The sequence below is a fragment of the Papaver somniferum genome, unplaced genomic scaffold (genome assembly GCF_003573695.1).
Source record: "Papaver somniferum cultivar HN1 unplaced genomic scaffold, ASM357369v1 unplaced-scaffold_10, whole genome shotgun sequence".
Lineage (NCBI taxonomy): Eukaryota > Viridiplantae > Streptophyta > Magnoliopsida > Ranunculales > Papaveraceae > Papaver > Papaver somniferum.
In genome coordinates this window covers 1,363,682-1,430,047 of record NW_020618825.1, presented here as the reverse complement: position 1 = coordinate 1,430,047, position 66,366 = coordinate 1,363,682, and the positions used below count along the sequence as shown (strand labels likewise).

The 66,366-nt window shown below is 35.8% G+C and overlaps 2 protein-coding genes and 3 pseudogenes across 2 annotated transcripts; 2 read left to right on the top strand and 3 right to left on the bottom strand.

Annotated features, from left to right (window-relative positions):
* The first annotated feature begins 18,898 nt into the window (after nucleotides 1-18,898).
* LOC113326688 lies at nucleotides 18,899-23,381 on the top strand (annotated as a pseudogene).
* Nucleotides 21,415-23,274, bottom strand: LOC113326860 (annotated as a pseudogene).
* A 949-nt stretch (nucleotides 23,382-24,330) lies between the features above and the next one.
* On the bottom strand, nucleotides 24,331-26,580 carry LOC113326689 (senescence/dehydration-associated protein At4g35985, chloroplastic-like). Its single transcript, XM_026574373.1, has 5 exons — nucleotides 25,594-26,580; nucleotides 25,374-25,495; nucleotides 25,083-25,246; nucleotides 24,914-24,998; nucleotides 24,331-24,666 (listed from the first exon to the last, which is right to left on the bottom strand). Exons 1-5 carry the CDS (start codon nucleotides 26,164-26,166, stop codon nucleotides 24,507-24,509), a joined length of 1,104 nt encoding a protein of 367 aa, XP_026430158.1. The 5' UTR covers nucleotides 26,167-26,580; the 3' UTR covers nucleotides 24,331-24,506.
* A 2,158-nt stretch (nucleotides 26,581-28,738) lies between these two features.
* On the top strand, nucleotides 28,739-29,955 carry LOC113326859 (annotated as a pseudogene).
* A 19,484-nt stretch (nucleotides 29,956-49,439) lies between these two features.
* On the bottom strand, nucleotides 49,440-51,540 carry LOC113326550. Its single transcript, XM_026574256.1, has 2 exons — nucleotides 51,500-51,540; nucleotides 49,440-51,379 (listed from the first exon to the last, which is right to left on the bottom strand). Exon 2 carries the CDS (start codon nucleotides 50,168-50,170, stop codon nucleotides 49,445-49,447), a length of 726 nt encoding a protein of 241 aa, XP_026430041.1. The 5' UTR covers nucleotides 50,171-51,379; nucleotides 51,500-51,540; the 3' UTR covers nucleotides 49,440-49,444.
* Nucleotides 51,541-66,366: the final 14,826 nt, after the last annotated feature.

Below are 66,366 nucleotides of genomic sequence, written 5' to 3'. Positions count from 1 at the left end.
TCTCTGTGCCAGGAATTTGGCTCTCCTGCGGCAATTCACTATAAGGAAGTACGAAGAGATAATTGTTTGGCGATAAGCTGATGAGTTCTAGTTCGTATTGAGAAGCGTCTTGCTGATTGCTTCCTCACGAACTGGTAGCTTTCCGATCTAATCGTGTGAAATTGAGGTGGTTGCTCGAATTGACCCTGTAATGCTTTACGAATATTGGTCACCCGAGGTGGTACTGATGGCGGTCTGTAATCAGAACTGCTCCGATGTGACTTCGTCCATCATCAATTTTCTGCAACAACAAGTCGACAAAGTGAGTAATCACGATGTGAATAAACTCGTTTGGTAACTGCTATGTAACAGTGCGAAGAGATTGAGAAGAAAAAAGCCCAAGCAGGCTAAGATGTTGATGGTTAGCAGCTGTTGTGCTGTTAATTGTCTGTCCAAGTTTTGTGCTCGGAGATGAACTGTTGAGTCCGAGCAGATAGATTTGAACATCATTGTGTTGATTGCTTTTTCACGAGCAGATAGAGGTTGAGGTTCTGAATTGAGCTGTACGAGATGGTCTCGAGGTGAACGCGAGCGAGGCTGGTGAATCACTTCGATGTGATTTCTTCCATCATTGTTTTTCTGCAACAACAAGTAAGACTACGTGATAATCACGATGTGAATAAATTCGTTTGGTCACTGCTATGTAACAGTGCGAAGAAATTGTAAAGGAAAAAGCCCTAAATCAGGCCGAGATATTGATTATCAGTGCGCTTTGAAAAAATCTTCCATGGGTTTGAAGAGGAAAGTCTACTGATCTTAGATGTGTAATCCAAAATCATCTTTTATCAAGATTTTGAAATACATCGGACTTGTATTGAAGAACAAGCCCTTGTTTTTGAAATAGTTTTTTCTGAAATTTTTGTTCTAAATCTAGTGGATCTGAAAATTAAGAACAAGATAAGAGAGATTGGAAGAAGAAATTCGTTTCCCAGTTGATGTTGATGGAAGATCTGCTGATTTCAGTATGTGATGAAGTTTTTCTTCTCCATCTCCGAAGCAGCTTCGCTCCTCTGGTGTGCACACCTCTGGCTGCTTTTGTTCTTTAAGCTTCGTTTGGAAGAGACAACTTTGTTCTCTGAAGCTCTTGGATCTTTGACAAAAATGCCCTTAAAGCACTTGTTTCAGCTGGATCTTCACTGCATCTCTTACAGAACTTGCTGGTAGTGAAGTATTAATGTTCTTTCACGAGTTTCAAGCACCAAAATGTAGTAGCATAAAATCTGACTACCACATCCGAGAAGATCTTAACCATCAAAACACATCAAACACACATAAAAGAAGATAAAGTGCAGGAATGTAAAGGGAGATAAATCTTTTTACGTGGTTCGGTCTCTTGAGACCTACATCCACGGATCTCACTATGATTGGAGTGTTACATAATCTCCATTGGAGAGGCTCTCATGGAGCTCTAAGGAAGAAGAAGGAGGATATCCTTAGCTAGAGACCATCCAAAGATCCGACCCCCACTTCCCTATTTCTCTTTCTCTTTTATAGGGTAAGTGGTTACATCAATTACAAATACGCCCTTAGGGCTGACTAGACATGATAAGACTAAGTGGTTGAGGATACATTGTGTAGATGGTTGCATTTTAGTAGGATACTTCGGCTCCTAATCTTGCGCCACGTGGGGAGCTCATCTTTTGCCCTCACAATCTGTATGGACTAACTCCAATATACTTTCAAGAGAATCAACCAGAAAATTAGACTCAATCTTAAGAAAGATATGTCAAAGAGTTGATATCTCTATCTCTCAATTCAATAAGCAATCAACAAATAGAAATCTGTGAGCCCGATTGAATATAAGAGATGAAAACTTGAACGGTACCAAAGACCAATGTTCAAGGATCAATCAATTTCAATAGACAACCAAAGGTTGGATTTACCAATTGATCGATACAACGCATAACCTATGATATTTCAATTATATAACAAAATATAATGCGGAAAAGAAATAACACAGATACCAGAAGTTTTGTTAACGAGGAAACCGAAAATGCAGAAAAAACCAGGGACATAGCCTAGATTTGAACACCACGCTGTATTAAGCCGCTACAGACTCTATCCTACTATAAACTAACTTTGGTCTGGACTGTAGTTGAACCCCAATAATCTCACACTGATTCAAAGTACAGTTTCGCTCCTTACGTCTCTGATCCCAGTAGGATAATATACACTTGATTCCCTTAGCCGATCCCACCCACAACTAAGAGTTGATACGACCCGAAGTCAAAAACTTGATAAACAAATCTGTCTCACACAGAAAAGTCTATAGGAATAGATAAATCTGTCTCCCACAGAAATACCTATGAGTTTTTGTTCTGTATTTTGATAAATCAAGGTGAACAGGAACCAATCGATAACCCAGACTTATATTCCCGAAGATCAGCCTAGAATTATAAATCAACTCACAATAATATTAATCGATTAAAGAAACAAGATATTGTGGAATCACAAACGATGAGACGAAGATGTTTGTGACTTCTTTTCTATATTTCCCATCGGAGATATAAATCTCAAACCAATCGTACGATTGTACTTATACGATATAAACAAAGATCAGATCACGCAACTACAGAGAAAATAGTTGGATTTGGCTTCACAATCCCAATGAAGTCTTCAAGTCCTTAACCTACAGGGTTTCGTGAAAAACCTAAGGTTAAAGGAGAATCGACTCTAGTGACAACTAGTAACACACAAGAGGTGTGGGGATTATGTTTCCCAGTTGCTAGAATTATCCTTTATATAGATTTCAAATCAGGGTTTGCAATCAATGTTAACTTAGTAACAAAGCACCCAATATTCACCGTTAGATGAAAACCTGATTAGATTCAAGCTAATAACTTTCAACCATTAAATCGAACTTATCTTGTCATACACAACTGAAATGTAACTTCATTTAGGTTTGAGTAACCGTACCTAAACGTGTACACTTAGTTGGTTCAACTGTAATTAACCAATGGTTAGCCATATGAGCACCTTCATATCAACCTTATTCATCTTCACCACAACTAGTTCAAATGACTTAAAAAGAACTAGTTAGAGAGTTGTTCAATTGCTTAGATCATATAAAAGTACAAGACACAATCAAAGCACAATCGGCTTGGTTCACTTGAATCGATTCATGAACATTATAGACACGGTTTGGAAAGACTGCATTCCTTATTATATAGATGTTTGAGTTCATGAACGGACCGAATTTAGAAAGTAGCCTATTTAAGTATGTGTATGGGTATGCGTACTTAAGTAACCGGATTTGAGTTTGTTTTGGTTTCCAAACTCAGCAGAAATTTCGCGGATGTGAACTTTCCACCAGTATGCGTACGGGTACGCATACTTAGGTAATCGGATTGAGTTTGTTTTGGATTTCCAAACGCAGCAGAAATTCTCGGTCGTGAACTTCCGCCAATATGCGTACGGGTACGCATACTTACCCAATCTCCATCAACTGTTTGTACAAATACAAGTATGCTTACTTTAGTTTCCCGGTTTTTGGACTGATACACTAATGTGCGAACACACTATGCTTATATCCAAAGATGGTTAAATGTTCTAAACTCTCATTTCAATCACTGAAAATTTCTTAGAGGATGTTATATAGTTTTTATTAACAAACTATTTTTCATCAAAGCGATTTTCAACATATTGAAATATCAACATGACTTTCGTCACGAGTAAAGATGAACTTGATTAGAGCGAAAGCTTACCAACACATATTTCGAGAAATAGATAAGCGAGATAAACTCGGCTCGAAATACCAAATGAAGTCTATATAGCAATACGACTTTTGTCTCAAAATAAAAGATAAAATAGATAGACTTTTGAGTGATAGATAAGTTTAAGTCTCCATATACCTTTTGTCGATGAAGATCCACCATGTTCCTTGAGTAGTTCTTCGTCTTCATATGATGAACACCGTGGAGTTTAGAGCTCAACTATCCTAGTCCGAGACTTAGTTATAAGTAGACTAGAAATCAAGACATATAGTTTTGGCAACTAAACTTGACAAACACGCTTGAGATAGCAACGCTTGCGAGTTCGTCCGAGCAGTCCTCTAACAATCTCCCCATTTGTCAAGTTTAGCGAAAAACTATCAATACATGTGGAATAAAAAATAAATAAACTTTGTAGCTTCTCGTCCACATGCTTGATCTCCTTGGTTCTTCGACATTACTCGAAATCTTCGTCACTTCCAAGTATTCCCATGATTCCATAGATGTTCAATTCAACATCATAGTTGTGAATATCTGTATCCATAACAATGAGAAAACAATAGCTTTCAAACATTGTTATATAATATTATTACACAACAACAAAAGTTCAGTTGTATAACAACTTCGAAAACAATACTATGGTGATATGCATCACTCCCCCTTAGTCAATACTTTCATCTCGCATGAAAACCACTCCCCCTTACATAATGATCCGAAAACCATATGTATTTGTAGTGCGAACTACACATTAATTCTCCCCCTTTTTGTCAATAAAGTTGGCAAAGGTATGAAAACTACTGGGATTTTAATGAAATTTCCATAGAGATATTTTATGACCAAATAAAGCATATATCAACTTTTTAGATGCAATCATATAGTCAAAACTACATGCATTCATCAAGGAGTTTATGAAGATACAAGATAACTCATATAATATTCCACAGCCGCACTCCCACAAAGATATGTCAATTAATAAGCACAAGTTCAATTAAGAACTCTCCCCCATAAAATGTCATTTCTGAAAGAAGAATAAGAGAGACCTTACTTTCACAAGAAAATAAGGATTTCTTTGGACATTAAGAAAGCACATAAGAATATGAATTTGTATCCAAAAATCTCAATTAAATTAACAACAAGAGAACCCATGATTGATTTAATCGGAATACTCAACCAAATTAACCACAAAAGAATTCATGATTAATCTAATTGGAAATGCTCACACAAGAAAACTTACGGAGTCGCACATTATTCACATAAAAATGGATCAGGGAAGATCAATACTGCGGAATAAACAAAGATTCATTCTATTTTCATCACTATTTGTATAATGACATATAATAGACTTAATCGTTGTAAATAAAAATTCATCTTATCTTCTATCAATATTTTGTCAAGTGCATTCTATTCTCGATGTCTTCCCTTAGTGAACCTACGTCTTCCCTTATCATTGTGAGACATGTCAGCTTTTCTTTTGGTAATTGTTTCCTAATAAGTTGTCAACACGTGTTTGATTGGGATTAGCGAGTCATTAGGTTTTCTCTCCCAATCATAGGCGTATTTAAGTTGTAATGAACCCTGTTTTTAGGGTAAGCATAAATTAATGAAATATTAGGCTGCTGAGGCAGAAGTTACTATTATCCGGTCATTATCCGTCCAAATTCCGTTCACTTTCCGTTTAAATTCTCCCAATCGTTACTAGAACAATACAACTGGCATCAGAGTCGTTCCGTCCTAGCATCATGGTAGCCCAAACCTGTAAGGAGCTGCAAGAAACTAACAACAAACAATAAGTTGAGATTGATTCTCTACATGATAAAGTAAACAATCTTGTTGTTCAACTCAGTACCATGTCTACTAAAGAGGATCTACAGTCGATGAAAGCAGAAATTGAAAAGAGTTTTCAGTCTCAGTTGGAAATTTTTTTTTCTAATCGAGATCTAAATAAAATCAGCTGGATGCTTCGAGTTCAAATACAGGTGGATTTCATTCTAATTTTCACTCTGGGGGTCGCGATTCTACTCAATTTCATGGAATGCCTGAGCTCGATTTTCCTCGATTTGATGGTGATAATCCAAAGAGCTGGATCCAAAAATGTGAATGTTACTTCCATATGCACAACATCAATGAGCTACATAAGACAAGGATGACAGAAATCCATCTGGATGGTAAGGCAAATAAATGGTATGACAACTTTTGTCTTAATAAAACTGATATTTCTTGGCCATATTTCTGTGATAATGTGTGTGCAAGATTTGAGAACCCTGCTCAGGATAACATTGTGGGTTTCTTCAATAAATTGTCCCAATTGACCACTGTTGAAGCCTACTTTGAAGAATTTGAGTATTACAAAGCCTTATTACTAAGTGTAAACCAAGATTTTCCAGAGTCTTATTTTATAGATAGTTTTATTGGGGGTTTAAAGGAAGAACTTAGAAGTTCAGTTTTGATGTTTGATCCAAAAACTTTACTACATGCTTTTTCCTTGGATAGAATGCAAGAGAAAACCCTTACACTGCAACAAAAAAACATTAAGCCCACACCAAAGGTTTTTCCTACTTCCTTTTCCACCACTAGACCATTAACACCTGCCACTTCCTTCACTAAACCTGTATCCACACCCTCACCTTCATCCATTCTACAGTCTGCTCCAAAAGCTAATCCAACCTTGCCACTAAAAGATTAACCCCTGAACAAGTGCAATCCAGGAAGGCCCAAGGATTGTGCTTCAATTGTGATGAAACTTACAAGAGAGGCCACATTTGTAAAAAGCAATATTTATGTGTCATTATAGGAGAAGAAGCTGAGGATATATTTGACCAGGGAGGTGACCCTCCAATTGTTACTGAAGAGGATTCTCCATTAGACAGTGATATGGAGATCTCATTACATGCTCTCACTGATACTATATCTGGTGATACTATAAGAATTCCTGGCCTTCTAAAGAAACAATCTATTTCAATACTTATTGATATTGGTAGCACACATAGATTTATTGACTCTACTCTGGCTACTAGTTTAGCTTGCCCAATTGCACACACTGCCAGCCTATTGGTCACAATAGCAAATGGTGAAAAAACTGTAAGTTCTGGTATCTGCTCTCAACTGGAATGGTCTATGCAAGGCCACAAGTTCTCTGGAGATTTGAGATTACTTCCTCTTGGTGGGTGTGACATATTTTTGGGAGCTGAGTGGCTAAAGAATCTGGGGGATGTTCTGTTCAACCTATCCAAGCTCTGCATTACCTTCAAACACAGAGGTAAGAAAATTACTTTAACTGGTGTTCAACAGAAATCTTTTCTTAGCATGATGTCTAGCTCTGCAGTTAAGAAATACTTTCAAAAGCACTCCCATGGACTTGTTGGTCAATTATATTCAATTTCTTCCTCATCTGTCCAACCCACCACTCCATCTCAGGTCACTAAATTACTTCATCAATATCCTGATGTGTTTACTGAGCCAAAAACACTACCACCTGAGAGAACACTGGACCATAAAATCCCTCTCAAGCCCAATTCTGAGCCAGTGAACCTCAGATCATATAGATGCCCCTATGTTCAAAAATCCATTGTGGAGAATCTGGTAAAGGAGATGCTCACCTCAGGCATTATTCAACCAAGTCACAGTCCTTTTGCTTCACCTATTCTGCTTTTCAAGAAAAAGGACATCACTTGGAGATTTTGTGTGGATTACAGAAAGTTTAATAGCCTCACAATTAAGGATAAATTTCCAATCCCCATCATTGATGATCTCTTGGATGAATTACATGGCTCCAAGTATTTTACTAAGATTGATCTTAAGTATGGGTACCATCAAATCAGAGTTTATCCTTCAGATATACACAAGACTGCATTTAGGACTCATCATGGGAACTTTGAGTTCAAAGTAATTACATTTGGCCTCACTAGTGCTCCAGCAACCTTTCAATCTCTCATGAATGACATTTTTAAAGACCATCTCAGGAAGTTCATTCTTGTCTTTTTTGATGACATATTGGTCTATAGTCCCTCCTTAGAAAAGCACTTACTTCACTTACAAACCACATTGGAACTACTCAGACAATATCAGTTGACAACTAACTTTTCAAAATGCTCTTTTGGCCAATCTCAGATGGAGTATCTGGGACACATCATTACTAGTACTGTAGTTATGGCTGACCCTTAGAAGATCTCTGCAATGCTGGACTGGCCTACACCTACAACTATTAAAGCATTGAGGGGATTCTTGGGCCTTACAGGATACTATAGAAAGTTTGTGAAAGACTATGGAATTATTAGCAGGCCACTTACTGATCTGTTGAAGAGAGATGCTTTCACATGGTCTCCTGCAGCCAATGCAGCTTTCACACAACTCAAGAAGGAAATGTCCACCACTCCTGTTCTTGCTCTTCCTGATTTCAGCAAGCCTTTTATTCTTGAAACTGATGCATGTGACTCTGGCATTGGAGTTGTGCTTATGCATGAGAGAAGAGCTATTGCTTATTACAGTAAACCACTTCGGCCAAGGGCTGTTTCCATGTCCACTTATGAGAAATATCTCTTAGCAATTGTCCAAGCAGTCACTAGGTGGAAACACTACCTACAAGGCCAACATTTCATTATCAAGACTGACCATCAAAGCATACACTATTTCTTGGAGCAGAAAATTTCTACAGGCTTGCAGTAGAAATGGCTTATGAAGCTGTTGGGCTTTGACTATGAGATACAGTACAAGAAGGGCTCAGAGAATAAAGTATCTGCTGCTCTCTCTAGAAGAGCTCACTCCACTGCCACCTGCTCAGCAATTTCTATTTCTCAACCTACTTGGGCTCAAGATATTATTTCTAGATATGCTGAGGATTCTAAGGCACAACATCTTATAGCTCAGCTGACCACTGCTCCTCAGTCAACTGTCAACTACACTTACATCAATGGGGTTTTAAGATACAAAAACAGAATTCATGTCGGCAGTTCTCATACCACCAAGTCCAATATTTTGAACTCCATATACTCTTCAGTTGTTGGTGGGCATTCAGGCATGCAAGCCACTTACATTAGAGCCAAATCTTATTTTTATTGGCCTTCCATGAAAAAGAAAATTCTCTTATATGTTTCCACCTGTGATGTATGTCAGAGGAATAAAGGGGAACACACTTTTCCTGCTGGTCTTCTACAGCCATTGCCCATTCCAGATCATGCTTGGAAACACATATCCATGGATTTCATTGAGGGATTACCAACGAGTGAAGGGAAATCTGTTATTCTTGTGGTAGTTGACAGATTAACCAAGTATAGCCACTTCATTGGACTACACCATCCCTTCACTGCTTCTTCTGTTGTTAGAGAATTTATTTCTAATGTTTTCAAGCTTCATGGTCTGCCCTCTTCTATTATCTCTGATAGAGGCAAAATCTTTACCAGCAATTTTTGGCAAGACTTATTCAAAGCTCTAGGCACTCAGTTGCACCTCAGTACAGCTTACCACCCAGAAACGGATGGTCAAACAGAGAGAGTGAACTCTTGTCTTGAGAGTTACTTGAGATGCATGTGTGGCCATCAACCTAATAAATGGCATTTTTGGCTTCCCCTTGCAGAATGGTGGTATAACACAAATTACCACACCAGCTTAAAGATGAGCCCATTTCAAGCTCTGTATGTCTATCTTCCTCCTCACTTGGCTTTTCCTTCTACTGCTACAACTTCTGTTGCTGAGGTGGAGACATATCTCAAACAAAGAGATATTTTTCTTGATTTGTTGAAGGATGCTCTGAAGAAATCTCAGGAGAGGATGTAGTTTTTTGCTAATCAAAAGCGAACTGACAGGACCTTCTCTGTGGGTGAGAAGGTTTACCTTAAGCTGCAACCATATAGACAAACTTATGTGGCTCTCAGGAGAAATTTGAAGCTTGCTGCCAAGTACTATGGCACATCCACTGTGTTACAAAGAATTGGCTCGACTGCATACAAGCTCCAGTTACCAGCTGAAGCTCGAATCCATCCAGTATTTCATGTATCCCAGCTGAAGCAACATATTGGTACAACTCACATTCCTTCACCTGCACTGCCTGTTTTGGATACAAATGGCCAGTTTTTGGTCATTCCTGCAGCTGCTCTAGATTCCAGGACCATTCTGCAAAATGGGGTTTCTATACCTCAGCTGTTGATTCAATGGACAAATTCTTCTGCAACAGACGCCACATGGGAAGATGCAAAGCACATCACTCGACACTTTCCTAAGTTCCATCCTTGAGGACAAGGATCTTCTCATGGGGAGGGTATTTGTCATGTGCATTCTATTGTCGATGTCTTCCCTTAGTAAACCTACGTATCCCCTTATCATTGTGAGATGTGTTAGCTTTTATTTTGGTAATTGTTGCCTAATAAGTTGTCAACACGTGTTTGATTGGGATTAGCAAGTCATTAGGTCTTCTCTCCCAATTATAGGCGTATTTAAGTTGTAATGAACCCTGTTTTTGGGGTAAGCATGAATTAATGAAATATTAGGCTGTTGAGGCAGAGGTTACTATTATCATGTCATTATCTGTCCAAATTCCATTCACTTTCCGTTTAAATTCTCCCAGTCGTTACTAGAACAATACATATTTGCATAATGACATAATAGGCTTAATTTTTGTTTGTTAAAAGTTTATTCAATCTTTTATCAATACTTGCATATCGACATATGAAAGAAATAACACTACCCCATTTTTGGGTATTAGCAACGGCTAAATCCCGTTGCAAAAGGGACATGCAACATCAGCAGCCGTTGCGAAACGTGGCGTTGCATTTGTTTTGCAATAGCGCTTCAGCAGTTGCCGTGTTGCAAATTGATTTAGCAACAGTCAGCATCTGTTGCTATATTTTTGTCGCAACTGTTGGAAGCTGTTGTGTAATTGAAAATTTGCCACAGATAAGAAGCCGTTGCGAAATTTAGAACAAAAAACTCAGAACGACTATTCTTATCCGGACCTAATTTTATTATTCTGGTTCTAAATTTAGCAACAGTTTATAGCCGTTGCTAAATTTTTGCAACAAGAAAAAAATGTTGAGTCAATTTATTATTGACCTAGTCAGGAATTCCATGCAACATTTTCAGGCCAAATTCTACTGAGAGACGCATTGTTATCGCACTGAACAACAGTCTTCCATTTGAACAATATATTCAGGCCAGTAAAAATACAACCTATATCCTTCAGGGTCACAAAGCTTTAAGTTCCTTGTACATTTCCAAGTGTGCTCCTCCTCCAAAATCCTGGAAAAACACAACTGCAAGTTAGTCATCCTGTAGATATTATGAACACAAGCAGAAGGTGACCTTTCAAGCTTATATTTTGTAGTTTCTGAAAGCATGTTCATTCCTAACATATGTACATAATCTATCAATGTTCGGATTCCCACAACTTGAACACATAACACGGAATTCTGAATACCAATTCAACTTCTAATTCATAGATAACACCTTGAAATAAAATATTGACTCCAGAAGTCATCATATTGAAGTGCTCAGTCATTACATGAAAGCTGACTGCATACTTGTTCCATCTTCATTTCCTACAAGAACAACATAACCGCAGTTTATAGCAAAATAAATAAACAGTAAAAGTGAATGAATCTAGAATACAGATACAAAAAATAAATATATGTTGTGTATGTGTTTTGTGGTGAGGGCGGGGGGGGATTCAAAAAGAAAAAAAAAACTGTTCCTAGAGAGCTTCTTTTAAATGAGACACAAGTGTCAATCTAGATTATTCAGCAGCTGTCGTCCATTCGATGCACTCTCCCAGTATAGTAAGATGTCCTCGCAGCATTGCAACAAACTCGGATCCATTGGCATGCTTTGTTCATCAAAGAGAAACAAGTTCGTGCATTTTGAAAATGTCCAGTAAATTTAAATGATGCTTAGCTCGTAATCATCTTATGTAGAAAATGCATTATTAAATATACATACCAGTTGTAGTGCAACATTTCTTCCAAACCCATCCTCATTCTGTCAATTCCAAGTACTATCAATATTTCTAGTATAAGATCACACCAACTTAGAGAAACACAAAACCTGCAAAGGTCATGAGTTGGAAACAAGAAGGTTAAATTGGATTAACTGCACAAGTGAAATCGCACAAACTAACGTAAGATAAATACAATTTAATCATCAGGTCTCGTAGCTAAACAACACAAAAGAGCAAGCCAACAAAATCTATACGATTTCGAAACAAACTGTATCAATATATTCTGATCAAATGGCAGATATATACGCAAACATCTATCATATCCTACGCATTATATACATGGTAATTATTGTGTTCCAAGATAACAATATTAAGACTTAGAAGTTGATTTTAAAAAAACAAAATCAATTGTAATTCTACTTCTCCATGATATCCTCGACACCTTGACATCCACCACCAAGACCCCCTCCCCGATCCCCCCCACCTTATCCACCACATCACCTTCCAAACAATCCACAATACTCCTGTATAATTATTACTAAGATTTTATTTTTTATTTTTTTACAAAAAAAGCACAGAGAAGCTTACAGATTCATTCTGGGTCGCCAAGCAACGTTCAAACTCGTCTGTAACCTCGCCAAGCAACGATTCCACCAGCTGTATGAGCAAAGAATAGTATTTTCTGTCAAAGTTAGAACCAATAACTCTAAAAATGAAGCAAGAGTTGGAAGAAAATGTAAACGATTTCAGAAATTACCAAACCTACCATAGGAACTTTAACAGGGTTCCTGTCTGATTGAACAACACGAATAAGGTTATCCAATTTCCAATTAGTATGCTCATCAAAGTTTGAAGAATTGACGTACTCGTATGACTCAACTCAATTTATTTAGAAGTTTTAAATTTCTAAACTATTCAACAGAGAAACCATACTGAAAGAACTTACCTGTTGAGCATCAATCCCATAAGTCCAGAATCTGTTGTTATCAGAACACGGATGTTCTGTGATTTTATAGTTCAGCATCAATTCCACGAGCCCGTACAAACTTATTAGTACCTGGGGTAACACTTCTCTTACTGACTCAAGTAAGTAAATCAATTGCTGAGCCAAACCAAAACCACATCAAATTACCTGTCTTAATTGCTGCAAACAAGAAAGATTTCTCATTTGATTAATTTTGTTGTGAATTCAAAATTAAAACAAGTTAACAAACTCATATCTCAAATTAAACCATAAAATACATAAATTCATCAAAAATTCCCCAAAATACAAAGAAAAAAAAATCATGAACAACCAACCCAGTTGCAATGTCTTCCCGCATTTCTGAATTCATCACAAACCAGAACCACCAACAATAATTGCCTCATCCATGTCCTAACATTCATCTAACCCTTCTACTTATCTCAAAATCCAAATCCAGCTCAAGAAAACCATTGAAACAGTTGTTTTGATTCCTCCTGAGTCTCTTGAGCACAACCACCACAAACAGCTCTTGATTTAGCAACTGGAGTTCAAACTAAAATCAACCTAAAACCCATCTTCCATTCAGCTGTTCATTACCACCAAACCCTAGCTCTTCATGAATCTGCTGCAATTTATCCATTCAACCATCTTCTTTCTTCATAAACCAATTCTTCTTCATCTGCGGGTCTACAATCAACAATAATTTGTTTCATTACTTCTTCTTCTCAGCATTAACCATCTCTTCTTCATCTATTTCATCTCGAAATCACCCAAATCAGTTTTCTGTCAAACACAACACCCATTCAATCTCAGTGAAACAAAAAAAAAAATCCCTAAAAACCCACAAACCCTAGAATCAGTGAAACAAAATCTATCAAATACCTAGACCCGTAGTCATAAAGAAATTTAAAATCAGAATCAAATTAACCAACCTCATACGAACTATGAGAGAACAAATTTCACCCGTTTATAATTATTAACCATCAATCACGAAACCAAAAACAAATTAGATAAATTTGATGAAAAAAATAAAATCTAAAATAAATCTGCCAGTTACCTTTGTTGGTAGATTTAGAAAGAGAGATGATGATAATGATGATGAAGAAGAAGAAGATAGTAAGAAATTGCAAGCGTATGAGTACGGAGAGAGGGAGGAACAGGAGGAGGAGGATGAGGGAGTTGTTTCTATAATAGAAAGAGAAAATGGGATAAAAGGATATAAACTAGGGTTATAACGTGTTACATTGCACACAGTTGGTTCGCACGCCTGTAATTCAGGTGTTACCTTGCACACGGTTGGTTCGCACGCCTGTTAATGTCAGCCGTTGCGAATTGCAACAGAGCTCAAAATTTCGCAATTGCTTATAAATTTCACAACCGCTTCAAGCAGTTGCAAATTTTAGAGCAGTTACAAATTTTAGAGCAGTTGCAAAATCTGTTGCGAATTCGCAACTGCGTTAGAGCTGTTGCAAAGTTTAGTTGCTATTCGGGAAAAATGTTGTAATGTAACTTTTGACCACATATGGGACAATCATAGTTCACGAACGCAAACACACATATCCCATAACAATTTGCAATGTATGAAACCATAAAGATTAATACTTCAAAAATCATCTTCCAAATAAACTTTAGAATATAAAAACATTGCATGATGAAAATCGTTGGAAATAGCTATGTGTACTCATAATAATGGCTATTCCAAACCCTAGTTATCCTTCTTAAAAACACAAGAATAAAATTCTCATAAGAAATTTCCTAGACATTAAGACCTTTGAAAAAAATTCTTTATCGTCTCTGAACTCCTTGTCGTCAACAACCATTGGGACATAAGGTTCATGAAGGTAGGAATTGATATTAATATACCTTCTTTACTAATTCCGAACCAGGGCCTTCTGAATTTCAAGAGTCTTAAAAAGAAAAGCCTTTATTTTTTGAATTTCCTTCCTTGTTTCCTTCAACTCTTCAAGAACATCAGAAAACTTCTGAGAATTTGAAGGAACAACTCTTGGTTTCTCACATTCCTTCTTTTTCTTTTCAAAGTTAAAGGTAATGGAGTTCTTTATTTTTCCTTCATGATTGATGGCTTAACAATCATATTGACATATTTTCTATTAGAAGACATGATGCTTGGAGTATCCATATGTATAGGGGCTTGTGAGAGAAATTCACAATCTAACCTCAACAAGCAGTCTTAAGATATAAAGAGTATCAGAGAAGGAAAAAAGAATGTAGGGTTACGAAACCTTTAAAAATATCTTGTAATAATCCATCGTTAACAAACTCCTTCTATGTGATTGATCACAAGAGATTCAAGTTGTTTGTGTGCAGGTATTTATTGAAGATCTAAGAAGATTTGAAGACAAAGAAGATTCCTTGTTTGAGTTCATAATCTTTGGTGTGCACAAAACTTGATCGGTTGGGGATCCAACTATAATCGGTTTATCCTTGTGATAGACTAGATTGATTAGTTGCATATATCGGCATCAGTATTTAGTATCTTGATCAGATCCTATTATTGATTGCATAGTCTAGAAAATTATTCTGGTAGTTGTTGATTAGATTGATATAGAACCCAACAAAGGAGTTTTTTTTTTTTGCTAGGAAAAAGGAATTTCATTACTTAACGAGAGTTTACAAGATTTAGGAGAAAATATGGGCAGTTGTTTCTATCTCATTCTCCAGATACATTTCCAACTCTACTATGCTTGGCAGCTATGTCTGCAGTACCATTAAGAGATCTTTTGACATGTTTGAATCTAACCAAATGAATATCCTTTAAAATAAATAAACAATCATCTAGAATTGAGCAGGAATTCCAACTAGTTTTTCCTCTGATATTTTTAAGATATGCCACAACATTTTTGGCATTACTGACTAAGTAAACATCTTGAAGATTCCTCTCCTTGATCCACTTAGCAGCTTCTAGAAGAGAACCACTTTCAGCATCTTCAGAGATTGCTTTCCTTCCAGCTACTAATTTGCATCCTTTGAATTCACCTGCATTACTCGTTTCTACAATTCCAATCCCAGAATTGTTAGTATCATTATCAAAAGAGGAATCACAATATAAGATTAGACTATCTTGTGAAATATGTTGCAGGAAATTAGGATTATTATCATGAGCTGAGATAATAGCATTAGTATTAAGAATAGATACTAGATTGTTGAAAATATCAGCATAAATTCTAAGTACAGTCCTAGCTGTAACTTGGGGGTTAGGTGTTTTGTTTTCAAAGACTTTAGAAGACCTGTCTTTCCAAATACACCAAGTACAATTCATAAAAGTAACTAAATGGGGATGCAATTGGCATGAGGTGAGCCATTTAGTAACCCAATATTTTAGATTAATGTTAGAATTCAGATCCTGCAAAATAAGATTACTGACAATGGGAATATTAGACCAAAAATTTCTAGCAAAGGGACACTGAAGAATCATATGCTCAGGAGTTTCAATAGCATTAGAATTACACACCTTACATCTGTCATCATGATTATTATTATTATATCTAGCCAATTTGCTGCCTGTAGGAAGAATATTTTAAACACATTTCCATAGAAAAAGTTGGGTTCTAGGCAATAAAGGAGATTTCCAAAGAGCTCTACGGACCTCAATATCATGGTTATTGATTGAATTATGAGGGAGTTCATTAGATAGTAATTTTTAAACAGATTTGACAGTTAGAATTCCATTTTTATTATAAGGCCAAACAAGTTTGTCATTACCAGAGATAGGAACTCTCATGCCGCAAATTTTCAGGCAATTTTCACTAGTGAAAAAATCTTGAACTAATGGAACATTCCGTTCTCTAGAGTCATGCATAATGAAATCAGAAACCCTATAGTTAGGATTTGGTTGGATAACACATAATAGCCTTTGTCAAACTCATATCACTTTGATTGAAAAGAGTTGTTACCAAAAAGATTTGTTGTTTCTTTAGTGTTTGGAATACGAACCAAAGGAATTGCTCCAAGTGTGTGACTTATTACAAGTTGGAGGCACAGGGATACTGAGGAAACTAGGTGAACTATAGGTTTAGTTGCTTGGTCTCAACAATACAAAGTTGGTTTGGATTTTGTATAGCGGCTTTATTCTGAAAGTATTCAATTCTGGAAAAGGTCCCAGGGTTTTTCTGCATTTGCGGTTTCCTCGTTGACAAAATCCTGTTGTGTCGTTTACTTTTGTTTTACATAATTATAATTTTTTATTATGATTTAAAGTAAATTACACAAACTTTAATTCCTTGTTACTTGATAACAATTCTATAGTGTTTGGTTAAGCCCGAACCTATTATCAAGTAATCACACTTTGATTGTTGTATTGTCTTGATCTCGTATCCATAGACGATCATACAAAGTGTGAATATTGATTTGTTGTATTGTCTCAACTTAGTCCATACACAATCACTTTTGGAGAAAGGACTTATAGATGGAAAATTTTTAGATTGAGTATTTGGGTACCCTCGTCTTTTCAATTGGTATCAGAGCAGGCAAACACGAAAAGATCAAACAATCTGTGTTTGATGCAATCCAACCTATAAGAATTGAACCTATTTCTGATTCACTTAATGTTATGCAAGAGTATGAATACTCAAAAGTTAACGATGTTCCTACTTTGTTGACCCATGATCCAGGAGTTACAAAAGTTAAGAGAACATCTGAGTCTATCTCTGATGGAAAGGAAGATGTTGATAAAGAGTTGATAAAACTCCTAAAGCCTATTAAATCTCTGTCTATAAAAATGTTGATACTAAAGACAAAGTAAAATCTTCTTAAACATGAGATCATAGATAAAGACATCCAACTAAATATTCTATCCAAAGAGAATATGGATATCACTGTCAAATTAGAAGCTCTTGGTAAATCTATTACTCAAGATCAAGAGACTCATCATGTGATTCTCACCAATGATGGTGTTTTAATTTCTTCCGATAATGAGGAAACAAGAATTCCTAGCTCGACTCTTGAAGATTGTGATAATCCTATCACAACAGAAATAGATCATGATGATGGTAGTCTACCTAACTACATCAAGTCGGAAGAGGATGAGAAACCAAATTCTAAATCTACTGATGATTAAACGAAATCTTGTCCAAAGGAAACTTTGAACCGATTCCGTAAAGGTGATCTTAAGGAATACAATTTTCAATCACTTGACAAGAAACTTATACCTCTTCGAAATACCGTGGTAAAAATATTGAAAGAAGTTTCTTATCTTAAAAAACTGAACGATTATTCCTCAGTAGGAAGACATAATTTACCCCACATTGATAAAGTCAACTCAAGAGAATCAAAAGTAAGAGTTGATAATCGCTTCTAGAAAAAGGTTCCTCCTCACCCATATCGAAACAGTTGTTTTGATGAAGAACAATTCCAAAAGAAAGGGAAAGAGAGAATCTCTGCAAAAGGAAACAATCAGGAATTTCCGATAATTGTTTCAAATAATCATGTTGATGTGCATCATAAGGAAATCCTTATAATGGGAAATTCATATGAAAATCTCATTAAAAGAATTAAGAGAGATTTATCCATCTCTGAAAATTCTCACATCAGTACAGTTTCTCCTGATGATCATATCTTTAGATCAAGGAAGGATCATCTTCCTCGGAGAACATATTTTGGGCAGAAATTCTGAAACAGAAACATGAATTATGTTTCTGATACTCGATATAAACAAGAAGAGGCTTACTCCAATACAACCTAGTTGTATGAAAACTGTGCACTCTTATCCTGGTTTGTGCTCGTAACTTTTGAGATGAGAAGCACATTAAATAAGAGCACATGTCATGAGATTCATACCAATTTTCGGTAATAAGAGATATTTAAACACTTAGCTTTGGAGTTCCATTTTGTAAGAGAGTTGGTTCAATCCAAAACCTTGCAGGTGGTTTATATTCCAATATTGCAGCAGGCAGCTGATATATTCACTAAGGGTCTTAGTATTCCATGATTTGAGTTTAAAGCACAAACTGAAGGCGATGCGTCCCCGTCAGCTTGAGATGGGCTAGTGACAATATAATCAGTTGATATTACTCTTGCCAGTTAAGCTTTGTTAACTGTTTTATTGCATGTCTGTAAGTTAGTCTGCATGTAGTCTTTTTACTGTGTGCCTTTATCCTTCTTTGTTCGTACAGGTATAGTGTTGTTGTGACAACCTGTATTGTTGACTTTTGTTTATAAAAAGAGATTCATCTCTTATGTGTTGGTTAATGAGAATCAAGCTTTACCGTTTATTTCAATCAACTAGTTTGAACTTAGGTCACTGATATCATCACCCACTAACTTCATTGTTAGTAATTCCACATATAATGTTTGATGAAGAAAATTCATCCAAAATGAAAGAAATCCATCCAAAATAATGAATTTCATATCAAACTTTTCTAAAAACAAGACAAAAGTTTACCACTGTCTTAATTTACTGGAGCAAAAATAACTTTAATATGTGTCACGATTTTTAACCATCCTCAGTTTCAACTCTCTTTTTCTCAGGAGTATATTTCGTCATCCATGGTTCTCCATCAAAATCACATTTTTCTCCTCCTTTTCATCAAAGACTGATTCATAAATTTTCCCCAGTTCAAACCCCTTCAAAAAATCCCCAAATCCAATTCCACAAACCCAAATTATCATCACACAAATCTTTATTCAATCAAATTTTAATTTGGGTAAAAACATAATTGGAAACATTCTCATCAGGTATGATAAAAATCTGATCTTTTTGAATTTTTTTTACATTTTTCATTTTTCAATGAATTCATCAGATTCAGAAAAAGGGTTTTTCCCAGAAGAAGTTATACTTCAAATCCTTGCAAGATTACCAATCAAATCATTATACAAATGTAAATCAGTTTGTAAAAATGGGTACAAAATCCCTTCACAGAATTACTTTATTACCCTTTACAATGATATCTCATCAAAGAATCCAATGATACTAGTTGAAGTCATCAAATCATTTTATGTGAAATCTTGTTTTATATGTGTTGATAGATTTAAAGGGGTTGGTGAATTTTCTTTGGATTTTATTAAGGGTGACAGGGTTAAAGTTAGAGCATCTTGTACTGGTTTGTTATGTTGTGCTAGTATTCCTAATAAGGGGGTTTACTATGTTTGTAATCCAATGACTAAAGATTATAAGTTGTTGCCGAAGACTCGAGAGAGGCCTATGACTAGGTTTCATCCTGATGATGAAGCTACATTAGTTGGTTTGGGTGTGGACTGTGGATATGGTTAAAGGGAAGTTTAATGTTGTTTTAGCGGGGTTTTATCGTCCGTTCGGTAGGAGACCGCTTGATTCATTTGTTTGCTTGGTGTATGATTCTGAGGTGAATTGCTGGAAAAGATCGGTTACCTCGTTGAATGAGGAGTTTACACATATGAATAAGAATCAAGTTGTGTTTGTGAATGGGTATTTGCATTGGTTGACTTGCAGTTGTATGTATGTACTTGTGTTTGATATTGAAAATGATGTTTGGAGGAAGATTACGTTGCCGAAAGAAGTAGTGAATGGGTGTGGATACAGAGTTCATTTGTTGGAGTTGGATGGATTTTTGTCAATGATTCAGATTTCGGATTTCTGGATGACAATTTGGGTGTTGAAGGATTATGCGGAAGAAGAATGGTATGAGAGGGATAAAGTGAGTCTTAGGTGTATCAAAGGACTTGTGCCGAGTGTTTTTCCAATTAGTCAGACTAGTGAATTTGTATTATTGGCAACTCAAAGACAGATATTGGTCTATCATCGAAAGAGTCGATTGTGGAAGGAAATGTATTCTGCAAAGAACAGTTCGACTTATCCGTTATGGTTCTCGGCGCATGCTTTCAGAAGCACTATTTTCTCTTGTCGTGATGGTGCTGTGGACAACTCTCCTTAACGCAGGCATGTGTTCTCAAGTTAATTATGCTGTTGTATATAGGCCTTTACTGCTTAAAAGTTTGATTTTCTCATTTTCCTTTCTGATGAGTCCTTGTAAATTTGTAGAAATTTCGTTTTCAAGGCTTGAAAATTTCACAGTTCGTGGTTAGTTTCCTTCTGTAATATAAGTAACATGTTTGCTCAAATGCTGATTGTCTTGAGCTTGTTATCTAACCTATTGTCAGTTGATTTCACTGTTCTGTATGTAACAAGTACTTTGTTGGTTTGAAATGTCTATCGAGCATCAAATAATTATGTTCTGCATTATGTCTGTTTGAAAGATCTTTTGGTTCTGTTCCTATCCTTTTTCTATAAATGAGATTATGCATAAATAGTTTAAATATCTGTTGCATATTTATGTTATTGGTATCATACTATTATCCCATTGATATACTGAGATACCCATATTGGGATTTTCTTTGGTCATGTTCTGCCACCTGAATCTCAGTAAGTCTTTATCTTTTTGAGAACTCCTTTCTATTTCCCGAGACTTAGAAGAGGGAAAGTGTTATGAGGAACCTACGGAGCTTATCTCCTGCAGACAACTTCATAAAGGTGGAGTTTTGCTTAAATTAAACACCTCGTAGTGTTTAACATTATAGGAGTATTCCATACACAGCCTGAATTGACTGCTGACTTACAGGCAATTCCAGGTCCTGAATTGACATCTTGACCAATATGAATATGCCACATAGAGCAGTCAAATTCTTCTTACTTAACTTGCCTGGATCAATATACTTGTTTCAAGAGATTTGTGTTGTTGAACGGCAGTCAAAGCTTTAGACAGTGTAGATTACTGCAGCTGGATCAGGTGGAGTATTAATTTAGTATCAATTTCAAATTGGAATTGGATTTTCTTAGAGACGGAGATGATTCAGACTGTTGGATAAGAAATTAGTATCAGTATAAATTTGAGTAACACACAAATTACACCAGGAATATATATCTTCAGTATAGTTGCGATTGGTTCAGGAATAGAAATGTGTTGGGAATCAGTAATAGGCTCATAGGTTCATTCTTATTGCATTCTTCACCATTGCCGAGGAAACAGAGGATGCAGGGTCGACTGCTTTTCGGATTTTTACAATGTTGAAAGCAGTGCTTGCAGCATGCCCTGCAATGGCAAATACATCTTCTGTTACCTCCCCTGCACTTTCTCCAAATCTGTATATAAGAATCATAATAGCCGATAGCCAATAAGTTGACGAATCAGGGTAAGCTGAAATCAGGTTAAAAGATGTAAGTGGATGCAACCAGTAGGTCGAATGGGCTGAGCCAAAATTTTACTTTTGTATCTTCTACTAGTAGTTTATGTAACCAATTTATTATGAAAATGTAATTAAAAGCACCCAAAAGAAAGTCTCATCAGTATATGGGTATTAGATACAAGTGGTTGGATGATTATATTTTGAGTATCCTCACCTTTCACTGACCATTTTGGTTGCAGCTTTGGATGAGGCAGAAAGAGCTTTTTTTTCGGCAGCTTCAGCTGCATCCATAAAGTTGCCTGTATTTTCAAGGTGAGAATTTTTACTGAGCATTAACACTTGGGAATATTGCATTTGCTGAATGTGTGGAAATTAGTGTTTTACTTACTGAATGCACCGATAGAATCCAAGAGGACCTTTCCAGGTCCTGTGGCTAGAATTTTCCCCCCTGCACGGGAGCTGATTGGTCCAACTGCTGATCCAGTGCCCATCTCGACGATGTTAAGCACGGTCTTGCTCCTTTTCTCTGTGTTCTCTGAAACTGCCCTCACCCTGATTAAACAGCAACATATCTTAATATTGATATATGTTATTTTTTTGTTTTTATGGTCTTTGCTTATATATCAATTTTGTGTGTAACAGAGGAACTAAAACTGTCAAAAAAGGAAAAAAAATGGGTTTATGAAATATTTCTGCCTGCGGAAGTTACCTTGCTAAGCCCTTACTGAGTACACACTTCTTTTTACCATCTGTGGTTTTTTTGCTGCTCTTGTTGGTTTCAGTTTCAAGGTCAGCCTTCGTTTCTTCAGTTGCTCCGGTTATAACTATTGCTCCTCCCTTTTGAACCTGTTTTTTATATGTGACAGGTTAGCATTAGTATCAATAAAGCTAATAATCTCAATTGAAAAACAGAAAATTTGAGGATTTTGTTACCTGTTGGGTGTAGGCATTGCTCAACTTTGAAATCCCTTAATAATCTCACCTGTTCTGCCTGGCATTACTTGTGCCAAGACTGCACTGTACTTTTCAATCTTTGGTGCAAGCTCTGCCCAATTAAGAGCCCGAGCATTCGAAGTAGTTTCCGAAGGACTGGAAGACGAAACCCCAAAGAAGCAAGAGTGTTCTTTAAGAAATGAATCAAGATCAGTCAAACCACTACCAGATTGTTGTGAGAACGAAACACCATAGGTAAGATTCATATCTTCCATCGACAACGAAAATAAGTAATTACGCTCGTCAAGTTTCACCACTGGCTCATCTTTTGTTAAAGGCCACTGAAGTTCATCACCAACCTTAATTTGAATAGCTAAAGTTACATTCTCAGCAGAAAGCTTAGTAAGATTGAACTTTCCTTTTGCAATTTCTTCAGCTTCTCCTTCTTGAACCAAATTAACGGTGCATCCGGGGATTTGTAACAGCAGTTCTTCTTTGGGTGTTGTGGAAACTGGGGATGATTCAAATGCATTTTCAGGTGAGGGTTTGTTCGAAGATGGTAGATTCTTGCTAAGAAAACTGAAGAACATAATGTCGGCCGTATTGTTGTTAAGATTTGATGCAGAACGAAATGAAAGATAAAAACTATATTTTGTGTAGGAAATTATAAGATATGTATAGGAGGGAGAACAGAGGAAAGCTGTAAATGCGTCAAGTGTCCTTGCCCTTGCAGTGGAAGTACGTCAGGTAAGGCAATGAGACTTTCGGTTGTAGATAAATTTACATTAATATATCATGTTGGACAATCCTAATTATTGTTCCTACTGAAACATCTTACGACGTAAATTGTCGGTACTGGCTGGTAATGATTCTGCTGATGCTAATCCACCACCTTGGACATTTTGAGTGTTCACTTTTCAACTTAAATCTATTACACCCCTTTAAGTTGGATTGAACAGCAGGGCTCTGTATGTGTTCCACCTGTAGTACAGGCCATAATGGTGCTCAACAAAGTTAATAATTACAACTAGCTTGCTCTGGAAAGGCTGATTCCCATAGTCATTGCTAACATATTTGTTTATTTTTGTTGAAGGGCTGTTTTGAAAGTTGAATAAGATGCCAGCTTTTTTGCTTACTTGAATAAGCTGCCATAATGAACCTTTACTGTTTAGTTGATTTTTCCTGATGAAATATGAGCACTACTAACCTTGTTAAGAAAATCGTGCTACAGGGCTGCTGGAGTAGGTATGGAGTTGGAGACGTCGGCGGAGGAGGATGGTGTGGAAAAGGTCATGGGTCCAGTCCTGGTTATGTCATACCAGTATACGACCAAGGAAGGGAAGCTCATGTTGACACTAAAGATTACCGAAATGAATATTGTGTATCTTTTTATATGGAACTCTTCTTTTGAGTGGAGTTCCTGTTAGTACAGCTTCTGATTTTAATGAAGTTGTTGAAGCTTTTAGCTATGACGAATTGGTGGTTGTGCTCTCATTTGTAGGGTTTTCACTGCAAATGTGTCTCCTCCTGATTAGAGTACCTTTTCATCATGAAATGGCTCAGGTTTGTTTCTCTTTTACATGGTTTCATTTGGTTTTGCTCATTTTCTTGCTTTTATTGTGATTATGCTGATTTAGTTCAGGATATTAGTGACATACTATCTTCATTATATTATCATCAATGTAAGTTTAAATAACAATTAGATTTTCTAGAGGAAGAGAGGTTTCACACTGTTGGATAGGAAATTATTTAGTATTACACAAATTACACTGGGAGTTCCGATTGGTTCAGAAGTAGATATGTGTGGGCACTTGTTATTGCCTCAAAGGTTCTTCTTTATTGCATTCTTTGCCATTGTAGAGGAAACAGAGGATGCTGGGTCGATTGCTTGTCGGATTTTTACAATATTGGAAGCAGTGCTTGCAGCATGCTCTGCAATGGCAAATACATCTTTTGTTGCCTCCCCTGCACTTTCTCCAAATCTGTTTGTAAAAACCAGAATAACCAATAGCCAATAAGTTGATGAACAAGGGGAACGTGAAAATAGTTTAAAAGATGTAAATGGACTGCAACCAGTAGGTAGAATGATCTGAGCCGAGCTCTTACTTTTAAATCTTATAGCATTTTGTGTGACCAAATCATCATGAAATTGTAATCAAGAGTACACAAAAGGAAGTCTATCGGTATTAGATATAAATGGTTGGGTGATTATATTTTGAGCATCCTCACCGATCGCTAACCATTTTGGTTGCAGTTTTGGATGAAGCAGAAAGAGCTTGTTTTTCGGCAACTTCAGCTGCATCCATAACCCTGCCTGTATTCATGAGAAATACTTGAATGATTTTCTGAACATGAACACAATTTGCTGAATATGTGTGAAAGTTGGTGTTTTACTTACTGAATGCACCGAAAGAATCCAAGAGGACCTCTCCAGGTACTGTGGCTAGAATTTTTTTCCCTGCATTGGAGCTGATTGGTCCAGGTGCTGATCCAGTGCCCATCTCGACGATATTAAGCACAATCTTGCTCCTTTGCTCTGTCCTCTCCGAAATTGCCTTAACCCTGATTAAACAGCAACAAATCCAAATATGATGTAAGTTGTATGTTTGATAATTTTCAGTTATATGTCAAAAGGAAAAAAGAAAAGAAAAAAAGAGAGTTCAAGAAAATTTGTGCTTGCTGAAGCTACCTGTCTAAACCCTTGCTGATGAGTACACTCTTCATCGTGGTTTTCTTGCTGTTTTCTGTTTCGAAGTCGCGCTTCATTTCCTCAGTTGCTTCGGTTATAACCATTGCTCCTACCTTTCGAATCTGCATGTTTTTAATGTGGTAGGTGCAGTTTAGCACTAGAATCAATTAAACTTAATAATCCAATTGACAAGCAATTTTTTTTTTCAGGATTTATTTACCTGTTTGGTGTAGGGATTGCTCAACTTGAAAATCCCTTTGGCAATCTCGCCGGTTTCCCTTGGTATTGCTTCAATCCTTGGTGCAAGCTCCGCCCAATTAAGAGCCTGAGCATCCGAAGAAGTTTTAGAAGAACTGGAAGAAGAAACCACGGAAAAGCAAGAGTGTTCTTGAAGAAATGAATCCAGATCAGTCAAACCACTACCAGTACCAGATTGTTGTGAGAAAGAAACACCATAGTTAAGATCCATATCTTCCATCCGCAATGAAAATAAGTAATCAAGTTCGTCAAGTTTCACCACTGGCTCATCTTTTGTTAGCGGCCACTGAAGTTCATCACCAACTTTTATTAAAATAGCTAAAGGTACATTCTCGGCAGAAAGCTTAACAAGATTGAAGTATCCTTCGGCGATTTCTACGGCTTCTCCATCTTGAACCAAATTAACCGTGCATCCGGGGAGCTGCAACAGCAATTCTTCTTTGGGTGTTGTGGTTAACAGAGATGATGCAAATGCATTTTCAGGTGGGTGTTTGTACGAAGATGGTAGACTCTTACTACGAAGACCGAAAGACATCGTGTGAACCGTATTTTGGTTTAATGATGCGGAACAAAATGAAATATAAAGAAGCTACTTTACTAGAGGAAAACTATAAGTTAAATAGGAGGGTGAACAGAAGAAAGCTGTATAAAGGAATAAAGAGAAAAGATGTTTTAGGACAACAATGATAAGAAGATATGTAATGCATCGAATCTCCTTTCCTTTCCTGTGAAAGTACTGCACGTAAACGCAATGAGACTTTCGGTTGTAGAGAACTTTATATCACGTTTGAACAATCCTAATATTCCTACTGAAACTCTTACGTAATTGTCAGCAGTACTGGTTGGTTCTCTGTAAAGTGGGTTTGTTCAGTCATTTCATTTTAAGGTTTCCATCTCCTTCATACACTACAACGTAGTTCAGCACTACTCAGAACTAGCTCCATCTGGAAAGTCTGGATCCCTTGGTCATTGCTAACATATTTGTTTATTCTTGTGGAATGGTTGTTGTGAACTAAGTATTGCTATCAGAAAATGCCATAACGAACTTTTTCCAGTTGAAATTTCCTGGATGAAATTTGAGTACTGGCCTGCTAAGAAAAACGTGGTAAGGATTTCATTCGATGAGCTAGAACTAAGTATTGCTACGTATAATACTGTAAAAAGTGAACATATGTAAACGTGGTAAGGATTTCAGACATATGTGATGTAGGTTTATGACCAGATTGACTATAGAAGCATGCTTTGTGGTCAGGAAACTATGTGGTCAGCCCACAAATTTCAACACTTTTTTATATAGAAAGGGTTAAGGTTTTACTAAAGAGGAAAAATCCAAACTGCAAAGCAGCAAATTACAAGCTCAAAAGATGGTTCTCAATATCAAAATATGATTCAGCCTTCATAAAGAGAGGCATCCCAATTGAATAACAAATCATGATCAGTAAAGCTGATATGTTTGAACCAAGAATGAAGCTCCCCCGTTGGAAAATCAACATTTTGATTTCAATAGTTATCGTCTCCTTATTCCTACTTCTTTTCTTTGCCATCACCCTTCTGTTTCTTTCTTACCATAATGCCCAACTAATCGCAGAAGGCATGATATACCAAATCTTCTTTGCTAGCCTTTTGCAGTTGTTAGAGTGCCACTGCAGAATTTGATCTTTGAACTCCATTTGATGCACCCATCCTGGATCAAGAGAATGAGAAAAATGTTCCCAGATGCTTTGTGAGAAGCTGCACTGGAGTAGAGAGTGATTCACATCTTCATCAACTTGATTGTAGAAGCAACAACTAGTTTCTTGTATTTCCCAGCCTCTTTTACTTAGATTTTATGTAGTAGGAATTGCATTTTGAATTGCTAACCAAACTAGCGGTTGTGCTTAAGGAGGTACTTTCAACACTTGCGCAGAAGAACTCAAACTTCATCCTAGAGAGTATTCATTTCAGATAACGAATGGTAAATTATCATAAAAAAAGAAAAAGAAAAAAAAAGAATGGTAAATTCGTTGGAAATGTGGGATCGTGCGGATTGGGATAGGATAGGGTACATGTAGGATTTGGACTCAGAAGCAAGAACCAGGCTGGTGAAAATATCTTGAACTTCGCCAGTTCCTTTTGACCTCATGATTGCAAATTCTTTCCTTAAGAAAACCTGGTTACCTATAAGTGCGCACAACGTACGACCCCAGATAGACTATATCCTTGCGAGGAGAGAGGATAGACAGGAATGCTCCAATTGCAAACTCATACTTGATGAGCGTGTGGTCACCCAGCATAGACTACTAGTAGCGGATTTCTCCATCCGGGCACGCTGCGGTCGGAAAAGTACCACAAACCCACCAAGAACTAGCTGGTGGAACCTTAAGAAAGATGCAACACGGGCCTTTACTCTCAAAAGGAGTGCTCTGTGAGGATGGGGAAGAGGAACACATGTGGAAGGGAACTGCTAGTCGGATCCGGCAGCTAGCAGGGGAAAGGCTTGGAGAATCTAAAGGTAATGGAAAACATGATCCGAAAGACACCCGGTAGTAGTCTTTAGAGGTGCAGCAGGCTATTAAGGATAAGGGAGATCGCTTCAAGGAAGCTCAATCCCTCGAAAGCGAAGAAAATCTTCGGAACTATAAGATCGCCAAACAACAGGCAAAGCGAGTGGTGTCAGAGGCTAAAGGTATGGCCTATGAGGGCTTTTACAGAAAACTAGAAACAGAAGAGGGAGAGAAGGGTCAAGGGGATCTACAAGATTGCTCGGATGCAGGAAAATAAAACCCGAGACCTTATCTAAGTAAAATGCATTAAGGCTGCAGACGATCGTGTTTTGGTAGAAGACGCGAAGATTAAAGTACGTTGGAAGGAATATTTCGATGAACCATTCAACGCAGATGGCAGTAACCCAACATCCAATATGGTGGGATCTAGTGAACCCGTAGATCCGTCATAGTAGGGGATTCCTACGATCCTTGAAAGCGAATTAAAAGAGACCCTAAAAAGAACTAAATGAGGGAAGGCACCGAGACCTGATACCATCGCTATTGAGGTGTGGAAGTGCCTGGGAGATGAAGGGATTACTTGGTTGACCAGGCTCTTTAATAGTATCTGCCGGCCAAACTTGGATGTCTGATGATGGGAGAAGAAGTGTCATCGTCCCGATCTTTAAGAATAAAGGGGATATCCAGAGTTGTATAAATTAACGGGGCATCAAACTAATGAGCCACACAATGAAGCTCTGGGAACGCGTCATCGATCATCGGCTTTGAGGGAAATCTAGCGTAACGAAAAATTAATTTGGATCTATGTCTGGAAGATCGACCACATAAGCGATTTTCCTGGTTAGACAAATAATGAAACGTTACCGAGAACAAATGTGAGACTTGCATATGGTATTCATTGATCTCGGAAGGGCTATGACAAAGTCCCGATAGAGGTAATGTGGTGGGCATTCGAACATAAGAGGGTATCCTCTAAATATGTATATCCCTAATCAAGGATATGTATGAGGGAGCAGTCATAGGGGTCCCGACGTGCGACAGAGTTTCAAACGGCTTTCCTATCAAGATCGGACTACACCAAGAGTTAGCCTTGAGTCCTTACTTATTTGCACTAGTAATATATCAAGTATCGAGGGATATACATGAGGAAATCCCTTGGTTTACGCTCTTCGCCGATGATGTGGCGCTTATTGGGGAGTTAAAGAAAGAGGTATATGATAATATAGAGCGGTAGCGCCAAACCCTGGAATCAAAAGGATTCAGACTCAATAGAACCAAGACCGAGTATCTGAGGTGTTATTTCAACGACACCAGGACGGATTTTGGAGAACTTTTGCTGGACGAGAAGATTGTACCAAGGAAAGAATCCTTCCCATATCTGGGATCTATGATCCAAAATGATGGGGATATCGGAGAGGACATTCGACATAGAACCCAGTCAGGATGGGAAAAATGAAGATTGGTGACGGGAGTCCTGTGTGACCTTAAGGTCCCACCTAAACTAAAATGATAGTTTTACATAACGGTGATCCGACCTGGGATGTATGGAGCGGAATGTTGGGCGACTAGAAAACCGCACATCAGAGAACTCTATGTGACAGAGATGAGGATGTTGAGGTGGGAATCTGGACATACAAGGCATGACAAAATCATAAATGAGTATGTTCGCAGTAAACTTGGGGTAGCAACAATCGAGGACAAGCTCTCACAACACTGGTTGCGTTGGTTTGGATCGACATCTCCAATGAAGACCAACAGATGCCCCGGTTTTCTTATGACGCATCACACGTGCAGAAGGAAGAAGGAAGCGGAGAGGACGACCGAAATTTACCCGCTATTAACTGATTATGCAGGATTTGACCCGGCGAGGCTTGGAGAGATAGTTGGCGCTCGACAGAACCGCGTGGAAAGTAGCAATCCATATGAAAAAGGTATGTTCACAAGGTACGTACGTGAATTAACCCTATTACTTTTGACTATCATTTCTAGTAGGGTTGAATAGTCCGTGAACATGTAAACCACCACGGTAGAATTGTGAAGGGGGAACCCCCTATCTCTGCAGCTCGCAGGATTGTGAAACGGTAATCACCCCCGCAGCCCTACAGCCGGGACATGGAGTAAGTGAATACATCATCTTAATGGCCTCAAATGCATAATCCCATTGAAGTGATGGCTACTCCACCCCCGTACCGATAAATGTGTCAAGGACTTTATCTTGCTTCTATGTAAGTTGTGTCTAGGCTGGCAAGCGGGTGTAAAAATTTCAGCCATACTTTTATGAGATAATTCTTCACGACATAGTCTCTAACCTACCCTGGACTTGTTCCGGGACAAAGAGTTTTGGTTTTCGGTTTTCGAGAAAAAGAAATTAAGCTAAAACGAAGAAGTATAAATATGCTTGTCCAAGTACTAGTCCTATTTTCCTAAGTCCAAAAAACATTTTAATTGGTTATTTAATTATATGTTAATTATATGATATATAAATAGCCTCGATGCTATTGCTAATCGTGTGTGGTAATAGCACAGATGAAGCAATATTATAAACCGAGGTATCTGCGTGGAATTACTTTTACACTGCATGCACATTGATTGTTTATTATTTTTTATTATGAATCTTCTCGGTATGTTAATTTTTGTTTTGATTGTTTAAGAATTTGGTGTTGGGGAGTTTCGAACTGATATCACTGGTACCATCACCCAATGACTTTACCATTGTACTACGTACAATGACACCAGCGCTCAATATGTTAGTGACTACTTCAAAGTTATATGTTTACATTGGGCACCTCTTTGGGATGATGTGCTCACTCGTTCTAATTTTAGTTTAAGTTATACGAAGAAATGGTGAACGTGAAGATATCTCTTCTCGTAGCTTAATTTTTTAGTGCACTAAAGATTTTATTTATCTTTTATATATGTATTATTTCTTTCTCAATAAAAATAACACATTATTATATTGATATCACTATAGAGATTTTTACTGCATAATATCAGATTGTATGGTTTGTTTACGGGTTATCTTATGTAATTATAATTCTTAAAATCAGTAATCCAGATTTGATGCTTCAGTTAGATTGTAATCCTATAAGCTAAGCATGTTATTTGGGGCGTCATAATTTATCACTACATTTTCAAAACTAAGGTTTTTTTTGCGCTTTTATTTTCAACCATTATGTGCCTTCTTCCTCAATATCTTAATTAATCATGAATTTGAGCATTTTTTTTTCTTTAGTGGTTTAAAGATAGGTTTCATTGTTGGTGAAGTTTTTGATGTGTTGGGTTTCGAAGATGTAGAGGTATGAAGTAAAGTCTTAAAAGCTTCTGGTTAGAGTTCTAATGTAAAATGCAGATGGAAGTATTCGGGAATCCTGCATGTTTGGTTCCTTTTGTGTGAGATTTTTAGGGGTTATTTCTTTAATGGTTGGATTAATGGAGGATTAGTTTTGGAGATAAAACTTAAGTTTTTCGGCAAACACTATATCTTCTCACAAATGTCTATTTCTGCTTCAAGCTCAAAAGTTTAGTTGAGAAACCGTTTCATTCCTTCAAGTGTATTGCTGGTTTTCATGTCTTGTGAGAAAAGTAGTTAATATCGTGTATCGGTATCATTTCGGCTGGGTACGATACACCTATAAAAAATATTATATTGGTTTTTATCGATGGTACATCATTAAGAATATAATATTAAATATTTATAAATGTTTCAATCTAACAAAATTGTTCTCATATGATTCACTAATTCTCAAGATCAAAAACTTCACAGTACAAATTATAGGGTACAATAGAAAGAAATTATTAGGAAGAAGGGTTATGTTAACAAATTTTCCGATCTTAATAATTTAAACTACCAAATTACCTTTAATGATATCATCAGTGTTCCAGTGAACCTGATATATCGGGTTGTACCGGCCTATATGAGCGCTTTTACCGTTCAAACTTTCTATCGCAGATATTTTAGGTATCATAAAGGTTTTCTCTGATACTCGATAAAACCTAAATCATCGCTCGAAACGACCGATATTGACTACAATGCTTGTGAGGCGGTGATGGAGGGTCTATCAGTGGCGGTGGTCTGGATTAGTGCTAATATCCTAGGGGTAATTATAGGGTTATGAAAACGTCATTTGGGTTGTGGACATAAGTCATTTTTAGTGAGTCTTTGTGGGCTATTAAAATTATATTTGGGATATTTTATAACATTTCATGTAATAGGTTTTCTTTTAAAAACTTTTTGTACGAAAACGTCTCAAAGGTACAGGTTACATCAATATATAGTATGTATCTTTACCGATCAAAAAAAAAAAAGAACCATCACTACACCAAAACATCCAAGTTATGGCGTTTATAAACGTTGCGCATAATTTGTGCAACGTAAATAAACGTTGGAAAAACGGCGTTGTGCATTACTGTACAACTTATACTATCCGTTGCACAAATCAATTTGAGCAACGCTTATAAATGTTGCACAATTGTTGGTGCAACGGTTTATATTTCTTATTTGTGCAACGTATTTTTTAATTTTTGCAACAGTTCTTAATAATAATATAACACTTTTCTGGGTCCCATTTTGGTTTTTTTTCGACGTTTTATTTGTTTGATTGCGGTTATATACGTTTCTCATTTCAGGTGCTGTGTGCAATGGATATTTTTCTTACGTTTATATCCGTTGCAAAATTATTTTCAGGTCGAAAAAAAATGCCGACGACTGTTTTTATGGCACCTAAATATAAAATGGTTCTGCACCTGCATGCATAGACTATTCCAGATGAACTAGAAGACCCAATTTAGGACAGAACCTCAATATAATTAAAATTGGTTAAGAATATTGAACATCAAAATCCATCAAGAACGATTCATTGATCAACATAATAAAATAGATAAATGAACCATAAACTCATACAATATCTAACAACTTATGCAAAATCCCAAATGTTATAAACACAAGTTTCTGAATTTGAATCTATGAAAACCCTAACCTTCTGTTGTTACATTCTGGGAAGTCTTGCAAAATCCCACTTGAAATTTTCAACAGATCTCATATTCAAAATATACTCTTTACCTACAAAACATTAATTGGATTTAACTTAGCATTATAATCAACATTTACAGAATAAATAACGATTATTATTACTGGGTGTGCAGATCATCAAAATTGAACTACATATCCATATTATTTAAATAAATAAATCTGAAAACATTGCAAGATGAAAAAGTTTGACATAGTTATGTGAAATGACAATAATGGCTATTCCAAACCCTAGTTATTCTTCTTAAACAAAAACAAGAATAAAAATTCTCTTAAGAAGTTTCCTAGGCATTAATATCTTTGAGAAATTTCTCATCGTTCCCGAACTCCTTGTCATCAGCATCCATTGGAACATAAGGTTCATGGAGGAAGGAGTCAATACCAACAAACCGTCTTGGCCGAAGATGACGAACCAGGGCCTTTTGAATATCCAAAGATCTTAACACACAAACCTTTATTTGTCAAATCTCCTTTCTTTCCTCTTTCAACTCATCAAGAACATCAAAAAACTTCTGAGAGTTAGAAGGCACTTCCCTTGGCTTCCTCACATTCCTTATTTTTCTTTTCAAGGATGGAGACACATGAGATTTCTCTTTCCTTGGTGATTGATGGCTTAATAATCATGTTGATATCTTTTCCATCAGAAGACATGATGCTTGGAGAACCCTTAGGGAAACAGTTTTATGAGAGGAATTCACAGTCTCAACAAGCAATCTTAAGATATAAAGGATATCAAATAAGGGAAAAGGAATGTAGGATTTTGAAACCTTTAAACAGGTTCGTGCACGCCCAACTCTTGACCCTAAAAATATTAGAATTTGTGATAATAACCCTCTTTTTTTGGAAAACAGGTCATTTTCCAAAATCAACAATGATATGGAGGAATTCCAAAAACCAAACGACACAAAGATAAAAAAACAAAACATTTTTTTTTATTTTAAAGCCTGAGGTGTGCAAGATATTCTCTCTTTTAAACAGGCACATGAGACAAGATGCACATAACAATACAATCAAAGTGTGTCGTGGTGAACAACAATATGTCCACCATGACCCTTTTGGATGGAATTCATGGAACCCTGACTTTCCTTATGTTTAGACCATGTTTTCTTCTCTATTGGTCTAAATCTATCTTTGGAAACTACTCTATTTGAAGAAGATAAGATCTTACATACCTCAGTTGTTTTCTCCGTTAGTTTAAGCTTGGTAGCTAGACGATCTGCTCTTCTTTGAAGCTTGTTGACATATCTCATCTTGTGTTTGTACTTGTAACACTTTGAAAGTTCATGACCTTTGAGAGATCAATAGGAGCATGTCAACGCATAAGATGAATCAGGTGTTCATGAGGCGCAAGCTGCTAGGCATAAAGTAGATCCTGAAACATTAAACATGAAGTTTCCAAAATAATGATCAATTAAATCTTCCATCTTGATTGGGTTATGTTCTAAAAGGCCATCAAGATTGATAAATGTATTGCTACAATTGTGAAAATCAATGTTTTCACATAGAAGAGCAACACTTGATTTCATGTCTCCATCAGAATTATAATTGTCAGACATCTCATCAAGTATCGCAGCAAGACCTTTGTTCCCAGTGTACTTTCTAAAGTTTGGGCACTCGTTTGCAAAATGACCAAAACCCTTACACTTAAAGCACTGAGGCATATCCTCGTCACCAGTTTCATCTGTTTCCCTGTTTTTAGGATGAATATGATTATGAGGTTTGGATGATGCTTTAGGATTATCTGGAAACCGTTTATTTCTCTTCAGCAGAAGATCTCTAAACTGTCTTGTGATCATCGAGACCGATTTGTCAAGATCTTCATCTAATGAATCTGTCTCAGAGTGATCATCTTCAGAGATATACACATGTTTACTTTTATCAAATAATTTTGTGTCTTTTTGTGCTTTAAACGCAACATCTTTGGATTTAGATGAGTGTTCGTGATAAAAGATCTTAAGATTCCCAACCAACGTATTTCTAGAGAGATTATCAAGGTTATTTCCCTCAATGATTCATGCTTCTTAGAATCGTATCTAGATGGCATCGGTCTGAGAATTTTCATCACAATGTCCTTTTCAGGAATAGCCTTACCCAATGCAAAAGATGCATTAACAATTTAAGACACTTTGTGATTAAAATCATCAAATGAATCTTCATATGCCATACGAAGGTATTCCCAATCGGAACTAAGGTTTTGAAGCCTAGCTTCCTTTTCACTAGTGTTTCCTTCAAATGCATTTTCTAATATATCCCACACATCTTTAGACCTAGTGCAATCAGACGCATGGTGCTGAAGATTTGGGGTAGTGGCATGTATGATGACATTCAAATCATTGGAGTTTTACTTTGCAGCAAGTATCTCAGCAGCATTGTATTCGCCAATATTTTTTAGAACATTAACGTTACCTACTGCAACAACGGGAGCATCATAGACATTAACAAAATATACCCATGATTGAAAATCATGTGATTGAAGAAAAGATCGCATAGCAATTTTCCACCATAAGTAATTAGATCCATCAAAGACTGGTGGTACGTTAATAGAGATAGAACCTCTGTCCATAGAGTCAGATCGCTACAAACACATACTTTTGAGGTCTTGAACGTGTTTGCCTGCTCTGATACCAATTGAAAAAGCGGGGGTCTGAAAACCACACTAAATATTTTGATTAGCAATCTGTATGGACTAACTCCAATACAGTTTTCAAGAAAATAAACTAGACAGTCAAACTCAATCTTAATAAAAGGTATATCGAGGAGTTAAATCTCAATCTCCTGATTTAATTACTCAAGCAACTATAAATTTGCAAGTCTTTATAAATACAAGGATAATAAACTTGGATGGTACCAAAGACCAATATCCAAGGATCAATCACTATCCAATCAACAACCAAAGGTTGGATTTCACTATTTCTTCGATATAACGCACAACCTGTGATATTTCAATTATATAACAAAATATAATGCAGAATAGAAATAACACAGACGCCAGAATTTTGTTAACGAGGAAACCGCAAATGCAGAAAAACCCCCATACCTAGTCCATATTGAACACCACATTGTATTAGGCCGCTAAAGACACTAGCCTACTACAAACTAACTTCCGTGTGGATTGTAGTTGAACCCTAATCAATCTCACACTGATTCAAGGTACAGTTGCGCTCCTTACGTCTCTGATCCCAGCAGATACTATGCACTTGATTCCCTTAGCTGATCTCACCCACAACCAAGAGTTTCTACGACCCAAAGTTGAAGACTTGAATAGACAAATCTGTATCACACAAATAAGTCTACAAAATAGATAAATCTGTCTCCCACAGTTAAACCTACAATTTTTTGTTCCGTCTTTTGATAAATCAAGGTGAATAAGAACCAATTCATAATCCGGACTTATATACCCGAAGAACAACCTAGAGTTATCAATCACCTCACAACAATCTTAATTGTATGGTAGCGAAATAAGATGTTGCAGAATCACAAACGATGAGACAAATATGTTTGTGATTTTATATCCTGCCTTATCGGAGATAAATCTCAAGCCAATCTTACGATTGAACTCGTACGATAGAACATGGCAAGATCAAATTGCACAACTACAAGAGAAGTAATTTCGTCTGGCTTCACAATCCCAATAAAGTCTTTCAGTCGTTAACTGACAGGGTATCGAGAAGAAACCTACAGTTAAAGGAGAATCGACTTTCGCAAAACAAACTAGTATTACACAGGAGGTATGGGGATTAGTTTTGCATAGTTTCTAGAGTTCCCCTTATATAGTTTTGAAATCAGGGTTTGCAATCTATGTTAGCTTAGTAACAAAGCATTCAATATTCACCGTTAGATGAAAAACCTGATTTCTCCAAGCTAATATCCCTCAACCGTTAGATCGAAACTTATCTCGTCACACAAAAATGAAATGTATTTCATTTAGGTTTCAGTAACCGTACCTAAACGTGTACATTTGGCTGGTTCACAAATGTTTAACCAATGGTTAGCCATTTGAGCACTTTCATATTAACCGTATTCATCTTGTTCACAACTAGTTCAAATGACTTCAAAAGAACTAGTTCAAGAGTTATTCAATTGCTTAGATCTTTATGAACAAAATCAGTTTGATTCTCTTGAATCAATTCATGAACAATATAACCGTGGTTTGCAAAGAATTGCATTCCTTATTTATTTATTGTTTTGAGTTCATGAACTTCCAATTTGAGAAATAACCAGCTTGGGTACGCGTACGGGTACGTGTACCTTAGCTACTGGAATTGAGTTTGAAAACTCAGCAGAAATTTTCGGTTCGAAAACTTCCATGGGTACGCGTATGGGTACGCATACCTAGGGTGACCGGTTTTCCAGTTTGCAAACATACAAACTTCAGCAGAAATTTTCGGTTCGAAAACTTCCGCAAGTACTGTACAGGTACGCGTACCCAACCTGTCTCATTCGCCAATACCGTATGCACGAATGCACAAATTGGTTTCCGGCACATGGATTTATACACTAATGTGCGAACACACTATATATGCTTATACCCATAGTTGGTTACATCATCTCAACTCTACATTTCAATCATTGAAACATTCTTCTATAATGTTATAACAATCGTTATTCACGACTATCGTCATCAAAGCTATTTTCAAGATTGAAACGTCATCATGACTTGCCTCACGGATAAAGATGAACAGTGGTTAAAGCGAAAAGTTTACCAACACGTATTTCGAGAAAAATATAGGCGAGTAAACTCGGCTCGAAATATCAAATGTGTATGTATGAATACTATCATACTTATACGACTTTGTCTCAAGAGTAGGAGATAGATTAGATACACTTTTGAGTGATAGATAAGTTCAAGTCTCCACATACCTTTTAGTCGGATGAAGTTACACTGGTTCTTTGAGTAGTTCTTAGTCTTTGCAAGATAATCTCCATGGAGTCTGGATCTCAACTACACTAATCTGTCCTAACCGAAACTTAGCTATAAGTAGTCTAGAAATCAAGACATATAGGTTTGACAACTAAAATTGACAAACATGCTTGAGATAGCAACGCATGCGATTTAGACCGAGCAATGCTCTAACAGAAAGATCAAGCTTAGTGGTACCATTAAGATGAAGTAGTTTTATTCGAATAGAACCAGACTTTCATTTTTATTAAAAATCCAATGTCAGTTATACATAACATATTTCAGCTAATGTACCATTTACATATATCTTGTGTAATACCACAGAATGATACATCTCCTTAATTTTTTGAGATACAAATCGATCAATCTTGTAAGTAAGAGATCGAATGACTGCAATTATGCCATCTACAATACTCAACCAAAAGACCGAGACCTTGTTTTACCGAGAATTTAATCTCGAACTCCTGCTTTAAGCATTTTTGTGCCTTGGAGAACTCTTCAGAAATTCCAATTAAGTAGATGTTGTGTACATTAAATCTATTAAATACATAATTTATGAGCATATAAGATGGCTCACATATCCCAGGATAATATAAGCATTCACTTAAACGATGGACCACTTTCGTCCTCATTGAGAAAATGCATATTACATGGTAATTCCAGTGATAGGTGAAAACCTTCAGGAATTTGTATGCAACTATCTTTATATCGTATTTCATACAGATTCGCTGCAACCACATCCATTAGATGCACGTCAAGTCATTTAAAGACTTGCATACAAATACCAAAAAAAGGTAGTTGCATTTGTAACGCGGAATATGTTTCTTTGTAATCCATCTCAGGTTTCTGTGAAAGACTTTGTGCCATTATTTTACTTTGTTTTTCTCATTATGCGCAAACACCCATCTGTAGCCACTAGGGTTTACATCATCGGATGTCAATATTAAAAACACCCACCTGTGGATAAAAGTAGCTCACGTAATCGAGAGTTCTGGTTGCAGTACCAAAACCATGCATTTTATGAGAAACAATTATTCTGCCTTAATCCTTCCTTTCCAAGTTAACCAATCATTCCTTTGATGACATTCCATATAGAGAGTGGTTCAACACCAGCATCATCTATAGAAGTATCATTGGATACTTAGAGTATGTCGCCAACAATAATTGTATTAGGATCACATATTTCCCTGTTGAACACATTCCTTATGGAGATCCTCTCATTTTGAGGTTCCATAGTTGTTGCAAAGATGTTCTCATATAACTATGCTCAGAGAAATCAGATCTTCCTTTGATAGTCTCCTTGAGAGCACTATCTTTAAATGATTGTGAATGGTTCTTACTTTTTAAGAGGTGCAGAATATTTGAAATCAACTAGTCATCCACGTTCTGGTGTGTTTAAAATGACACACTAGGTATTACATCCACAGCCTCTCATGAAGCAACTTGATTTGCAATTTCTGAAGATATTGAATCTTCTGCATGTCTTTCATTGCTGAAAACATCAAGATGAGATCAATCCTGGTTTATCTTGTGAAGACCAGAATATTTCACGCCGTTTTTCAGGCGACAGCCTTTCCTCCCCCAAATGGTGGGAAGACTATCTCATCAAATTTCCAAATCTTGTAGTAGAGTAGTAACAACAGTGGAATATAGCACGTCTCAAAAACAGAAAACATGAAAATGGTTTCATGAGTAATAAGTTCCAAAATGATTTATGAATGATTCAACTAAACCATTCAATGAATGCACAAGAACAATAAATTACTCACCATCTATGCCCAGAGCATCACTAAGATCATACAACATCAACGACAGACAATCAAGAGTTTCATTTAAAATCTACATGAGTATAGATACACAGTTACCACCCCAGTGATATGTCGAGCCATTTATGACTACCATACCATACTTTCATCAACCTGGTTAGTGTCCGCGGAAACTCATCTTCAAGGTTTGCGTTATATAACAAGCAACCTTAGTTTTCTTAACCACGCTCTTTGATTAGCATCAAAATCGTAACAGATGTTGAGATTAAAGTCTCAATAGCGTACACAATATGGACTGAGGTCCATACTTTCCAATCATATAAACTTTGTCGATAAATCCTTTGCAAAAGGGAGATATCCACCCACATCGATTTCAGTAGCTACCCAGAGTATTATCGACGACCAGTTAAAAATTAGTTAATAACGACCTTACATCATTCTCTAGAGTACGAGGATATCCTAATCCATTGGTACCAAACTTCAATATACAGATATTCTTTCTCAAAAGATATCAGCTCAACTTTTATGGATGTGCTCCTCGTCAGGAGAGATATCAACTCATCACTCAAAGAGAATATGGACGTTATCTGATTAGATTGGCATAGCTCGTACAAGAGGTTTTCTTCTATGCTTCTAAGCATATTTTCAGACGAAATAATGGATATGATTCCATGGTAGCCTTGCAAGGAATATAATCTATGCTGAATCAAGAAAGCGTACTCCTGTTAAATCTAGCAACAGAGTAATCTCCAACACCTTGGGAATTTATTAGTATGAGAATTTAGATGAGACATAATTGGAGTTAACCAATATCGTAGACGATTCTCCTCCTGATCCTAAGGAGGGAATGTCTCATCAACAGAACCTTCAGTTCCGCATCATTATACCTATCGAGGGAGCAACTGGGTGCAGAAATCGATAAGAATACGCAACTCATGAGAGATAACTTATCAAGTTTCCTCTCGCTTTTGCTGTTTAGATGGAATTAATTAAAGAATTTACATTTCCATAAAAAATCAACAGTAAACTGTAAACGAATTCTGTGACCGTATACACTATCTTAATATCAGTTCCAGTCCTGCCAAGACGACCGATAGAGATCGACAACAATGAACGGAATTTCATATGCATGTACCATGTATCTTATGTCATAACGATAGCAGAGCTCTTCTAGTCTCAAAGACGGCTTATACAAACTAATCATTATGCTACCGTTCCGTATTTCTCCACTTCTGCTGGTACGGGGTTTATCAAATTCCCAAACCTGTTAACTATTGTGGTTCCCATATTTAGAAATATGCCTACCACAATTGTATTTATCACATTTTTTTGTCTATTCATTTGCCAAAAATAGATTAATATTTTCATAGGTACATGTGACAATCCGGATTTTCGGACTTCCAGCGGACACGGATTCGACCTTATGGGTCGGGTCCAATCCATCTAGCAAGTCCAAATTTCCGGACCGCCACTTCTGTAGGACCATATTTTTCGTTGTAAAATATTTCAACATATAAAATCAATAATTCAAGCTCAATTAATTTTACTAAAAGAATTGTAATCTTTCATTTAAAATTACAAAATCAAAAGTGTCAAATTAAAACAAAACAACACTTTGATTAAATTCAAAATGTGATACCCAAATCCACGTGATACATAACAATTTCTTTTACGGCTAGTGTTTCTTCATTCTCTGTGGAAAAGTGAGAATAAGGGGTGAGCAAACCAGAGCCCAGTAGGAAGTTTCCAAAAATAATAGAGTGGACACATGCAACCGTATGATAATTCAAAATCATGCATAAAAATTCACAATAATATTTAAGCCATTCTCAACCACGAATCATTAACTTTTTCGCTACTCAACATCACTAACCTCAAATTCTAGATTTATATCTAGTTGTCAGAGTTATTCTGGTAAAGAAACCACTACAATTTTTTTTTCTTCAAATGATTCTTAATCTAGTAGTCAGAGTTATTCCGGTAAATAAATCATTCATGTTCCCCGAACAATCTTCCCAGGGTATCCACCAGTGGTGGGATGCCATAAAGGCCTCACATTTCAGCAGCATAAATATATATATATCTGTGTATATTCCAATTCTAATCAATGTAGTTTATCCGCGTACAAACATCAAACTCATTTTTCAACACTAATAATGCAATAAATTCACTTTCACAAACAAAAACTCAATTATTATACATTAATCTAATTATATAAAAATAGAAAAAAACAATACTACCTAGACCAAATGTTAAAATAAAAATTTAAAATAGTAAATAAATCAATAATCATTGGTAATCAACATATAAAATTTCATAAATAGATCCACTCATATAAAAAAAAAACACAATAACTTTAAAACAAAAATCATGATTATTATAATAACATAGGAAAAAACATCAATATGATTTCAATGCTAAAATAGGTTTTGATTTTAATACTAGGTAGAAACCCATATCTCAAAAAACAATCCACAAATCTTGTTGTAAGAACTAAGACCTTTTTCCAAGAATAATTAATATGATGCTTTTATTTTTGTTTCCTTGTATAAATAAGGTCTTCTTAAAATAAAAATGAGAGAGAAAATGACTTTGTTTTTCCCATACTTGAATTAGAAGAAATCATGTGCAACAACTAAATGTAGGCCACATAATGATAAGGGACACACTATTTTATAAACACCCAACTACTAAACTACATGCACCCCAAACACATAATATGATACACACCCCACAACGCACAATTCACCCTAACTACAAATTATTTTTTTTTTTATTTTGGCAACCATAAATATAATTAAATTAAATATTTATTTTGTTGTAGATTAAGTTTAAGAACAAAAATATTATGGATGGGTTTTATGCGCCAAAATCATATTAAGAAAATTACGCGGTGTTACACTATTAAGCCCTTAAAAAGAATTTCGTCCTGAAATTCAACAACCAAAAATACCAGGTATTACAGTAGAAGTGCAAATTTAATTCACCAAATTCAGGATTTTAGGTAATAGCTCATGCGACGAGAAGTTATGATATTAACTTTAAATATCATTTAAAGAAATGCGGCACTCATTATTGCTCAACGTTTTCATATCTACTAAGCGCAATTAAAATATGCAACTCTCGTTGTTGCTGTAACAACATATACAAAAGTGAAAATTATACACTAGCTTTTAAAAGCTCTTCGATGCATATAATAGGTTCATATTATGCATGTCATAAAGCTCGCGGAAACACATAAGGGCGCACAATATGCCGCTCTCCTTATTGTTCACCTCAGCTTTTTACACGGTGCATACATCTTCTCTAGAATCAAGCCGAAGGTTTACCACAAAAATTAACGTTGAAACAAGAAAGTAAACATTCAAAATGTAATATATATACGGTTATAACATAACATCGAAAAATCTCCAATTTCATTAGTTAGGGTCAACGAAATATTATTTTAATGAAGTTGAAATATGGACACATTCTTCATATCACGAGAGAAAACGTCTCAATATCAATTGTAGGCCATTTCAAGGACCGTTGATAGAGACTTGCTAACCGTGTTAACCCGGTGTCTATTTTTCATCGCATTCCTGCCTTTGGTGGAACGACTTTGAATTCCGTAGATTAATATAGCAGAGAAATATTAAAATTTTGCTATCACCAAGGATGCAAAATTCCTTGCTCTGTCGATATTAAAACCGTTAACACCAAAAAATCATCGGTGTACCAACAAAGGCAATTTTATTCTCTACGCTATCCAAAATGACGCGGACAAACCTTCCGTTGGTTGGCTAAAGAGGAAAATACCAAAACGCTACAAAACTCAAATATTTGGTTAAATTCAGAAATCGAATAACATCACAAATATGAATCGTCGCTAATACGCACCTGTTTTGGATACCTCTTCTTTTACCACAATAATCATTTATGCTATCAATAGCACAGAGGGATATGGTAAGATGTTTAACTTCTCCTTTAACAAATCCTAATTAAAACAGAAAACGAATTAGACATAATAAGAATTGTATACACATAACTACTTAACAATAGTTAACTTTACTATGCAAGGATTGAAGAGAGTTATCCTTTTCCGTATCGTCAGCCCCTGCCGGTTGCCGTAGAGCAATTCTTGCTGATAACGTTTTACATATTCATCACATATTCATCAAATTACGGATGTAACTTAATCGGTTCAGAACTGATAAAACAAGTGCAAAGCTTCAATTAAATTAAATAGCAACTAAATAACTATTGTTAAGTGATAAGGGGTATTCTTATCATGCATTGCCTTTTCACGTACAACTTTCAATTAAAGAAAGATAGAACAGGGAAAATGGGACTCTTCTGTTTCCTTTTTTTTTGTTGAAGGAATGAGGGGCTTCAAAGAGCCCATGAGATTAATTTATTAAACTACCTCATTCAAATTGAGGTTTGAAGGATTACATCGAAGAGGTGGTAGATAGACACACCCTCTTGTTTCATCATTATGCATTTGGTACCAACAGAACAATTGTATAATGTAATTTGCATTTTTTGAGATTACATAAAACCAAATAACATGGAAGAGACTAACAGAGGTTTTGTTCTTACAAGTGAGAAAAATGATGCTCCAAAGAATTTCTTGATCATTCCCAATACCGGCTCGTGGACCTGAATTATCACATCAATAAGATTAAATTTTTTCTTCAACTGAAATTCCAAAGCACATACCTTTGTCTCATCCTTCAGAGAAGAAGTTGTAATCAAAATCAGCCTGGCATCCCATTTATTTTACCAAAAAATCCTGAATATTCTTCATGAGAAACCAAAAAATATTTCGTCCAACATAACACATCTTCTCTATTCTTCCTTTGACTGATTTGGATAGATGAGGTTCTTGAAACAAGTTTTGAAGAAAAAAATTTGTTGTAACAATTCCATATATTATTTATATTACCAAATCCCATTAAAAATCCCTGGGCTTATGATAATTCGCCATACAAGCGTAATAGAAGCACATAAGACATATAATAGCCACTGAAATAAAACAAAAACAAAAACCTAAACCTAGTATTGCTTAGACGCAATATTTTTATTTAAAAAGAAAAACAAACTATTTTTAATTCCTAGATTTCCTCAGTAGATCTGAAATCTCATATCAAAACCGAGTAAATGTGGATTAAGGAGGAAGATAATAGAGGAAAATTAGAAGAGAAAATTTATGAATTTTTTAGAAAAAACGGTTACGCAGAACAGAATGACTCTTCCGTTTCTACATTTTCCATCGTACTCGAGTTGTAGTACGAGTATATATAAGCGAAGTACAAAGGAAGATTTGACTTACCCGACTATACAACACGAGACACATCGACAATTAAGTGTCTTTCACTTGAAAACTTTATGGGTCCCACGCAAATGTGTTGATCAGTGGATTAGCCACCTGGAACGATCTTTGTACAACATTCCTTCATATATAGCTTATCTTTTTTTCTTTGTTTGTTTTCTGTTTCATACATGAAATGTGTTATCGTGGTACATATATGAGTAAGCATTAACCGGAGGTCGCTCTCTAATTAATTCAGCCTCACAAGTTAACTGATTCATTGGCAGCAATTGGAAAGGAGTAAGTGATACAGATTTGTTAATGTTTGTCTTCAATGGGTTAGGAAATGAGTATGATATATTTGTCATCTCTTTACAAAATAGGGAAGTACCATATACTTTTGGAGAAGTGAAAGTTAAATTGCTTTTTCATGAGCAGTTCTTAACTGACAGACAACAACATTCTATGCAAGAAATGGTACTAATAATAACAGAAATGGTGGTCCTATTAGGAATCTTTGTAGTGGTAACTATAAAAATAGTTAGTATCAATATGGTTCTTCTTCAAATGTTTCTACTGGTCAGCATCAAAATAGGTCTAGCTCAACTGGAGATAGAAGGCCTTTTATGGATTACTCAAAGATGTTTTGTCAAATTTGTAAAAAGAATGGGCATATTGCAACAAGATGCTTTTTTAGGTATCATCCTCCTCCTACTGGTACTTCAAGTGGACAGAGATCTCAGGCAAACTTTGTTACTTCTGAGGGTCAAGCAAATTCTCACACTGCAGCTTCTTCTTCTGGTACTTCACAGCATGCCTTTACAGGATTGCATATTAATGATGCTACATTAAATGATGATCCTTCTTCATCAAATACTATCTGGATTTCTGATAGTGGAACTTCTACTCACATGACTGGTGACAAGTCCATTCTTCAAAATACTTCAAATTACAAAGGCAAGGATCATGTTATGCTTGGCAATGGTAAGACTTTGTCTATCTCTCTTACTGGTAGTGCAAATATTAATAAACCAAAAACTAGCTTTAGACTAGAAGATGTGTTGCATCTTCCAGATATGAGACACAGTTTATTGTCAGCTAGATTTACTAGAGACAATTCTTGCTATATTACTTTTAATCCTAATGTATATGAGATAAGAAGTCTGCATAGTCATGAACTGTTGGCACATGGTAAAATGATAAATAATTTATATCTTATAAACTCTACTGTGCTCCAATATGCCTTTTCTTCTCTTGTTTCTTCTACTGATATTTGGCACAATAGGTTAGGTCATTCCTCTTCAAAAAAAATTCAACACCTTCATAATCATAAAAATATTATTGTCAAGCCATCTGCTTCTCTTACTCTGTGTTCACCTTGTCAATTAGCAAAAAGCAAAATACTTTCATTTCATCTATCTTCTCATGCTTCTTTTCCACTTGCACTAGTTCATTGTGATGAGTGGGGTCCTGCACCAGTTCCTTCTATTGTTGGTCATAGATAATACATTCTTTTCATTGATGATTTCAGTCGTTTTCATTGGATTTATCCAATGCAGGTGAAAACAGAAGTTTTACAATGTTTTCAACACTTCAAATGTTTAACTGAAAATTTATTTCATAATAAAATTCTTGCTTTTCAAACTGATGGTGCAAGTGAATTAGTTAAGGGTCCTTTTAAAAGTTTTTTGGATAACTCTGGTATTTTGTTAAGAATCTCTTGTCCAAAGACTCCAGAGCAGAATGGTCTTGCTGAAAGAAATCATAGACGCATTACTGAAATGGGAATACTTTGTTGTTTCATGCTTCTTGTCCTAAGGAATATTGGTATGATGTTTTTTTGGAAGCAACTTATCTTATAAATAGAACTCCTACTCCAATTCTTCATGATAAATCTTCATTTCAAGTCTTATATAATGATTCTCCAGATTATTCTTTTCTTAGAGTTTTTGGATATGTTTGTTATCCTTTTTTGGGACACTCTAGAGTTGATAAGTTGTCTCCAAAATCTTTTAAATGTATTTTTGTGGGTTAGAGTACCTTACATAAGGGTTATAAATGTTATAATCCCCTTTCTAAAAAGCTTTATATTTCCAGACATGTTGTGTTTTCAGAAAATGAGTTTTATTTTTCTACTTCTTCTGCTTCTGCCCCTATTTTAGAAGATATTATTTCTGTTCCATTAGCTACTGCTCCTTCTTCTACAGTTGTCACAAGATCTCGAAGAGGTATTTCTAAGCCAAAATCTTTTCCAGATCATGTTTTACATCCTTTGTCCTCTGCTTTTACTTCTATTCAAAATACTCCTTCTGAACCTAAAATTTTTAAAGAAACTATGAAAGATCCTAAATGGCTTGTGTCTATGGGAGATGAGAATTCTGCATTACTAAGAAATGGTGCTTGGGATTTGGTTGATCCTGAGCCTCATATGAATATTTTAAGCTGCAAGTGGGTTTTTCGTGTTAATCTCAAGTCAGATGGAACAGTTGATAAGTTAAAATCCAGATTAGTTGCTCATGGATATAATCAGCAGGATGGTCTTGATTATAGTGAAACTTTCAGTCCCGTGGTTAAATCCACAACAGTAAGAGTGGTTTTATGTTTAGCAGTATCTAGAAATTGGTCAATTAGGCAATTGGATGTTTCCAATGCATTTCTTCATGGTGATTTTATTGAGAATTTTTATATGAAGCAGCCACCAGATTTTGAGAGTAAGGAGTTTCCTAATAAAATGTGTCATCTAAAGAATGGCTTATATGGTTTGAAACAAGCACCAAGAGCTTGGTTTCAAAAGTTTAGTTCTTCCTTAATCTCTTATGGGTTTGTTAGGACAGTATCAGATTTTTCTATGTTTGTATATGTTGTTGGTTCAGATATGATGGTGTTGCTTGTGTATGTCGATGATATTATACTTACTGGGTCTTCTACTTCTTTGCTTGATCATCTTGTGCAATATTTGAGCTCTGCTTTTTCCATGAAAGAATTGGGTGATTTACATTACTTTCCAGGCATTGAAGCAACTAGAACACAAAATGAAATTTTATTGACACAGAAAAAGTATACCCTTGAATTGCTTGAAAAGGCACACATGACAGAGTGTAATACTTGTTCTACTCCAGTTGCTAAAGGTCCTAGAGTAGCTGTGCATGAAGGTCAATTATTATCAAATGCTTCTATTTACAGAACCATAGTTGGAATGCTGCAATATCTTTGTTTAACTAGACCTGACATCTGTTTTGGAGTTAATTATGTGAGTCAATTTATGCATGCTCCCACTGATGTTCACTTTTTACTGGTTAAGAGAATTCTTAAGTACTTAAAGGGAACTATTGGTTATGGTATAACATTGAGAAAAGGAGATATTGATAAGTTAAAAGCTTACACAGATTCAGATTGGGGTAACTGTCCTGAAACTGCTAGGTCTACATGTGGATATGCAGTTTTTCTTGGGAATTCTTTGATTTCCTGGTCCAGTAAAAAGCAGCCCACAGTTTCAAGATCAACAGCTGAAGGTGAATATAAATGTTTATCTGTAGCTACAGCTGAATTAGAATGGCTTTCATCTTTATTGTCAGAACTGCATATTTCTTTACAATTACCTATTTCACTTTATTGTGATAATACTAGTGCAATCTACTTGTCTGCTAATCCAGTCTCACATTACAGGACAAAGCACATAAAAATACAGTATCATGTTGTCAGAGAATTGGTACATAGTGGATTTCTCAATGTACAACATATACCATCAGAAAATCAGTTAGCTGATATTTTTACAAAAGGGTTGTGTGCTCCTGTATTTACTTCTTTACTGCATCAGTTACTTGGATCAAATGTTGTGTCCTCAGTAAGTTCTCAGATTGATTCTTCAGAGAATATTCCTTCTTCAGCTAATTCTGCACATGCATCTTTTGTCTCTGCTTCAACTACATCAGCAAATACTTCTACTTCAGCAAGATTACTTACTGGTTTCACTACTTCTACTTCAAGAAATAATTGTGGTTTGGCAGCTGTTAAACATGTTTCTTTTTTTGTTCCTTAGTGTTGTTATCTCTTCAAACTGATTATTGTTTCCATTATCAGTTTGAGGGGGGCTAATAGGAATGTTAGTAGTCAACTCAAGTCAAGACAATCTTGACTTGAGTATTATTGGTCAGCTCAGTCAGATGTTGTGTCCTGTCTGAATAAGACAATGATAATTCTTCTGTATTTAATATGTCTGAACATAGCTGTCTGGTTAGTTTTTGTTTTTCAGTTTTTGATAACATTCTTCGGTTATACAATTCATCTTCTTTTGAATCTTTTTTGTTTCTCTAATATCTTGATAATCATGAGAGCTTAACAATTCTCATCCACAATGGTCCAGATCAAGAGTTATTTCATCTGGAAGAAGCGTCAACGTATTCTTGAACAAATGAAGAGCAAGCATTTTCAAAGGCAAATCCTCTAACTCATCTGGTGGAGCAATTATCTTGTATAAACATTCAAGAACAAACATCGGGAGTTGGTTTTCAAGTAGTCTCATATCTTGAATAACCCCTGCCATAAGCCACGGATTACGACATATAGGGTCAATATTTCCCATGTCATAAGCGTATTGGATGAATTCAACTTTTAATAGCAGCTCAATAATAAACAAACCATCAATTACCATCATCTGTACGAACTCCCGGCTATCCATGTCTATGAATTCTGAATAGCACATCCGAATTTCGGTCTCCATCTTCTTAATAGAAGAAACGCATTCTTCTAATACAGCAAACCACTCTTTGTTTGTAACTAGTGCACCTGATGAGTCCAGCTCTGTATGAAAAAACCTTGCCCATTTGTCTTCTTCATCATCTGTTTCCGTTGTCGTTGTTGTTGCAGTTTCTGTTTCTTCTTCTGCTACTGCTGCTTCTTCAGATGTTGCTGTTCTTCCTTCTTCTTCTTGTTCATCATCATCATCGTCTTTTTCTTCTGTTGTTTCTTGTTTTTGATTTTCTTCTCCTCTTCTTTGGATTTGATTTTGACTTTGTCTTCTTTTAGCTTCCTGTTTGCTGTTCGAGTAAGTAAAGAGTGTGCATACGTCCATTTATAAATTTCCTTGGCTTTTAAGCTTTGGTCTCTATGGTGGAAAGGACTAATAGAGATTGTTTTAGGCTTATATAGTCTACTAGGCTCGGTAAATTCATTTAGAGTTATTTAAGGTTTGGGTTGTAAGTTTTAGCATGGTAGAGGATTTGGATCCTAAGTTTGTCCATCTTTGAGTTTGGGTCATTGACCCGTTAGTCAACTATTGATTTTGGTCAAACCATCAGGGGAGAGTTAACGATTGTAATTGGGTTCTTCTCATGGAGTACTTCATTCGACGAAACTAAAACGACACTCAATGATTCAAACCCCACATCAACCAGAACACCAGCACTAATCAATTTCTTCAACTCAAAAATTTCCTCACGTCTTTCGGATCAATAAAATCAGATTTATAAATGGACTTCTAAATGATAAAATTATACGATGGATTGGGATTTCACGTGAATCAAGATAGTGTGACTTTCTCACTTTGGCATCAGAACGGCAATCAAAATGTGATGCTTCAGAATATTGGTTGTAAGTTAATTGATAGATCCAAGGCTGTGATTTTCGGTGTGGTATTTTCTGCTTTATACTACTTCCACCATTGTTGTCATCTAAAACCATGAGATGGTGGTGGTGTTAAATGGAGGGGTTCGAAGAAGGAAAGGGAGGAGGTGCATAAATGAGAAACAACCATTCAAGCGCTACAGAGAGAGGGGATGAGGTAAGGAAACTGTTGAGATTATTAGTCCCACATTATTGGGCAATCTAAGATCCTGCGGCTTATAATCCCTTAGGGCCTCTCCACTCATTGTTAATTGGTTTTGAGTTGGATGTCCGTATTCTAGCAGAAACTATTGGAGCCGGATGTCGTCGATAACCCTAACAGTTTGACCAAACTAAGTAACAGTTTGACCAAACTAAGTAGTTGACTAACGGGTCAACGACCCAAACTCAAAAATGGACAAACTTAGGACCCAAATCCTTTAAGCTAAAACTTACAACCCAAACCCTAAATGACTCATTTATGTAACCTTTCAGGTACCCTATGGATAGAGCATCTTCCTGAAATGATACGTGAATGAGGTGCACTTTTTTCAAGTGTTGTCTTGAAGAAAGTAGTGATTTCTTCCATTTCAATGGAACTGTATTCTTTCGCGCCACCAGTCGATGCAGTAGGTGAAATGAATCCAAGCATTTTTGCGACGGAATAAGAAGTTCTTCCCTTCAAAAAAAAAAGAAACTGAAATTAGATACTAGTAATATAGAGCCCCAGCTGAAACTAATAAATTAGACTGAAATACATAATAATAAGAAGAAAACTAGATAAAGAAGAGCAGACTACCTGAAAGGAGAATGGCCGGTGTGGGTGAGGGGAGAATGTAGTCGGATAACTTCCGTGTTTAGTGGGTGTATACACGATTGATGTTTATAGGGATAATAATTTTAGTCAACTGAATTAAATAAACCAAAAATGTAAATGCAAATAGGCACATCTAAAAAATAATAATAATCTTGTATCAAGCCTACCTACCAGGTTGCTTCATGGAAATTTCCACCGGATAAACGAAAGAGATCATGCGTATACATGACAGATGTTAAATACAATAATAAAATCGTTGGACGTTGATTTTTATGAATTTGAAAGTCCATGTCTGAATTCATATTTAACAGAAAGGAACTTTGTGAAAAATCAAGTAAAGTTACTTATTTGCGCAGGTAATCACAACTAAGAAGGGTTTTAATTGAATGGATATTGAGTTTGATATTTTTGATTGAGTTTACATACTTTTTTTTTTTTGCCCGGTCATACTTATTAAACGAAATAAGAGACGTAACAATGGAAAATATACTAACTAAACTGAGTAGGTACAACATATTGTGTTTGAACTTTGATGTGATGAGCAACCAAATAATAGAAGAGTCAGAAACATTAATAAAATGACTTTGAAGTTCTATGTCGTCGTTTTTAATTTTCTTTCATCCATCTATTTCATCGTGGGAGGAACAAGTACAACTGCCCAGCCACATGCCCTGGCGCGCGGAGCCACATAAGTACTATACATGAAAATGATTATCATATGGCTTCAGCTGGATTCCCCTTCCTTCAGGAACCATACGATTCCATAAGATCAACATCAATACATGTGAGTAAGTGATTATGGAGATGAAAAAAATCATGCAAGAAAGTGCTTGATAACGAAACTAGAAGCACCTTCCTGTTAGTAACGGGATAAAAATCTGCACACATTTTTGATCTTACACCATTACAACCAACTTGTGGGGAATATTGTTGGTTTCGACAATAGTTGCATTAGGCGAGCAAAAAAAATTCCCAAAGTAACATACTCACAAGTAGAGGGGGTTTCCAAAAGGCCAGGAAAAGTATCACAAGACCTTGATATCTCACGCAGGAAAGAACATTTTTTTTGATCGGTTCCATTGGGGGAATAGGATTATCATTAATTTATTAGTCCAAACTTGGGTTCTGTGAGACGACTTAGCAAACCATATACCAACATCATGATTAGGAGGAGACCATGGTAACTGGTCATTTTGCTGACATCGATATTATTAGATGTAGGATCTAATAATTAACGGACTAAGAATTATAAGAGAAGCTAGGGAAGAATTGACTTATCGACGGTAGACAAATATTAATTTTTTTGATGGTGAAACAAAACAAGAAAATCAGAATTTATTTGGTGATTAATAAGTTTGATTTTGAATAAGCTTTAAAACAAATTCAAAATAGAGGTAATTGCATAAGTTTTAACTACATTTTACATGTTAAGGACAGAATGGACCATGAATATGTGCGCATGTACGTCTAGCTACCAGAAGAGCGATGATGATGCGTGTGGAGACCATTTCGCTAAAAAAAAAAAAAAAAGTTCTTCCGGTTTGTTTGAATCCTCCACATTGTTGTTTTTGCCTTTTTGGTTCCATAATTGATTTGTTTCTTTTGTTGTTGTTGTTTTTAATTGTCATTGGATGTTTGATAATGGATAAAATCGTAAAATCATAATTTTGCGTATTTTTGACCTGACTTCAGGCGACTATCTGAAATTCGTATTGAAAACTTATGTCATGATTTCTAACTGAGTGTATAGCTTCTCATAGCACGCATAAATATGTAATCAATAAAACCTCTCAACTAAGTTTTCAGCATATTTCATCAATACTCAGCAATTTCAGTATTCACCTATGTACAAGATTCAAATATAATTAAGATATAAAGTACATGAAAATAAAGATGAACACAAGTATTAAAGTGGTTCGGCCTTATAGACCTACATCCACGGAGAAGCAAGTTGTATCTTATTATTGAAGGTCTTCCCCTTAGATGAGTTACAAATATCACCTAGATTTCTTGCTCTTTCTCTTTCAAAATCTCTCTCTAGAATTCTACGTAGAAAGACTAGTTAAAAAATATATAACATGTCCATTTCCTTCTACATAGAATGGTATTTATGAACATACTGGACTGGTAAAGGTGTAACTCCATATCGTTGAGATGGTGGCGCTATCGTGTATCTTATCATCGCTCAAACGGGTTCTCCATTATTCTCTTTCGAGGTATATCGTTTGTCTCTCCCTTCCGAATTTTCTCGCCTTGCTCATTCATCGTATTGCTTCTTCTTGGGGAGCATCTTACTACACCTTCTTCGGATCATATTGCTAATCGCCCTTTATCTGAGCTTCTGACATGAGGTAGTTTCATCCACAGTTGTATTGCACTTCTTCTGATTCTTCACTAAATGCAAGTTTCTCTTCTTATACTTTACCGTTTGTGTGATTTAACTACTTATATGCGTCATTCATGTGTCTATCTAGCAGAAATTTCGATTTAGATGCAATCACCTTTTAACGCATGGTTCGATGCATCCTTCATATTGTATGATCATGAGATCACCTACTGTGATTCTTACACGTGGCGATTGGCTATTTAGCCCTCACAAGTTAACAGATCAGCTACTTGAGTGCGAGTTTCCTTCTCAATAACCAAAGGTTGGATAAGAAAATTAATGTTCGGGATCCATTCTCAATCCAAATGTCAAGCGGTGGAATATTTTATATAGATGTCAAAGTACAGTGGAATATTTACACAAATTTTCTAAATGTCAACGGTGGAATGTTTACGTAGATCACATACATGTGCAGTTAGGTTTAAGAATATCCATTCCTGTCCTAATACTAGACAAGAATCAAGAAACATTTGTCTTAATAGAAGAGATCAAAGGATTAGAATTTCTAAAGTACTCGGAATTTATAACTCGAACCCAAAGAGCAGAAAGATTGGACATCACCATCCAAACTAGCTTAGTCAATATAGTATCTAAGATTTTGAATGCCTAGACCTACCTTATCCTACGGGACACAAACCGATATCGAGCTTTTAGGAGTAATTTATTTTTTAGACTCAAAATTTTCCTACCAAAAGTCTCTCTGCTACTTATTCGATGTTGCGAGAGTTTTACCGGTAATACAAAGCTACTCATTTGATAGGATGGTCAGAGTAAAATCTGTCATACTTTCATGAGTTGAAATTCATTCCTTCTCTAACCCACCCTCAATTGCTCGAGAAAAGAAGTTTTATTTTTGGTTTTCAGATATTCTTGTAAATTTGTGAAATTGTACCTTTTCTTAATTACAAAAAATTTAATTAAGTCAAATAGAATATTTAACAGTCGTATAGTTGGTCCAGGTCTTAATATTTAAATAGATGAGCACCAAAATCCTAGAAAAAATGCGGCTATATCAAAATATAAATAGCCCACATTATTGTTACCTTTGGTTGTTGTCGCTTTACGTAAATTTTCAAGTATATTATCAGAACCAACTGTTTATAGCCTCTGATGGTTAGTAAGATGTTTATTGAGCTGCATTCAAACCAAATCTCTTTGATACTGCACTCTTTTTGTGCAATGCTAAAAGCGTGAAATGCACCCGTCATCGAAGTACTATGTATCCTTACAATGCTTACATGCATTGCAAAACACCCCAAATTCACATGAGTATGTAGCTTTTTAAAACTCTTAGAACCACCTCAAAATCATGTTTTCCAAATCGAAGTCCGCAAAAATTTCTTCAAACAAAAAACAAAAAACAACACCTACTTGCTTCAAAAAAAAAAAAAAAAAAAAAAAAAAAAAAAAGAAAAAGAAACCATGCTCTAATACTTTCAGATTTCTTCCATTGATTCCAACGTTTAAAACTAGAGTCCCAAATTTTGCCGAAAAAGATAGTATTTCCATTATAAAAATACAACAAAAGAATAATATATTCCTGGAGAAGCGAAAACACTTAATAAACTTATTATATTCCTTGTTCTAAACCACCACTGCTGGTTTGTTGTTGTCGTCATTGCATGAAACACCTTATCATCCAGTAACATATCAGAATCACTAGAAATACAGCAACAAAATGGATGCAGTAGCTTCGAAAAGTAGAAAAAACACATTCTCGTAGAACTTTTGACCATAGGGCCATCGCCGTAGTACCACATTTGAAGAGGAATTCTCGGTACCCACAAAGTTTCCGTCAATTATTTCTTTGTATAAAACAAAATCTCCTCTTGGCTCCAATGTAGCTCTGTATATACTGTCCCCATCATAATTTTCTTTAAGTTGTTGATTCTTACTCGGGCAAAGATATCGAAGTACCACATCATCAGAACCAACGAGATATAACTTACCGCTAGTGTCTAAATTCAAGGTTACTTGACTAATTCTTGAATCCCCAAACCCACGCGATATTAGCCTAACTATAAATAGTGCATATTTGCGGTATACTGCGACTAGACCATCACTCTGCCTAATTGATACATGGTACCTACCAGAGCCGCGATTGTACAAAGATACCTAGAGACTAGCTCGATTCCATCTTTTAGCTTTTGGCCGCCGATAATGGTGTCAGTTGGATGATCAAAACTTTTCCAAACAATCTGAGATTTCGAACCATATAAAACAAAGTCGCCATCATCATGCATCTTTGCATATGACACTGGTTCTTCTATGCCGGGTATTAAGGGTTTATCTAGACATTAGTATTAGATAACTCTCCGTTTGAAACAACCAATAGTAATGATTTGTTATGTGCACACTCTTTACAGGAGTGTGCACAAAACAAATTTGGACTGAACCCTAGAGAGAGTAGAATTGTCGAGAATAACCGTCCTTTATTGATAGACAGGAAATTAAAAAAAAAAAAAAACTAAGAAAAGATGAAGGCAAACTTTTCCTAAAGCCTGAGAGGTGCATAAATTTGTCTCTTTTGATCAGGCACATGAGACAAGATCAACAACTCAACACAATCAAGTTGTGTTGTGGTGAACAACAATCTGTCCACCATGTTCCTCTTGAGAGGAATCCATAGACCTATGTCTATCAAAACGATTGGACTATACTTTCTTCTCTAATGGTCTTGTTTTATCCTTGGAAACTAACTTCTTATACGAAGATAAAATCTTACATACCTCAGCGGTCTTTTGAGGAAGTTTAAGCTTTCTTGCTAATCGATTTTCTCTTTGTTGAAGTTTGTTAACATGTCTCAATTTGTGTTTGTACTTGTAACACTTTGATAGTTCATGACTTTTGAGTGAACAATATGAGCACGTCAACCTTGAATATAACTCAGGCATCTGAGATGTGCAAGCTGCTAGACACATAGTTGAACCTGAAACATTATTCACAGAGTTTCCAATAGAAAGGTCAGTTTCATCTTCCAGATTGGTTGAGTTTTCTTCTGAAAGATGAAACTGACCTTTCTATTGGAAACTCTGTCATATGCAAAGAAGAAAAGAAGAGCCAGTGTCATATGCAAAGAAGAAAACTCAACCAATCTGGAAGATGAAACTGACCTTTATATTGGAAACTCTGTGAATAATGTTTCAGGTTCAACTATGCGTCTAGCAGCTTGCACATCTCAGATGCCTGAGTTATATTCAAGGTTCACGTGCTCATATTGTTCACTCAAAGGTCATGACTATCAAAGTGTTACAAGTACAAACACAAACTGAGACATGTCAACAAACTTCAACGAAGAGAAAATCGATTAGCAAGCAATCTTAAACTTGCTCAAAAGACCGCTGAGGTATGTAAGATTTTATCTTCGTCTAAGAAGTTAGTTTCCAAGGATAAAACAATACCATTAGAGAAGAAGGTATAGTCCAATCGTTTTTGATAGACAGAGGTCTATGGATTCCTCTCAAGAGGAACATGGTGGACAGATTGTTGTTCACCACAACACAACTTGATTGTGTTGAGTTGTTGATCTTGTCTCATGTGCCTGATCAAAAGAGACAAGGTTGTGCACCTCTCAGGCTTTAGGAAAAAATTTTCTTCATCTTTTCTTAGTTTTTTTTTTTAATTTCCTGTCTATCAATAAAGGAGGGTTATTCTCGACAATTCTACTCTCTCTAGGGTTCGGTCCAAATTTGTTTTGTGCACACTCCTGTAAAGAGTGTGCACATAATAAATCATTACTATTGGTTGTTTCAAACGGAGAGTTATCTAATACTAATGTCTAAATTTATTTCGTTAAATGGGCGTTATAAACAAAAGTGAAAAGCAGCTTTTTTTAGGGTGATTATTTTCGGATTAATGCTAATCATAATTGTCACGTTTATTTAGCGGAAGAAGATGATTAGAACTATGTTCATTTAACGTGAAGGTTATTTTTGTAAGCAAAATATAACATAACTAATTATGGGCAATTTATATATAGAATTTTAATGTTGGATTTGTGATAAAGAAAAAAAGGGAATTGGGCTAGAAAAAAAGTTTCCCAAACAGTATTTACTCGCAAATCTGTCCCATGAAAATTAAACAACAATTACACACTCTGAAAGTAACTTTTCGGCCGAAGATCAGCACTAGGGATCCGATATTAGATGGGTCATCCTACTTTTTACCGGCTTGAAGGTTAACTAATCGTAATAATGAAGGTACAATCAAAGTGGGTAGTGCCACCAGCTCTTAGTATTCTTTCTGGTTGAAATCGAGACTCAAGAGTACAGTGATCTCCTGGCAGAGGGTGCCCTAGCAACAACATTCGAAACTTACACCAGAGGGTGTTAGTATTACTTAAGTAGCTTCCGCAGTACGGCAGTAGGCAAGAAGGTCGATGCTGAATGGAGTTTGAAACTCATCTTGAGCGAAGCTCTGTGCATCGTATAGCTTTTGTAGCTTATTCGTGGGGAAAAGTAGCTGATTAAATGGTTAAAATAGTCTAGAACTTCAAGACCATTTAGTTTTATTTTGGGAAACCTTCCTGATTATGTGCATGCTTTAGTTTATGGGAAACTTAGGTGCAGGCCCAAAAGAAAACATATTCTCATTGTCAGGCCCACAATTAATTTTAGATACCGTGACACCCATAACTATCCGAAATTATTAAAAATGTCTGCATGACGGTTTATGCATCCGCATGACGGGTTATGCATACTATTTTTTAGAGATAACTCGTTATGCATCCTAATTTTTCATGGGTATAATGGGCAACGCAACTTGGATATAACATATCTAAAAAACCGCGCCTTGGAATTTAACAAATTTTATATCGTTAGAAATCTTTTTAAGAGAGCTACACAACGAGTACAAACAATAATATCAAATTTTTGTTTTTTGACGAAAAAATCGGAGGTGATCATCGTTTTAAGGAAAATTTTCGAAAACTGACTACATATTCATTATGCAGCCTCCAAAAAAGATGCATAACACATTACGCAAATGCATAACGAATTATGCAACCATTTTCTCAACTGCATAAAAAAGTTATGCATTTATAACGAGTTATATATGTAGCCATTGTTTTGGTTGATTTTAGTGCGTACATAAAAAATTGATGCATAATTGGTTATGCATCCATATTTAAGGATGCATATCAGGTTATGCATCTATTTTCTCGATGCATAAAAGATTATGCAACAATTTTCTCGATGCATAATGCATTATTCAACCGTATTTTAGATGCATATCAAGTGATGCATCCATTTTCTCAACTGCATGGTGCATTATGCATCAATTTTCAATTTCACACAAAATAACAAAGATGCCGGATAATGTGTTATGCATCCATTTTTTCGACTACATGACATGTTATGCACTCATGACAGCATCATCTTCTTCTTCTTCGTTGTTCATCATCCCAGCTCAAATAAGCTTTATTATTATTCCCTGTATTTTCTAAATCTCAAATCAACTTTTCTTCATGTTCTACTTGATTGAAACAATTACAAACCCTATATCCATCTCAAAACACATCTCAGATCCATCTTCTCAATCATAATACCTAATTAAAAAAAAAACCATTCATACATCTTTCGGAAATAACAAACAGCAAGATCTTGATTCATCTCAGAACATCACCTCAAACCCTAACTTTCGATTTCATTCATCTATTGTTTCCAATCTTCATGTGAATGTACTGTCTATCAATATTATTGTTGATCGTAAGTCACAGTTGGGTGAAATAAATAAATCTATTTTTTCCAATATTTATGTGATTATACTGTCTATCAAGAAGAAAAGATACGAAGAAACCAAATTTTATAAATTGTGGGTTTGGGAAAAAAATTCTCACGAAAATTGGGTGCGTGCGTGAACTTTTCCGCCCGTGGGTTTCACGGTGTAGAAAATCTATAGAATGAATCTCCCTGTAGTTTTCACTTAGTTTTTAAGGACGGTATTTGTGTGACTGAATATTATAGCATACTCTACTGAGCAAAATCTTATTCCCTGATTCATGCAAGTATGCAACAAATTTGGTTTGTTTACAATAATAATTATGCCACAAGTCAAAGGAAACAAAAAAGAAACAGAGGTACTAGAGAAAGTACCACCCAATCCAATGGATATTTATGGCAGCATAAGTTTGCTCCATTATTTCATTCTCTAAATTGCATCCGCAATTAACATCCAATTATCCATGCGTAAGTGTGAACCTCTTTCGTGCTATCAGAAACTACAAATAAAGTCATGTGAAACTAAACCATTACAAATAAATTCATGTAAAACTAAACCATTAAAGATACCTTACTTCCCCATAGCAGCTAAAAATCAAAAACACTTTCTTAAACTCCAGTTCCTTAAAAGTCAATCTCCTTGCACAAACTACAGAACTTATGTGAGTATATGTCGAAACTGAGAGCCATAACTGCTATTGTATATTATTTTAAAAAATTGATTTGAGATCTAAACTCACCAAGTTTTATGCTTCCTACCCATCTGAATATAAGTGATAATAAACTTTAAATTTCTTACTTAGTTTGGGATTTTTTCTATTGTATTATTTGAAAATATTGATGTAGTTATTCATTCAATAGTAGCAAATACAGAGATTTCATACTAGAAGACTGGTTCATGAAACTGATTTTTGATTCACGTATATTGCTTTCTATAACGGAAGATGACGAAGTTTCATCTACCCACTTTAACGAGGTTTATTTTATTTTAAAAGGGTTGCATTTTATTTTAGTATGAGTATCATTTAGTCACTGCCAAGACAAAAAGAAAAAAATTGAAGAAGAAGAAATTGACTGTCACTTTTTCCTTATTTTTCGTATACACACGTGTGTGTATATATCTTTATTAATAAACACCCTAGCCTACTTTTAATCATCACTCAAGTTTTGATAAGGGATAAATTACTTAGATAAATACACCTTATTGTTTAACTATATGACACAAGACGTACATTGTTAACAACAATAAATAGATGCACCAATCCTAGTAAAAATATATACACGTCACACTGCATAATCATTAAGTAATTTATAATTATTATTTTATTTATTTTTTGGCAATCATAAATATACTCGAAAGTGTCTTGTGTATAAGTCTAATGATTGAATTCCTTTTCGTGTAACATTTGCAAGTCTCTTTTTTTTACTCAAATCACTACACGAGATCAGGGAATTTGTAACCCCCGATTCTGTAACGGATATTTTTTAAGTGGCGTCGTATCGATGTTGGTAACTCTGTAACGTTGAATAATTGTTGCAATAATTGGTATTTGTTACAGAGTTTCAGAATGGTTATGGATAATTACCTTTATATCCTCAACTTAAATTGCCAAGTTACCTTTTTATCCTCCTTTACTACTCTTAGCGCCTCTATTACTACTATCATCTCCCAATTTCATCTCACAATAAAGGGATACCCAGCATCCCAACGATTCTCATTTTTTTCTCCAACATTTTTTTCCCATTATAACTCTTCATTTTAATTACCAAAAATCGGAAAACAAAACTAAAATCAATGAAATTAGTTATTTATCTTTATTTTTTTATTTTCGTGAAAATTAAAAGCGAAAAAATATGTTGAGAATAACTGAGAGCTTGAGACATATCCCCACTGTTTTCCATTTTCCTCTCCATCTATTCTACTTCATCGATTTGATCTTCAGAAACATCGAGGTGCAGCTGCAGAGAACTTCATCAACAACATGAATCGGTCAATTTTTCTGTGAATCATCGATGTAAGCCGAGGTTCAAGTTGAATTGATCACCCATAAAAAATTTGAAACTGGTTCACAATCTTGGAAATGCAAATATGGGTTATCATCTTCTAAAGTATTTCATTTATACGTTTTTATCTGAATCGTAGTTTTTTCAACATTGGGGGGTTTCATAATTTTACAAATTGGAGGTTAGAAACTATTGATTTTGAATTTGAATGATGCAATTTCTGATGGTGTTTATGAACATCTATATCTTTTAGATTTAAATGTGATTGTAGATTTTAGGTTTATGTCTCCAACCTGCATCCTCAGATTTAAATATCTTTACGGATGTCTAAGATGAACTAATGTCAAATAAACATAGGTCAACCAAAATAAAATCAGAACATTTGTGTAAATTTGACATAATTATTTGATTTTTTAATCAGTTAAAAGATGGGCCATATCTTGAACTGCTGCATGGTTTGGCTCAGGAATCATGCCATATCTCAATACCATGGTCCCGACCAACAACTAAAATCAACCAATGTCAAACAAATTAGGTCAAGCAAAATAAAATTAGCATACTTGTGTATAGATGGGCCATATCTTGAACTACAACATGCTTTGGCTCAGGCATCATACCATATCTCAATACCGTGGTCCCTGACCAACAACTAAAATCAACTAATGTCAAATAAATTAGGTCAAACAAAATAGGTCAAGAAAAATAAAATCAACATACTTGTGTATAGATGGGCCATATCTTGAACTGCAGCATGGTTTGGCTCAGGCATCATGCCATATCTCAATACCCTGGTCCCTGACCAATAACTCAAATGAGCTACAAAAATCTACCAACAATATATCCGGAACAGCGTTTGAGACATAACTCATTATCATTTCATCTAATTTCATTGATTTGAGCTGCATAAAATGATGTATTTTCAAATAGTGATTGTAATAGTGGTAAAAAGGGTCTTTTCAGACTTGTGAAGAAAACAATTTTTTTTTATATTTAATTTAAAAAGAAAAATAAATAAAATAATTCAAGTTTAGAGAAAATTACCAAGACTAGGATTCCACCATTGACCAAATAAATAGTAAACTCTAAATAGTTTTTATGCAATTCTATCTTTAAAATCAATTCTAATATTTGCCTCAAATATATTTTTGAAGTAATAATTGTAATCAAAAAGTGTAAAACATCAAAAGTTATTAAAACCCAGCATGCTTCATCAAGTTAATTCACAATTATTCAATAAAAACTAATAATTCAAATTCAATTCATGCAAATAATTAAATAATAATATTACAAATAAATAGAAAAATTAGAATTATACAAATAAATTTTGTGTCAATGGCTTCCTCCGTCGTCTCGGCTAATGGGTTTAGCTCCTCATCCCAAAAACACACTCACAAGATAAATTCATGGCTAAATTAGGTGTTTTTATTGATGAATATAAGATGAAACAGGAATTTGCAACGCTGTAAAAGTGTTACAGCGTCACTGTTACAAAGTGGAAAAGGATGAAAATAAATGATACAAGCCAAGTGCTGTAAAAAAACGACACTGGGTATTGAAATTAAGACTGTTGAAGAACGACGGACTCTGCAAGTCTGTTCTTCCTCTTCTTCTTCCTCCTCGAACAACAGCAGCAGCAGCAGCACTGTAACTCTCTGTAATCGCTTCTCCTCGGCTCTCCTGGACTCTAAGCTCTCTCATATTTCTCTCTAAACTTTTCTTTGATGTAAACCAACACTTATATAGCCCAACAGATCCATAAATCTCGACTAAATATGCGATTATTCTTTTTCTTCTTCTCATGCAGTTGAAACGATAATCGCTTCTGTTGAGATTTTTCACGTGCCGTTAGCTATAAAATAGCTACCAAACTCTTCCATAATCTTGAATAGGACCATGTTCATGTTAATCCAGCGTCAAAGTCCTCCAGAAATCTCTCAAAAAAATTCTAAAAACCCAACAGAGAACATGTACTCTGTTTTCCCTTTCTTTGCTTCTGACGGGTATTCCAGCCCAATTTTCCGGGTCCAATTGATTGTACTGGGCTTGTAATGTCTTCTAGAGTCCCTAGGTACCAAATATGCCCATTGAATCTCCTCCTAAGTCGCTCAAATCTCTGCTCAAAAACTGCTGTCGTTGCTGCCTTTTTTTTCCCGCCAATTTCTGTTTTGAATTTTGAAGATGACCTCCCCCTATCCAGTTCCGGTGTCACTTTAGTACATGCCCTGAAATGGGGTGCCCCTTATCCAAATTAGGGGTGCCTTTAGCAATTCTTCTTGGATGTTTTCCTCACTTTTTCAGGGTTCCTCCGGGGTATTTCCGGTACACTTCTGGGGCATTTCCGGTACCTATCAAGGGCAATCCAAGGGCCACATTTTTAGTCAATTTTTGCCTCAAAACCTTATTTATCCAAAAACACCTACAAGGAGATTAAAAACCAAAATAAGTACAACAATGGGCACTAACAATATACACAATTGATATAAATTAGACACATAAATGCGTCTATCAAATACCCCCAAACTTATTATTTGCTAGTCCCGAGCAAATCAAAATTACAAAATAAAATCCTAACTCATTGTCGCAGGCATCGTCGATTGCATTTAGCGTATGCAATAAGCCTTTAAACCCCTAGGTGGCCCTAATGGCCGAGTTATAGTCTCGGGAGGGCTTACCAGAGATATACCCACAAAACCTGTACTCCAGACCTTAGTTATCTACGCAGAACCTTGGAAGGCACTAAAGAATCTCCTTGGTTGGCATACTTATTGACTACAGGAAGAAGTACCCTGATGCGAAATTCCAATTGTTGTACACGAGTTTTCACTCAAGCATACTAAAATTCATATAAAGTGACAGAGCTCTACTCAGATAGTTGCACTATGGACATCATATTCAGAGTCAAAACTAATCACATGGATAGATCAAGAAGATGGAAATAGAAAAACATATATGGTTTTGATGTTTACTAAGTGAACGGCGTTTCCCATATCTGTCTGAAGGCCTCCGCAAAAATGAACCTATCCTAATGGATTGAGATACTAGTATGACTAATATCAACACACTGGCATATACAAGGGTACCAGTGGTCGATAACCTAACTCTAGGTCAACACAAATGGCATATACAAGGGTACCAGTGGTCGACTTTATTGAATTTATTCCTTTTGGTCAAATGGTCTGGTCTCAATTTCTTTCTTTCTTTCTTCTTTTTTTTTTCTCTCTTTTTTTTTCCAACTTTCTTTTTTTTTTCTTTTTTTTTTTTTGGTAACTCAATCACTCTAATTCATCCTAGCATTGGTAACAACTTGAATCGTGGGCCCCACCTATCACTTAGAGAAACATGGTTTAAAAACAAAATAAAATAAAATAAAATAAAAATAGAAGTGAAAAGGACTCAACGAGATATGGTGAAACTATCATGTTATTTCTAACACCTGAACTCTGTGCTTTTATGAATAGACTCTTCTAGATGTTTCCATCTAATCAGATTGGTTCCTCAACTCCTAAAACCAAAATGCTTCCATCCACTTAGATTGGATAGTGCCCTCCTTAATAACGATAAATTTCTAGGCTCTGGAGTTTATTTATTACAACTTAAAACTAACAAAAAGTTTCTTCCCTACCCCCAAACTTAAATCTAATATTGTCCTTAATGTTGTAAATATGAAATTAAAAGCATGAACAAGGAGAAACTATTACCACTGGAGGGAAAAGAAATAAGGAAGGATATTACTGTATCCCATGAACGCGGGAGCCTCCCAGTAAATGCTAAATTTATAGTCATTAGATAGACATCAAATACCTCTAAAAGAATTGTCACCTTCCAAAGTCGTATACCAATAGTCGAAACAATTGTGGGTCCATAAGACCAAATAGAACTGCCACGAATAGGAGACAAATGCTCAAGATCAGAAAAATGAGCAGATAGAGCACAACCTGATCTAAAGTTTCTCGCAAAACAACTGGATTTATCTGAGGTGCCCACTTGGGCTTCATATGAGTGTCTCGGCAAACAGATTCATCCGAAAAACGGGTCTCTAACATATGGATTTTCTCCTGCACAGTATCAGGCGGATCAGGTTGTGGAGTCTGAATAGACTCAAGCGATACCTCAGATGCACTAGGCTTGAGTCCCAAGTTAGGGACTTATACTGGGGATAATTGACAATCTCTACCCACAAATTTAGGGTAATTGCTATTCTCCGTAAGACCTTTAACTATGGCTTGAATTTCCGGATCCGGAGAGTATTTAAAATACTCTAGAGATTCTTCTAGTTCACTACCCCCAAACTTAGAGTTTTGGGTGTCTCTAGATAAACTAGTCACAATATTCCTAATTTCTAGACCATCCGGTTCCTGAAAAAGGTCAATTGCTTTCTCTGAGTTATAATCAGGTGGTTCATCCTCTAAATTTTTTGAGGTATACTAGCTATAGGACTTATATGTTTCATATCCTCTATGGTCATCCCTAGAGTTTCCTTATTGTGTTGAAGCACAGTTACTCGCCTAATCTCATGATCACTATCCAAATCGGAAGTTATAGGCAAAATCTCAGATGGGCCTACAAATGCATAATTGGGGTCCAACTTAGGAGGACCTTTAGGCTCTTCGAAATAAGGGCTTAAGGTAGATTCGGTAGCTAGTAATGGTTCAAACCTAGATTTCCATCTATCGGTATCTAACATAGGAATAGAATCCAACAGAGCATTTACTTGTTCAATGTTGCTATCATCGTCAAAATCC

What these genes read in the sequence shown, in the direction of transcription:
- LOC113326550 (XM_026574256.1), bottom strand. Translation starts at nt 50,170, where the DNA reads ATGGACGTATGCACACTCTTTACTTACTCGAACAGCAAACAGGAAGCT.
- LOC113326689 (XM_026574373.1), bottom strand. Translation starts at nt 26,166, where the DNA reads ATGTCTTTCGGTCTTCGTAGTAAGAGTCTACCATCTTCGTACAAACAC. An exon ending in GGATTCTTTCGGTGCATTCA is followed by an intron (nt 24,999 to 25,082) that starts GTAAGTAAAACA and finishes TCATGAATACAG; the next exon opens with GCAGGGTTATGGATGCAGCT. An exon ending in ACCAAAATGGTTAGCGATCG is followed by an intron (nt 24,667 to 24,913) that starts GTGAGGATGCTC and finishes TTTTACAAACAG; the next exon opens with ATTTGGAGAAAGTGCAGGGG.